We start from the raw sequence: 67,064 nt of genomic DNA, 5'->3' as shown, positions 1-67,064 counted from the left end.
GATGAGTTCTGAGAGAGACCAATGGCTTCTAGTCTGTCTTGGCTGCTAGTCTGATGAATACTGGCAGTGAAGGATCCAAATGGGCCATCATCTCTGAATAGTCCTGTTATCAGTTATGAGCAGAGGCAGAGTCCCAGGATCAGGGAGCCTGACTCATAATGGCAGTCAGTATAATGAGCTGTGATAATGTTGGGTCACAAGCCTGTTTGTGAAATGCAACAGAGTTAACAGTTCAAAAGCAGCAGATGCAATATTGCATTTAGAAGAAGACGGAGCGGCTTACAATCTCCTATATCTTCTCCCTCCACAACAGACACCCTGTGAGGTGGGCGGGGCTGAGAGAGCTCTCACAGCAGCCGCCCTTTCAAGGACAATGCCTGTGATAGCTATAGCTGACCCAAGGCCATTGCAGCAGCTGCAAGTGGAGGAGTGGGGAATCAAACCTGGTTCTCCCAGATAAGAGTCCATGCAATTAACCACTACACCAAACTTAGAAAAGCTCATAGAAGTGGAATTCCAATTATCCCAAGGTAACCATTCATATTGTGAGAATAATATATGGAAAGTGTTTCTCTTTCTATCTGCAGACTTTGACTTGCCCAAATGTCACAATTGGGTGTTCAGGGCAGAATTTGTGTGGGCTTTCAGATAGACTCAAGGGTGTTCTGTGGGACAGAAGAAATCCAGTTCAGGTGTGGTTAAGGGATTTAAGTGGAGGGCAGCCCAATCCAGAAATAAAGGGCGGCCAGCCACGGCGTAGCTGCCGTGCCGCTAGTAGACTTTCTGAGGACTTCGGCATGCTGGAGCGTGGGGAGGGGAGAGGCATAGCTTGCCGTGAGGGAGACGGTCACCATGGCAACACCACTGGCAGAGGCACAGAAGGGAGGCAAAGGCAGCCGGCGGGGAGGGCCAGCCCACCACCCCCCATTGGCCAGTCCTGGCGCATGCGCCGCAGCTCATGACAGTCAGGGATAGGGAGAGGCGGCCCCAGAGAGGCTGAAAGCCATTCCCAACCCACCGCCAAACAGAGTACAGAGCCATCACAGGCAAAGGAGAGACGTCCTACCAACACGGGGAGGGAACAGGAGTGAGGCTGGGCATGCGCGCACGAGAAGCCTGGCTTGGTAGCGAGGCGGGGGTGGGGGCAGGACAGGCCCACACGGGACCACGGAGAAGCTGTCAATCCCCTCAAACCCTCCCGCTGCCAGAAACTCTGCCAATGGCAGGCAGACAAGCAGGAAGTACCAAGTGCAGGAGTTCACTGTCATAGACAGTGGCTGGAATGTGTGTCTGGGAGTGAGCAGCCCAGCAGCAAACCCCCCCCCACCCAGAGACCCCCTGTGCTGCCCTGATGCCCCCTGCCATGTGCACGGAACACCTCCCCCAAGGGCCACAGAACTCAGAGTGCGAGTGCATCAGTCATCAGTGTGGCGGCTCATAGACTGTCCCCCCCCACCAAAACCAAGTCTGCCCACCCTCCCAGGCATTCCCTCAGAGAGGCCACTAACGGAGGGGGGGGGGTTTGCCCAGGGAACATGCAGCAGATGCCAAGCAGGAGAGACAACAGAAGGCACAGCTCAGACTTTATTTTTCCGGAACAGAGTGCAACATGCTCCCTGGCGCTCTGGGCAGTCTTGCCGTGGGCGGGACTCCATTCAGAGTGGCAGGCAGAAACAGCTGAGGGAGTGGGGGGCCGGTGGAGCGGCACATGCAGAAGCCTCTGTGTTGGAGTCCCACCTGCAAAACAGAGATAGAGATCAAGAGAACCTGCAGGGGTGGCAGCTGGAAGAGTGGGCTGCGTTTCAGCTGAGTGCTCTCTTAAAGGGGCAGTTTCTGACCCACCTCCCTGCAACGGGGCAGCTGCCACACACACCGTGCCCTGCCGAGGGTTGGGAATGCAGCAGAGGGCAGACCAAGGGAAGGGAGCAGGCTGCAGCACAGGGCAGCGGGGTCAGCAAATGCCCCCTGCCGGAGCCCACTACCTGGTTCAAGTGCCAGAGATGCACTTGAGCGGTCGAGAGCAAGGGGAGGGGGAAGCGGGGGTAGGGACAGTGGAACTTACCCAGCCATGGGCAACGGTCCTCACATGCAGAGCCTCCAAGAGCCTGGAACCTGTGGAGACCTGGAAACAAGAGCAGTTAGCCCCAGGGGAGAGACCTCTCTCTCTCCATCGCAAGTCACAGATACTGTCAAAGCAACCGCAAGGTGCAAAATCCATCACCAACGTGCCTGCCTGTCCCTCACTGTAAGTCCATATGGCCGGGAGCTTGCCAGCAGAGCTTCCCACCACGTGCTCCTCTCCCTGACAACTGAGTTGTGTGAGGCCAGAGTGGAAGTATTTCTAGGAGGGGGGGAGACCGCGATTGGGTGCTGGGGAGGGGGCTTGTCAGCCCGAGGTGCGAGGGGATTGGTGAGGCAAGCACGCCGCTCCCTAAGGGGTTTGCGAGCTTCCGCAGCGGCGGAGGTGACCTTTGTTTTTGGTTTCAACAAGTGGCTATGGGGCACACCGCCGTTTTCGCAGGCGTACAGTTGCGCCTCTTGGGGGGGGGGTGTCATTGGCCAAACTGCTCAGGAAGCCGCCTAAGCCTGGCCATGCCCCCAACTCCGCCCCCTCCTCCGCCTGAACGCCACACTCTGCCTCACTTGTGGGGCCCAGGGGGCCGGCGCAGCGGCACGCCGAAGCAGCCTGTCACTAATAACACAGGTCGAGATGCAGGACAGGAACCCGGAAGTGACCGACAGGCTGCTTCAGCGTGCCGCTGCGCCAGCCCCCTCGGCCCCACAACAATGGGACCAATGCCACAGGGACGGGCTCGAAACACTCTATAACCCCTCAAAAGAACAGCAGTCTAGCTCGCTTCCCCCGAGCCCTGCCGCCATAAGCCTCAAGGGGGCTCATTTTGCGGCATCTCCCGGCGGGAGGGTGGCACCCGCACGGGACACATATCAAATGAAAGAGGGGGCGCAGGGCTATCAGAAACAGCCGGCGGAGGGAGTCGGGAGAGCACCCCACTGGGGGATCCACACCCCGAAAGTGATGAAGGTGGCGCAGATAGAGCCAACAGAGCAAACAGGACAAAATAAATAGGCTGCATTATGCAGCACAGTTGAGAAAGTGCCTTATCCCATATACTGATGAAGTAAATACAGGATCTGAGAACAAAATTGCACCAGAAGACACAAACACAAAGCTCCCTTACACTGAATCAGTGCTTGGGTCCACCAAAGTCAGTATTATCTACTCCAGTCACAAACACAAAGCTCCCTTACACTGAATCAGTGCTTGGGTCCACCAAAGTCAGTATTGTCACATAAGAACATAAGAGAAGCCCTGTTGGATCAGGCCAGTGGCCCATCCAGTCCAACACTCTGCGTCACATAAGAACATAAGAGAAGCCCTGTTGCATCAGGCCAGTGGCCCCTCCAGTCCAACACTCTGTGCCACATAAAAATATAAGAGAAGCCCAGTTGCATCAGACCAATGGCTCATCCACTCCACCACTCTGGTCACATAAGAACATAAGAGAAGCCCTGTTAGATCAGACCAGTGGCCCCTCCAGTCCAACACTCTGTGTCACATAAGAACATAAGAGAAGCCCTGTTGGATCAGGCCAGTGGCCCCTCCAGTCCAACACTCTGTGTCACATAAGAACATAAGGAGGGAAGGAAGGGAGGAGGGAGGGAAGGGAAGGGAAGGGAAGGAAGGGAGGAAGGAAGGAAGGAAGGAAGGAAGGAAGGAAGGAAGGAAGGGAGGGAGGGAGGGAGGAGGGAGGGAAGAAAGGAAGGCCGCCCCCCGCCCCCCCCCCCCCCCGCTTTCGGCCCCCTTACCTGATTCCAGGGTGGCGGAGAGTCCAGCGGCGGCGATTCCAGGGCGGCGGCCTCGCGGCGAGGGAGGGAGGGAGCTGCCGGCGCTGGCCTCTGGAGGCCTCCAGGGACCAGCGCCGGGCCTCTCCGCTACCGGCGCTGGCCTCTGGAGGCCTCCAGGGACCAGCGCCGGCTGCTCCGCGGCTTCCCCGCGGCCTCCGCTGGTCCCTGGAGGCCCTCCAGAGACTCTGGAGGGCCTCCAGGGACCAGCGGAGGCCGCGGGGAGGCCTTCGCTGGCCGGCGCTAATCCCGGAAGGCCTTCCAGAGGCTCTGGAAGGCCTTCCGGGACCAGCGCCGGGTGCCCCGCGGCTTCCCCGCGGCCTCCGCTGGTCCCTGGAGGCCCTCCAGAGATTCTGGAGGGCCTCCAGGGACCAGCGGAGGCCGCGGGGAGGCCTTCGCTGGCCGGCGCTGGTCCCGGAAGGCCTCCCTGGAGGGCCTCCAGGGACCAGCGGAGGCCGCGGGGAAGCCGCGGGGCACCCGGCGCTGGTCCCGGAAGGCCTTCCAGAGGCTCTGGAAGGCCTTCCGGGACCAGCGCCGGGTGCCCCGCGGCTTCCCCGCGGCCTCCGCTGGTCCCTGGAGGCCCTCCAGAGATTCTGGAGGGCCTCCAGGGACCAGCGGAGGCCGCGGGGAGGCCTTCGCTGGCCGGCGCTGGTCCCGGAAGGCCTTCCAGAGGCTCTGGAAGGCCTTCCGGGACCAGCGCCGGGTGCCCCGCGGCTTCCCCGCGGCCTCCGCTGGTCCCTGGAGGCCCTCCAGAGACTCTGGAGGGCCTCCAGGGACCAGCGGAGGCCGCGGGGAGGCCTTCGCTGGCCGGCGCTGGTCCCGGAAGGCCTTCCAGAGGCTCTGGAATGCCTTCCGGGACCAGCGCCGGGTGCCCCGCGGCTTCCCCGCGGCCTCCGCTGGTCCCTGGAGGCCCTCCAGAGACTCTGGAGGGCCTCCAGGGACCAGCGGAGGCCGCGGGGAGGCCTTCGCTGGCCGGCGCTGGTCCCGGAAGGCCTTCCAGAGGCTCTGGAAGGCCTTCCGGGACCAGCGCCGGCTGCTCCGCGGCCTCCGCTGGTCCCTGGAGGCCCTCCAGAGACTCTGGAGGGCTTCCAGCGACCAGCGGAGGCCGCGGAGAGGCCTCCGCCACTGCTGCCGGCCCCGCGCGCGGGCGGGGAAGGCGGCGAGTGAGAGAGGGAGCGTCCCTGCGCGTGCGCAGGGGCCCTGCGCAGGCGCAGGGACGCTCCCTCCCTCACTCGCCGCCTTCCCCGCCGGCGCCCGCGGCCCACCGCCTCCGGGGCTGGCTAAACCGGGACCTTTAATGGTCCCGGTATAGGCAGCCCGGGAGCCGGGATTGGGTGGCCAGAACCGGGAATGTCCCGGGAGACCGGGACGGTCTGGCCACCCTATTTTTTCCCCTGGATGGTTTTAAAGCACAGATAGAATGTAGATGATTGCAGGGTTGGCCTCAGAAGTGTTCATCTGGAAGGAGGCAACCCGCTCTTTCCACAAACAAATTGGTCGCTTTTCTTAGACACGCACCCCATTACTTCTGGCCTCCATTTTGTTTTCCGGCATTTTTTGTTAATGCCAATTGGGTCCCAGTTGGAAGGTCTCATGTAGAAGGGAAGATCTTTCAAATCCCTGGAGAGCTGCTGCTTGTTAGAGAAAACAATTCTGAGTTATGTGGACTGACTAGGGTTTCCAACTCCAGACTAGTATGGGAAATTTGGAGATGGAGTCTAGAAAGAAGAAGATGATATTGGTTTTATATCCCACCCTATACTCTGAATCTCAGAGTCTCAGAGCGGTCACAATCTCTTTAACCTTCCCTCTCCCCCCACAACAGACACCCTGAGAGGTAGATGGGGCTGAGAGAGCTTTTATAGCACCTGCCCTTTCAAGGACAACTCCTGCAATAGCTATGACTGACCCAAGGCCATTCCAACAGCTGCAAGTGGAGAAGTTGGGAATCAAACCCAGTTCTCCCAGATAAGAGTCTGTGCACTTAACCACTACACCAAACTGGGAGGGTGGTGTTTGGGGAGGGGAAGGTATAATGCCGCAGAGTCTAGTCTCTAAAGCTGCCATTTTCTCCAGGGGAACTGATCTCTGTAGTCTGGAGATGAGCTGTAATTCCAGGGCATCTCCAGGCCCCACCCAGAGGCTGGCCAAATTAGGGACAACCAAAAATAGCAAGCAGTTTCAGAAGCAATTTGGATTATTCTACATCGATGTGCATCTACGCACACAGTGATCAGAAAGAGAGATGTAGATAAATGGGGATGAACTGCCTCCAGGCCCCACAAGGCTGAAGGCCCCCAGTATATTGGTTCATATTACCTAAGATTAGTGGCCAAACAATATTGTGCCTGTCTAACCTTTACATTTGACTCCAGTGCAGAGGTTTTAGAAATCAGCCAGGAAGCCTGTTTCCTTAACTACTGAACTGACATTCATAGCATTAGATACAGTTAGCTTTTTGCAGGTGAAAAAAGAAAGGCGGTATTGATTTATTTTATACCCTGCCTTTCCCTCTAATGGAGACCCAAAGCAGCTTAGATCATTCTCCTAGCCTCCAGTTTATCCTCACGACGACTCTGTGAGATGGGTTCAGCTGAGAGAATGTGAATGGTCTGCGGCAGCCCAGCAAGCTTTTATGGCAGAGTGGGGATTCGAAACTGAGTCTGCCAGATCCTAGTCTGACATTAATCACTACACCACACTGCCTGTCAGTGGTTTTCCTTTTGAGCCCCCCAAAAGGCTATTTCCCATTGAATCCTTTGGGCGCCTCCAAATTCTGGCATTATGGGAGGAGAGAAATTGTATAAATCTCTATCATGTCCGCACTCTGCCCTGAGGCTCAAGGGGTGACCTTGGGCCTGACACACTCTTTCAGCCTTGCCTAACTCACAGGGTTGTTGTGAGAGGAGAAAACCAAGGGAAAGGAGAACCATGTAAACCAAACTGAGCTCCTGAGAGGAAGGGTGGAAGTAAAAATGTGCTCAACAGACAAACAAGTTTCTCATGACCCCTGTTTAAGGACAACTACCAGCATCTTTGGCACTGGGGCTGCTTTGGGGGCATTACACCACTTAAAATGTAACCAAACTAGTCAAACAGCAACTGGACAGAGCTCGTTCTAGGGAGCGATACAAGTCACCTTTGGCTTCAAAGAGCAGTTGCTATTCAATGTATTATTATATTTTTTACAGTCTCCATATATTCTTCTTGGCGTTAATAAAATGCCACCTCATGAAATTGTAGAATATAAACTTTAAAAAAAATTAAACCAAATGGAACTTTACCAAATGGGTCTTTGTATTGTGAAATTTGTGTGTGGAAAAATTCATCACTGGTTCAGAGCAGAGCCCTGCAGTCTAAGGTTAGGAGTCACCCACATGCCCCAGTGTTTGAGCCCCTTTTTTCTGTGTGGTGGACCTTGTAAGTACCTTTGGAGAAACAGAAGAGAAATTTGGTCTTATGGCTGGCCAATCAGAAGATTGATGGTACAGATTTTAAATTTGTTCTCTCCAAAGGTCCTAAACCTGCTTCCTGAGAGCAACCTATTTATTTTTATTTATTTAAGTGGATTTGTATTCCGCTTTTTCCCATAAGGGCTCAGGGTGGATCTATCTGAACCCTAACCTCCCCAAAGGATCACTCAAAGTAATAAGCTTGAAGGAAGCTTATTAGAAAGCTTTTCTATCATATTGTTTGTCTTTTCTTTATATATATCTATATATTAATGTCAAAGTTGGCCAGAGATGAGGATATTTAAATCTGGTGACCAGGGGTAGAATTCTAGCAAGAGCTCCTTTGCAAATTAGGGCACACACCCCTGCTGTAGCCAATCCTCCAAGAGTTTACAAAAAAGAGCCTTGTAAGCTTTTGGAGATTGGCTACATCAGGGGTGTGTGTCCTAATATGCAAATGAGCTCCTTATAGAATTACACCCTTTCTGGTGACTATAGCTGAGAACAGGCAAGACAGATCTTTCTGCAAATGTGAAAACGGCCCTAGGTTTGCAGGGAAACATGAAATTTGAAAAACCTCCAACATTGCAGGTGTTAAAACCCCCCAAATTATAAATGGAGTGCCTGTAGCTTTAAGTGACAAATTCCCTCAGTAGCTGCTGCTAGCCAGCCACAGTATTCCAGGCTTGCTGTTAACAGTAGAAGGCAGTAAAAAAGGAAAACAGGGCCCTTTCCAGGGGTGTTTTGGACTTTTGAGGGAGGACTCACTTTGCAAACCTGGAGTTGTCAATCGTATACTTCCTGGAAGTCACTCTGTGCCCTCCTCAGGCTCCATCTACAAAATCTCCAGATATTTCCCAACCCAGATTGGCAACCCCAGTCAGAACTTCCCTCTGCCCTATGAACTTTTTAAACAAGCAGTTTTTAAAAATAACTTGCAGAGCAGATGGCTGAGCACTTTGAGGATTTACAGAGGATGTTTGACCAATAAACTGTACTGGCTGTTTAGGAAAACTACTTATCCCAATTAATCTGTTTCCACAATTTCTTTTTCCTTCCTCAAAGGAACTAAAAGTAGTAATTTAGCCTCACTCCAAACATGTGAAGTAAGGTAAGAGGAGGAGGAGGAAGGAGGAGATTTTATATTCCACCCTTCACCACCCCAAGGAGTCTTAAGTAGCTTACAATCTCCTTCCTTTCCTCTTCCCACAACAGACACCCTGTGAGGTAAGTGGGGCTGAGAGAACTGTGACTGGCCCAAGGTCACCCAGGTGGCTTCATATGGAGGAGTGGGAACTCAAACCTGGTTTTCCAGATTAGAGTCCGCTGCTCTTAACCACTACATTACACTGGCTCTCATACTAATGCAGGGAGGGGAGCGTGATTTGCCACATGGTCATGCCCTGGAGCAAGGGTCCCCAACCTTTTTGAGGCTATGGGCATATTTTGGAATTTTGACACCAGCTCATGGTAACAGCCCCAAAATGGCTGCTGCAGAAGGCTGAACCAAATACAAAATGGCTGCCACCAGAGCCAGCCAAAAAATATCAGGGAGTAAGGTCATGCTTAATTCTAATAGTAAATCCTCAACTTTTCAAGCAGACGATCTGTTTTAATGGATATCTTTCTAAATGAACATGTTGTTTTAAAATACTTTCTTCATACACCTAGGCTACTTACAGACGGGCAGTTTGGGGTGACCCAAAGACACCTTAGAAACCAACTAGAAAAACCCATCCAAATGTGCACATCTGCTGCCCACCCCCATCTCGTACTCACCCTGTCCTCCGGTGTCCTCAGAGCGGCCCAAAAAGCTACCACTTTCTTAATGGTAGCAAATTTCTGAGCCGCATGCCAGTCGCCTCTTTGGCGTCTGAACGCGGAAGTGTGCAAGCGAGGCAGACTGGTGATGTGAACCCGGTATTCTTTTTTTAAAAAACTGCCCAGAGCATGTATGGAAAAAAAGAAACCCTAACCGTACCAAGGAAATTGTGTGCTACAGCCGTCTGACTGCACCAAGGCACCTTGTGGGCAGGATAGGGGCCCCTTGCACTGGAGCATATGGACAGTTTAGAATGCTTCTTTTTGAGCCTGCCCGATTTGGGAGGTCTCCCATTTGCCCCAAAATGCGTATCTGTAAGCAGCCCCAGGTTACCTTCAGTAACACAGTGAAGATTCTTGTGCAGTAGTGGCACATGCTGCAAAAGCAACTTTTTGAAAAATCTGCACAATCTATCAGAACCCCTGCTGGGCAAAAGCCCCATTTGGCATCCCTTCTAAAAACACTTGGCAGGTACTGAGAAAGGTGTTGGCAGGAGCAAAAGCACCACGGACACCACAGAGAATCTGTCCCTTAGAAAATCCAAGACCGAATGGGGACTGAATACTGGTGTTTCCCAGATATATTCAGAATTGTAACCATACTTTACACTGGCTGAAAAGTGCAGGAGTTTATCTTAGAGTGTCTAGCTTTGAATATCTGTGCACTAAAACATGAGTGAGTAGGGGCCTTGGGTAGCAGCCCCACCCAAACCAAACACAGGATCCTTCTTTCTTTTTGTTAAGTTTGTTAAGTTCTTTTTGTTAAGTTTGTTAAGTTCTTTTTGTTAAGATCTGTGTAAACAAACCTGTCGCTTGCTTTGGGTCAGTTTTACATCCTCTTTGGGATAATTTTTTTTCCACCATAACTGCCTTCTTCCTGTTTGTTTGAGAATAGGAGTGGAATTGAAATGCTTTGCCAGGAGGAAATGCTCATATTTGGCCATACGGACATTGCAGTTTGAGTAATCTTTCACTTAAGTTTTGTGCATGTGTAAGACAGAAAGACTGGGGAGGGGGACCCTCTCTGCAGGTGGAGCTATCTAGCCAGATTGATGCTAAAACTCAGTTTCCTGGGATGATCTGAATCCTAAATTCCGGCTGAGGCTGTGATTAGATTCAGAAAGTTATAGGGGGATTCTGGAGTTTTGCTCAGTTTCTCACAAACTGGAAAAGGGAAGGTGTGGATGTGTTGGTCCTCAGAAGGATAGGAGCTGAGCCCCATTCTTGTCTCCTTACCACCACATAATAGGCTTGCCAACCTCCAGGTAGTACAACATATAAAGAGTATCACAGCAGAAAGGAACAAGAAAACAAAAAGCAAAAAGCCCCACGTGAAACCAGCTTCTATATCAAATTACATAAACAAGAAAAACCATTCATATATAAATAATTGTATTTAACCCACATAAATTACTTTCATCAAAACAACCATAATACTCAGTCCTTAGAACAAAAGGAAGCATTTACACCAAGAGTTCTTTTCCTTTATATGGTAAAATAGTCCAGCTTTTCCATGTAATCCTGGTGTGATCTTCCAAATGATGAATGTCTCTCAATGGATGCAGCCAAATAATTCAATTTTCAAAGAGGAAAGGGACAAGGTTGTACGCCCTTTGGGTGTTCAGTTAGAAAACATTTGGGCTATGATTGCCTTTGCTTTAAGAATTTGCTAAGAGGTTTATTGCAGCTTGAAGAAGCTCTCTGTTAAGATGTCTATTCCAGCTTGAATAAGCTCTCTACCAAGAGGTGTATTGCAGCTTGAAGAAGTTCTCTGCTAAGAGGTCTTTTTTAGCTTGAAAAAGCTTTTTGTGAAACAAGGGTATTAGTACAGCCTTGTCCCTTTCCTCTTTGAAAATTGAATTATTTGGCTGCATCCATTGAGAGACATTCATCATTTGGAAGATCACACCAGGATTACATGGAAAAGCTGGACTATTTTACCATATAAAGGAAAAGAACTCTTGGTGTAAATGCTTCCTTTTGTTCTAAGGACTGAGTATTATGGTTGTTTTGATGAAAGTAATTTATGTGGGTTAAATACAATTATTTATATATGAATGGTTTTTCTTGTTTATGTAATTTGATATAGAAGCTGGTTTCATGTGGGGCTTTTTGCTTTCAACCTCCAGGTAGTGGCTGGAGATCTCCTGGGATTACAACTGACCTCCAAGCTACAGGGAACAATTTGCCTGAAGAAAATGGCTGCTTTGGAAGGTGGACTCTATGGCCTTATACTATGCTGAGTTCCCTCCCCTCCCCAAACCCTGCCCTTCTTATGCTTCACCAAAATCTCCAGGTATTTCTCAACTCAGAACTGGGGACTGCACCAAAGAACATAATGCAGCATGGAGCTGAAATTCCTAGAAGGATCTCTCTCACTCCTTCTACTCATTTTTAATTACTTCCAAGGAACTCATTCATGTTTCTCTTTATATCTTCCCAACAAATATGTAAAGAAGAAGATGATGATATTGGATTTATATCCCAGCCTATTCTCTGAATCTCAGTGTCTCAGAGCAGTCACAATCTCCTTTACCTCCCCCCACCCCCACAAACAACAGACACCCTGTGAGGTGGGTGGGGCTGAGAGAGCTCTTACAGCAGCTGCCCTTTCAAGGACAACTCCTATGAGAGCTATGGCCAACCCAAGGCCATTCCAGCAGCTGCAAGTGGAGGAGTGGGGAATCAAACCTGGTTCTCCCCGATAAGAGTCCACACACTTAACCACTACACCAAACTGGCTCTTAGATTAACGTCAAAGTTAGGTGAGGATTCGTATCCACAATTCCCCAGTCCAAGCCTGTTATGTACTGGACTTTATGTTTGGCAGGAAGCTTTCATGTGTGCCCGGGCAGCAGCAGGAATGCTAGAGACTCTTTGATACATCTCTTGATCTAGACGCTAAGTGGTAAACAATGAGCAGTCTTGGCACAAAACTTGACTGTCATGATTTTGTATAGGGATCTGGGGGGTGGTTCTTTTGCATGCATATAAGCGGGGTCACAGCCCACCATTTTGTCTTAGTGTGTAGCTACCAACAAAGCATGTTCCTGTTTAAACTCTAATGCACCGAACTCACTATTTAATACAGACCCATACACTAAGTGCTAGACAACTGCTCCCTTACTTCTCAGCCCTGCTCACACATGCTCAAGCAAGATCTGAAACGCTTTTAAGAGGCTCAGTTCTCTCATGCTTCAAGAGGGCAGAAATGCAACTTAGAAATATTCTAAAAATAAAATGAATCTAATTTCAGCTTCAAACCACAGAGGCATCTACGGAATTGCTATTAAAACGGTTTTATATCTTTCTGTCAGCTGCCCTCACAACCAACTCTGAGGTAATTTACACTGGCAGGCCATAGCTTCTTGGGGACAAGCCCAGACAGCATCTTCTCTTGAGTATGGAGTCTGACATCTAAAGCCACCCTTCTCATGAGGAATAGCAGATCATAGCAGTGGGTGGGATACTGGAAACTTCTTTTCAGCTATCCTAAAAATTTGGAGGGGCGTCGAAAAAAAATCCTATGGAAAAAATTCCTATCAAATGCATCACTATCAATGTTTAATAAGCAGATGTTTGTTTAATGACAATAGATAGTCTTCAGGATGTGTACCCAGGCAACAGCCTGGTTACTGTGCCCTGGACTTGTTATTGTGGTATCACTGCCAGTCCAGACCAGTCCAAGCTGGAAAACAGCCCTCTATGTTTGGAGATTCACAGGGACTTGGCTGGTAGCTGGGGAACGGTGCCAATGCAAACATTGGTGTTGAGGGGGAGTCTTTAAATCACTGGCACTTTCACTTATCCTGAGGCAATCTCCCTTTGTTTTACGGTAGCTCACTGGCATTTCCTGAAGGGCTTTAGTGTGCTTTTTTCTGTAAGTCCCTCAGGGGAAAGTGATTTGCAATTTTTCCCTCCCCAGATCTCATCAATAAGGAATTTGCTGAGTCAGGATGAAAAGCACAGGCCTTGGGGTGGGGGGAGAGGGAAAGGGAAAGGGTGGCAGGGGGTCAGGCAAAGTTTTAAAACCCTGAAGCGACCACACAAACTTTACATATGCCCCCACTGCAACCATTAGTTTCTAGCAAGACAGGTTGAGCAGAGAGTTCAAGCATGCTAGATAGCCCCCCTCAGTCCAGATAGGGTGTGAGCAGCAAGGGCAAAGCACTCAGGACTACGATTTCCCTCAGTAATTGCATCCTGGAAGTTCCAGTTCTCAAATTCAGGGTCAAACTGCTTGTGGCATTGTGGATCCATGATCCGATCACTCAGTGTGCCACTTGGGGCAAATAGCAGCCATGGAAGAGGGACATAGGTTGGAGATAGGGTTGCCAAGTCCCCTGCAGCTGCCGGCGGAGGACTTTTTCTCTTGTGTGCACGTGGCATGATGACATCACCTGGAAGTGATGTATTGCACTAGGCACATCACGCTGGATGCTCTAGGAATTTGTTGGAAACTCTATGGCTTTGTGCAATATGCTCTAGCAGTTTGAGGGAGAACTCTATGGTACCATAAAGTTCCCCCCCCCAAAAAAATTGCTAGAGCATCCCCACGCAAAACTATAGAGTTTTCAGCAGATTCTTAGAGCATCCCATGCACCATGCCCGGCACAATACGTCACTTCCGGGTGATGTCAGTGCACTGCACAGCGATGGGCTCTTTGGAGATGAGGATCCCCCCTGCAGCCTCCTCCCTGCCAAACCAGGGGATCTAAACCTTAGGGCCTGCCAACCCAGTGGATCCCCTGCCCCCGGGGCGAACTTGGGAACCGTATTTAGAGATAACACTAGGGAAAGCAGAGCTTTCATTCTTTCACCTGTGCTGCTTCCCTGATTGGAATTGCCCCTCCTAAAAATGCTTTGTAACCAGAGCTGGCCCTGCCACTAAACAAACTAGGCAGTTGCCTAGGGCACCTCCCCCCCCATGACTTGGGGCATTATCAGTGCAGGGGGTGCACCAGAAGTTAGCCTTGCCTAGGGTGCCAGCCGGTCTAGGGCCAGCCTCGCACTTTGTAACTGAGTAGGGAAAAGGACAAGCACAATATAGGAAAAGGCAGAGGGGAGGAAATTACAGGCCAGTCAGCCTAACTAATATCCGTCCCAGGCAAATTAGTACAATCTGTAATCAAAGATAGAATTGTTAGACACATGCAGGGATGAAGCCCGCTGAGTGAAAATCAGCATGACGTCTGCAAAAGGGCCTGCCTCACAAGCTGTTGGAGTTCTTTGAGGAAATGAACAAGCATGTAGACAACAGTGACCCTGTAGACCTGGACTTTCAAAAGGCTTTTGACAAGGTGCCTCACCAATGTCTCTTGACTAAATTTAGCAATCATGGGATAAGAGTATGGGTTCTCTTATGGATTAAAACCTAGTTAAATGATGGGAAGCAAAGAGCAGGAATCCATGGACAGTTCTCAGAATGGAAGGAAGTAAGCAGTGGGGTCCCACAAGGATCAGTATTGGGGCTGGTACTATTTAATTTATTCATAAATGATCTAGAACGAGGGGTGAGTAGTGCAGTGGCCAAGTTTGCAGATGACACAAAATTATTCAGAACGGTGAAAACCAAGGCTGGCTGTGAGGATCTCCAAGAGGACCTCCACATACTGGGTGAGTTGGCGGAAATGTGGTAAATGAAGTTCAATGTTAGCAAGTGTAAGGTGATGTTCATTGGCAGGGGTCATTTTGTAGAAAAAGAGGTGCCGGACCTCATTAGCACAACTCATTTGCATATGCCACACACCCAACATCATCAGAAAGTATACTAAATTACATCAGCATCTACCTTAAAATGATTCTTGAATTATAATGGTCATATTAAAACCTTACTCCCATCACAGTTTTTAAATTACTTTCTCCTGTGTGACCACAGTGGCATGATGAAGAGTTACCTCTGTCTTCTTTGTATGTTTTGGTTATTTTCCCATTTTTTGTGAGGGGAAATATTAGAAAGTTTGTCAAATCTTAAGAGTTCAGTAAAATTCTCACAGGGGGGTTGAACAATGGTGCCCAGGAGCAAGTATTGGGGGGGGGGGGCAAGAAAGAAAGAGCACAATAAAATGTAGAGGTTCTGGAGCTCCGCTCCTGTGAGCTCCTGCCCAAAATGAGGCCTGTTCATTGGGACAAAAACCAGAGACTGATTCCTCACCAAACTTCTGCTTGAGCCAGCTCAAGCAATCAATTCCCCACCAGTTGTTGCGTGGGTGCCTTTTGAGCCGTGGCTACTTCCCATTTCCCTCACAGCAAACAGATCTCCAAAAAAAGCAGATCTGGTTGCTGCAAGGGGAATGGGAAGTAGCCGCGGATCAAAAGGCGCCCGTGCAGCAACTGATGAGGAATCGATCGCTTGAGCCAGCTCAAGCAGAAACCTGGGGGTGGAGCAACTGCCAGTGAGGAATCAGTCCCCAACTGCCAAGTGTAGGTTAATAGGGGCTGAACTTGCTGAGACTGAGGGAAAAGATCTTGGGATCATAGTGGGTAGCTCAATAAAAGTGTTTACCCAGGACACAGCAGCAGTGAAAAAGGCAAACTCTTATGTTAGGGATTATTAGAAAAGGGACTAAGAATAAAATGGTCAATGTTGTAATGTCCGTGTATGGATCTATGGTACAGCCTCATTTGGAGTACTGTGTACGGTTCTGGTCACACTATCTCAAAAAAGGATATTGCCGAGCAGAAAAGTACAGAGGAGGGCAACCAAAATGATTGGGGGTTGGAGCATCTTCCCTATGAGGAAAGGCTGAAGAGTCTGGGACATTTCAGTTTAGAAAAGAAATAACTAAGAGATGGCATGAGAGAAGTTTATAAAATTATGCATGGGGTGGAGAGAGTTGACAGAGAAATTTTTCTCCCTCTTCCAAAATACTAGAACTTGAGGGCATCCAATGAAACTGATGGGCAGTAAGTTTAGGATGGACAAAAAGGAATACTACTTTACACAGAGGGTGATTAAAATGTTGCGTTTGCTACCAAAGTATGCAGTGAAGGCCAGAGGAATAAACAGCATTTGAAGGAGCTTAGACAAATTCATGGAGGACAGGTCTATCAATGGCTACTAGATATTGTGAGGGGAACCTCCACATTCAGAGGCACTAAGCCTCTGAATCCCAGAGCCAGGAGGCAACATCGGGGAGAAGGCCTCGTCCTCTATGCCCTGTGGTTGGCTGTCCAGAAGAATTGGATGGCCACTGTGTTGGACTAGATGAAGCATTGGTCTGAACCGGCAGGGCTCTTCTTTATGTTCTTAAGACTTTTTCCTCTATGGAGGGGGACATTTTTGACAGGGAAAAATGGAATGTAGGGGGAAAATCAGCCTGCAGTTTCCCGCATCATCAAAGTCCCTGTTCGTGTCAGCCTCTCTTGTAACTGGATTTTACACATTGGGAGACAGTCATGGGCTGATTTCGCACTGACCTTTTACTGGCGCAACCACCCTCCTCACGCCGGCGGATCTGCAGGGATTTCACACCAGAAGCGCCGGCGCAGCCAAAAGAGCCGGCAACTTCCGTCGCGAAACCAGCTCAAACGGAAACCGCCAAGAAGCAGGAAAACGTTTGAGCGGGTTTCGCGACGGAAGTAGCCGGCTCTTTTGGCTGCGCCGGCGCTTCTGGTGCGAAATCCCTGCAGATCCGCCGGCGTGAGGAGGGTGGTCGCGCCAGTAAAAGGTCAGTGCGAAAACGCCCATGGATTACCAACATCATGTGTGGCTTGTGCCAAAGCACTGGCTGACAATAGCATACCTCCAGTGTTTCACAGATGAAAATAGGGAATGCTTGTAACGCCCCTGCTAATGAATATTGCTAGAATCCTTCCCCACAGTACACACTGGGGTAGGGGCTGTACTCTGCATTCTCTTGATGTTGATTCTGTACGTGTCTGTTTCCCATTGTGAAGAGGCAATCACCAATCATCCATATTTAGAATATGGATGACTCTTGAGTAAAAAAAGGAGGCCCTTCCCTGCCCCAAAGAAATAACCTAAAGGCTGAAAGAAGAGGGATTGATTCTTGCAGAAGAAAAGATGCAGTATAAGCAGTCTCAGAGTCTTGGCCTGAGAAATGTGAGAGAATGGGCTGTAGTTACCCAGTGCTCACAGAGGGAAATGCACTCCGAGCAGGCTCAGAGGCACTCTCCTTTTCTTTCTTGCCTCAGATGTTCCCAAGCGGTAAGCCCTGAGTCGTGTTTATTGATATCATCAATTGCCACGTGATGGTCACAAGGATGCCACCATGTTTAGTTTGGCCCTGTAATTTGAGGGAAGTGTTTCTGGTCCAGAATATCCTACGTCTTTCAGTATGTCTTTCCTAGAAGCCCTGGGGTGATTGTGCATGATGGATGATAAGTATCTGCCCTTTCCCCTCCAGGCATAAATATTTAGAAGCAGGGTGACGCTACAGCGGAAAAGGAGGGACCATGCCTTCCCAAACAAACACTGATCCTCAAGGCCGAAGCAAGTGGGGAAGATTCTTGCAGAGGAAAGAAAGAAATGAATAAGGCAGCAGAGCAGATGCTGAGGTCAAAGAAACACAATGGTCCAATATTAGCAGCTACCCTGTGTGAAAAGGGATGAGATACATCCTCTTTGTCTTTCACTGACTAACTTCTGGAGAGCCTGTGGCATCTCCAGAAAGCAAAAGGGGTAGCAGAAGAAACAGTGACTTTCCAGGGGCAAGGACCAGAAAGTAGGGATTGCCCCAGGAGGATAGAAAGAGTTGGAAAATGGAGTTATGGTATCTACCATGGGTGGAATTCTAGCAGGAGCTCCTTTGTGTATTAGGCAACATATCCCTGATGTAACCAATCCTCCAAGAGCTTACAAAAAAGAGCCTTGTAAGCTCTTGGAAGATTGGCTACATCAGGGGTGTGTGGTCTAATGTGCAAAGGAGCTCCTGCTAGAATTCCATCCCTGGTATCTACTGTATCAATTTATTTCATCCCTCCTCCCCAGTCTACCCTGACCTGAATAACCCAGACTAGCCCAATCTCATCAGATCTTGGAAGCGAAGCAGAGTAAACCCTGGGTGAGAGACATTCAAGGAATACCAGAGTCATGATGGGGAGGCAGGCAATGGCCGACCACCTCTGAATGTCTCTTGTCTTGAAAACCCTACAGAGTTGCCATAAGTCAGCTGTGACTTGATGGCACTTTCCATCACCACCTCCCCCAGTCTGACAGGGCTATGGGCTGCCTGCAAAAACATCTGCCTTCCTTGGTGGTTTGCCACTGCCTGCCTTGTCAGTCCCCTGGTCAGGGCCGGATTAACAATTAGGCCAAGTAGGCACTGGCCTATGGGCCCCCACACCTTCAGGGACCCCAGGCTGGCTTTCCCCCCGTTTTCCCCCTGCATGCAGCCCTCCCAGCCAGCTACTCTTTGCCTGACTTGCCTGGTGCGGCTGCTGCTGGCATCATCGCCAAGTTTGCCTCTCTCTGCCTCTCCCATGCAGCGTTATCAAAGAGGTTTTTGAGAAAGTGCCTGCAGGCTGCAGTGGGGGTCATGGCTGGCAGGGTGGGCACTCTGACTCTGACATAATTTGCAAGAGGGCCCCCAAGATTTTGACTGCCTAGGGGCCTCCACAGGGTTTAATCCAGCACTGCCCCTGGTGTTCCTTGGAGGTCTTCCATCCAGGGGTGGAATTCTAGCAGGAGCTCCTTTGCATAGTAGAGCACACACCCCTGATGTAACCAATCCTCCAAGAGCTTACAAAAAAGAGCCTTGTAAGCTCTTGAAGGATTGGCTACATCAGGGATGTATGGCCTAATATGCAAAGGCACTCCTGCTAGAAATCCACCCCTGCTCCCATCCAAATCCTCTCCAGGATCAACCCTGCTTTAGATTGGGTTAGCCTGGGCTATCCACTCTTAGATTCCATAAATTGCCATGGGAAAGACGTGAGCATGAGAGCCAAATGTATTTTATGCATGAACACATTTTATGTGCCAGATTCCAACCAACCCTGTTTGTGCTTCTGACCATTTTATATTTCTGGCCAAGTACATGAGTCCAAAGGCTTTCATGAGTATGCACGTCTTGCTTATTTTGGCCTCTCTAGTCCACAGTTGATGCAGGTACAGATAAAAGGTAGGTGAAAAGGTAGTCTCTCCCCTGTGCAAGCTCCAGTCGTTTCTGACTCTGAGGTGATGTTGCTTTCACGTTTTCACGGCAGACTTTTTATGAGGTGGTTTGCCATTGCCTTCCCCAGTCATCCACACTTTCCCCCCAGCAAGCTGAGTACTCATTTTACCGACCTTGGAAGGATGGAAGGCTGAATCAACCTCAAGCCAGCTACCTGAAGCCAGCTTTGCTGAGATCGAACTCAGGTTGTGAGTAGAGAGTTTGACTGCATTACTGCAGCTTTAACACTCTGCACCCGGGGCTCTCCCTACCCTAATCAGCCTTCTCCCTACCCTAATTTCAGAGGAGGGGGATCTGACTTTTCCACCTTCCCAGATCTATTCCTGATTCTGTTTTACACAGAACCAGGGTTTTTTTTCCAGCAGGAACACACAGAAACGCAATTCTGGCTGGCTTGGCTAGAGCTCCGGCTCAAAAAAAGGTCACTGGCAGAGGGAAGGCACTGGGCAGCCACATGCTCCCAGACCATGTGCTCCGTTCTCTCTAGCACCTCCAGCCTCCAATGAACTTGCAAAAAGAGAGAGAGACACGGAGCCACCCATGAGCACACCCCCTCCCGGGAGAAGCTGGGACTGCCACTGCCTGCTCCACTGCATGTGGCTCTCTCTCTCTGACCATGTTGGGGGGGGGGGGGAGTGCGCAAAACAAGGTCTCTCACTAGACTGTGTGAGAACACAAATCTATGAAATGCAGCTGATGGCTCCGTACTGTTCTGTGTCAATATGGGGAAAGTAACCTACTGAATGGATGATGTCACTTCTGGTGATGTCAGGGGGAGTGAACTAATATGCAAATGAGTTCCTGCTGGGCTTTTTCTACAAAAAAAAAGCCCCACAAAGAACTTAGCGAAAACTCTCATTCTGCAAATAGCAGGCTGTAAACAGTTTTCGGTCTGAAATAACTGCATGTTCCATTTAATGGTTATTCTCTAGAATAGCTGTGCCATATGTGGAAGACTTACACACGTGAGAACAGGCTGTGGCTACCCAAGGAAAATGCTTCAGTCTCTGCACATGCTCTGAGACACCCTCCTTTTTTATTTTTACCTCAGATGCTACCATGCGGTTTTGAAGCCATGGAAATCAGTTCCTGGATCACCTTTATTCACACTTTCATCAGCCATCTGTTATTTGGAGAAAGTGTTCCTGGTTAAGAAATCCCTGCGTCAGGACTTCTGCGGTGGCTTCGGTTTCTATTTCTTAGAAGCTCTGGCATGTTTTTGTGTGATGATGGATAATGACTGTTCTGTCCTCCCCCCTCCTTTCTTGGGCTACAAGGCATAAATATTTAGAAGGAGGGTGACGCTGCAGCAGAAAGGGAACAACCTCCCCTTCCCAAACAAACATTGGGCCTACAGGCTGGTGCAAGATGGGAAGGCTCTTTTAGTTGAAGAAGCAAAATGGCTTTGGGAGATGATCATCGGTAGTGCTGCCAGCTCTGGATTGGAAAATACCTGGAGATTTTGGGGGTGGAGCCTGGGGAAGGTGGGGTTTGGGGAGAGACCTCAGCAGGGTAGAAAGCCACAGAGTCCACCCTCCAAAGCAGCCATTTTCTCCAGGGGAACCATCTTGGTCATCTGGAGATCAATTGTCAAAGCAGGAGAACTACAGGAGCCACCTGGAGACTGGCAGCCATTTTCATCAGAGGCAGTGAGGTGGGAAAGAGGAATCCAGGCAATCATCCACTTCCAACAGTTCTCCCTCCCCAGGTTCCACTCCAAATCTCCAGAGTCTCTGCCACATGTATGGCCTAGTGCACATGGTGCCCACTCCCTAGGCTTCCCAACACCCCCGCCCCGGCGGGGGACCCCAAAAATTGCATCCTCCTCCCCCGCTCTCAAAAAATCTGGGGGCGGGGGGGGGAGAGAACATACCTTTAGGCATCATGTTGTAGAGCTTCTGATCCGTTTTAAAATGTGTCCCTTTAAGGCTGCACAGGAAACAGGAAACAGGAAGGGCTTCATGGGAAAGTAACAGTTTCCATGGAGAATGGCCCCTCCCTTTGTTTTCCTGTGGAGCCTTGCTTTCGTTTTCCCAGCAAGCACATTCTGCTGGAAGAAGACCAAGTACTGTAAGTGTTTGTGTGTGTGTGTGTGTGTGAGAGAGAGAGGGAGGGGGCAGAGAGGGGGGATTCCCTGGTATGGAGGCCCTCCCCCCCTTTTAGAAAGCATGGGGGGGAGGGAAATGTCTACTAGGCACTCTATTATTCCCTATGGAGAACGATTCCCATAGGGAATAATAGGGAATTGATCCGTGGGTATTGGGGGCTCTGGGGGGGGGCTATTTTTTGAGGTAGAGGCACCAGATTTTTAGTATAGCATCTAGTGCCTCTCCCCAAAATACCCAAGTTTCAAAATGATTGGACCAGAGGGTCCAATTCTATGAGCCCCAAAAGATGGTGCCCCTATCCTTAATTATTTCCTATGGAAGAAAGGCATTTAAAAAGGCGTGATGTTCCTTTATATGTGATGGCCAGAACTCCCTTGGAGTTCAATTATGCTTGTCACATCCTTGTTCCTGGCTCCACCCCCAAAGTCTCCTGGCTCCGCCCCCAAAGTCCCCAGATTTTTCTTTAATTGGACTTGGCAACCCTACCACTCCCCCATCAGATTATCTGGTGGCCTTCAGCCTGGGATGGCTGCTACCTCATGGGAATGGCCAGGGCTTTTTTTGTAGCAGGAACTCCTTTGCGTATTAGGCCATGCACCCCTGATGTAGCCAATCCTCCTGGAGCTTACAGGGCTCTTCTTACAGGACCTGCTGTAAGCTCTTGGAAGATTGGCTACATCAGGGGTATGTGGCCTAATATGCAAAGGAATTCCTGCTACAAAAAATGCTCTGGGAGTGGCACAGCTTGCTGACAATAAATGGCTTAACCCCGCCGCCCTACCTTGGGTTTCCTGGCAGCCTTGGCAAGAGGCAGTCACTGCTCCAGCTTATTGGGCTTTACTTGGCCTGGTTCCTGCCATGTACATGGCCCTGGACCTGGGCTGCAGCCCCTTGCTTTCGCAGGAGGGGGGTTAGTTCAACTTGTCTTCCCAATCCCCTTCCATGGTGGCTCAGGGGCAGAGGGGAGCTCACAACACCAAGCTGCTTCACATTTTTACCCGAGGGCTCCGGCTTTCAGCAATGGCAGCAGGTAGGCTGGGGAAGGGGCTTGCTCCCTCTCCAGGCAGCACCGGTGGGGCCTTGCAGTGAAGACACACCAGCTGAGAGCTGCTGTCCTTTATAAAGTTTGTATCTCCGGTACCTGGCATTCTGTTTTATGGCACACATGGCCCGGCCTGACAGAGTCACATTTATGTCAGATTCGCCCCTCATTACAAATGAGTTCGGCTCCACTGCTAGGGTTGCCAAGTCCAATTCAAGAAATATCTGGGGACTTTGGGGGTGCAGCCAGGAGACATTGGGGGCGGAGCCAGGAACAAGGGTGTGACAAGCATAATTGAACTCCAAGGGAGTTCTGGCCATCACATTTAAAGGAACCGCACACCTTTTTAAATGTCTTCCTTCCATAGGAAATAATGAAGGATAGGGGCACCTTCTTTTGGGGCTCATAGAATTGGACCCCCTGGTCCAATCGTTTTGAAACTTGGGGGTACTTTGGGGAGAGGCAGTAGATACTATACTGAAAATTTGGTGCCTCTACCTCTACCTCAAAAAACAGCTCCCCCAGAGCCCCCAAAACCTCCAGATCAATTCCCCATTATACCCTATGAGAATCGATCTCCGCATAGGGAATAATGAAGTGCCCAGCACACATTTCCCTCCCCCACCCCCTGTTTCTGGTGACTCTGAAGTGAGGGATTGGCCTCTCTACTCACGAGTTGCTGCCAACTTCTTCAAAGTAACACAGACACACCATCCCAAGAGGAAGCCTTTCAATTGGAGACTGAAGCCTCCGGAGGTGGAAAGGCACATGGTCCTCTGGGGGCGGGGCTTCCCCCCCCCAGCCAGCTGACTGGGGGTAGGAAGGAGCCTGGGAAAGCGGAAGAACCCTTGCTGGGACCTGGGGATTGGCAAGCCTAACCACTGCAGTAACCTTTTCTGCACAGAAAAAAATAAACTTGGATGATCCCAGATTGCATGATCCAAGGTAAAAGAATGTGATCCCACCCAGAAACAGCTCTGATGCTGTCCCACCAAGTCCTGCTGGCTGGTCCGAGAAGAAATCCAACTGGCACAGCTTGCCTCATCACTGCAGGCAGGTAGCAGTACAACAGACATACCGATTTCGCACACAGCTTACCCCACGGTCATGTTCCTCTTCTTTGTGCATGGTCCGTCAGTTTTCCCACGATCTGCTTTGGAGTTACAGGAAGTGTCGCGGCTTTCGCATAGCAAATGTAAACTGCTAAAACGCAGTTTATGTTTGCTACGTGAAAACCATGACACTTTGTGTAAATCCGGCGCAGATAGCGGGAAATCCGACAGACGCTGCACAGAGAAGAGGAACGTGACCGCGGGGTAAGCTGTGTGCGAAATCGGTCATAGTTTTTTGCAACACCATGCCATACACTAAACTTACTACTGTGTTCTCTTTTCCACATTCCAGAACATACCTTTCCCAGTTTTTAAATAAGTTATCTCCTAGTATAGCCACTCCTAATAATAATAACCTCCTCCCTCCATGACAGCCAGGCCGTTCCTGGTCATCATCACATCCTTTGTATCAGAGTCATGGCTCCTACCACTATCGTGGCAGGGGGGGTGGGTGGAATCATTTTATTTATTTTTATTATATTTATATCCCATCCTCCCTGACAGGCTCAGGGCGGCTGACCAGCAAAATCCTGCTGGCTAGTCTGAATCATGAGGCTGTTTCCACATGTGTTATTTGTCCTGGGTTCAATCCTTTTGTAAAGCGTTTTTACTTCATGCTTCCTTCACACAGCTCTACTGGGGTTTCCCCAGTTTTCATCCAGTGTTTCTCAAACTTGCTCTGCTGAGAAGTGTTGGGAAAGATTGCAGTAAATCCTGGATTGTTACCATGTGGGTGAGAAAGTTTGGATTTTCCTGGACTTGCTTATATGGCAGCCATTGGGGCCACTTTTTAAAAAATCAGTAATTGAATATTTTATAGTTATGTCATTACAACCTGAGTATCAGGTTTTCAAAATTCCAAGGTTTCCTTTTTTTTAAAAAGTGTCCAGCCCCTTTCATTACAAAAATATGTCTTTCCCCCTTACTTCTCTGTAATGATTATAGGTTGCCAACCTCCAGGTGTTGGCTGGATGTTATTATTGATCCCCAGGCAACAGAGCTCAGTTCACCTGGAGGAAATGACTGCTTTGGAAGGTGGACTCAATGGCATTATACCCCGTGGGAGTCCTCCCCTCTGCAACCCCCCCCCTCACCAGGTTCCACCCCCCAAATCTCCAGGTCTTTCTCAACTTGGAGCTGGCACCCCTAGTAATGAAGTGGGTTAGAAATTAGGTTGGTGGGTTAGAGGAAAAAGAAGCTGGGAAAAGAGGGAAGCTGCAGGGGCTATAAGATGGATGGAAGGAGGGAAACCAGCAATAATGTGGAAATATTAATGAGTGAAGGGAACACATCCCATCCCAAATCCTCACAGGTGCCCACCTTACTATGCAGATGGTGGGCTGAGGAAAAAGAGGGTCCTGGTGAGATCATATAGGACAGGGGTCTCCAACCGCCGGGCCGTGGACCGGTACCAATCCATGACCTGTTAGCAACCAGGTCGTGACTTGTGAGTTGTAGAATTATTTCATTATTACAATGTAATAATAATAATAATAATAAGATGACATTGGATTTATATCCTGCCCTCCACTCCGAATTTCAGAGTCTCAGAGCGGCTCACAAACTCCTTTACCTTCTTCCCCTACGGCAGACACCCTGTGAGGTAGGTGGGGCTGGGAGAGCTCTCCTGGAAACTGCCTTTTCAAGGACAACTCTGCGAGAGCTATGACTGACCCAAGGCCATTCCAGCAGCTGCAAGTGGAGAAGTGGGGAATCAAACCCGGTTCTAATAATAATGATATAATAATAAATTTTATTTATATCTTGCCCTCCCCGCCGAAGCAGGCTCAGGGCGGCTAACAACATGTCCATATAATTATACAAGGGTTTAAAATCACATTAATCTTAAAACATTCCAATTTAAAACAAAAACATTTCAGGTGCTAATTCTGTTCATAAAAATGATGGTGGTAGAAGTCACCTAGCATCAATCGCTCAGCCGGCAAAGGCCATCCTGAAAAGAGTGGTCTTGCAGGCCCTGCGGAACTGGTCAAGGCTCCGCAGGACTCGCACTTCTTCCGGGAGCCGGTTCCATAGGTGTGGAGCTGTGATAGAGAAGGCCCGTGTGCAAGTATTTTGTAGTTTTGCCTCCTTTGGTCCGGGGATAGCCAGCTGGTTCTTCCCTGCTGACCTCAGTGCTCTCTGGGGTTCGTATGGGGAAAGACGGTCCCTCAGGTAGGCAGGTCCTCAGCCAGATAAGAGGTCCTTCTCCCAGATAAGAGCACGCATACTTAACCACCACACCAAACACTTTAAAAATAAAGTGCATAATTATATAATACCAAAACCATTGCCCACCCACCCACCCTGATGCATGGAAAAATTGTCTTCCACCAAACCGGTCCCTGGTGCCAAAAAGATTGGGGACTGCTGATATAGGAGACAGCATTTGATCTGGCAACTCCCTAGCTTTTATATAGGTCACATTCTTAGCTACTGTTGTTAATAAAGACCCTTCACCTCCAATTTCTCCCTTCTTGGTCCAAAAATGAAGCAAGTCATCCTGAGTTAGAGAACGTTGCTAGAATGGAAATCCTCCCTCAAATATCTCATTTCTTGAGGGGTTCCTAAGCCAGATGTCTCTTACAGATGAGTAAGTGGTACATTCAGTATACTTCTCAAATTCATAAGCCTGGACCATATCACAAGACCACCATTTTCCTGGTCTGGCTGGGACATTGCTACCAACACAAATCGTTAATCTCCAGTGTGGTGTTTGCATACTCTCCAAGGTGAAAGCATAACACAGTCCCAATGTGACGCTGTCTCCTCTCTCTCTCTGAGATCACCAGAATGCCAAGAGTGCGAGATCAGCCATTCCCCAGCATACAGACCAAGTGAATCAGAGATTTTCCATGGAAGAGCAACCTCCTGGAACAAAGGAATCATGGTCCATTGCTTAGAGGGGATCTCAGCTATGGAAATTCAAGGTTGAGTGCCAACCTTTTTTTTCTGAACTGATGAAGTAGCATTCATGAGCATCAAAAGGGCCCTGCTCCCAGAATCCTCTAGTCTAACCCAGTGGTCTTTTCCCCAATACCTGATGTCTTCCAGGTAATGCTACAGTTGACTCTTTGTATGCTTATTCCTCACCAGAGAGACCCAACAATCTTCTTCCAATGACCTCAAGTTTGCTACAACTCAAGCCCCATTTCCTTCCCAAAGGACTCAAGAGTTCTGGTTCTCAACAGGACAATGGCCATTGGATGTACATCACCTGAATGGTTGATTCCTCCCATTATGGGACTTTTAAAAACAACCTTATCAATTTATGACATTGCAGTTTCATTTGAAAGAATGAGAGATTTATTTGTAAAATCAGGTATCTTCCTGTTCTTGAAAACAAAATGGCCAAAAATGGTCCCCAAAAATAGTAATCCTCCAAACTGTACTCAACCAACCTGCCAAGTACTAACCACCCCAGAGTACCAGTTGGGCTTACCTGGCACAAGGGACACACCTGGGAGAAATCAGAGCCCCGGACAAAAAGAATGGTAATATTTCTTAAGCGTGTCTTCCTCAATGGACTTCAATAGCTCTGACCAAGCCTCCCATCAGAGCTTGGGAGAGTCGGCAGGTGTTTTTTATGTGCGCATGAACAGGTTTGATCCTTTGGAAGTGCCTCTTTTTTTGCTATATATTTGTAAGCAAAACAAATACTACAACAATGTTGTAGACCTTCATTGCTCACTTCTGTGAAGGAAACCAAACCAAGTAAGTGTTAACCACTGGAAGTTCTCACCACTCAGTGATGTAGCATGTCCGTTGACAACATAAAATATCCCGTCATTTAGTTCAGGGTGTTTGTAATTAATTTTCCATCGGACTCAGCTTGCCTACCATTTGTATAAACGCTTTCACAAAGCTTTCTCTTGTCATATGAGCTGTTTGTTTATTTAAGGAAGATGGACGTTCTAAGGAGGTGAAGATTTTTGTCTCTGAAAAATAACTGTTCTTCTATGACATGTACATTTCTGATGTTAACAGAAACACAACACACAGAGACACTTGGCCTTGGTTATGCAAGTTTCTGCCGGGACTAAGGACATGGCTAGTTACATTCCCACTACTTTCTTTCTTTGACACTTCACCTCAGTCTTCTTTCCTTGTTCTGCTAGGCCTGATTCTCTTCCAAGAATACCCAGGAGGGGACCACCGGGTTCCTGGGCTTGTAAACCAGCTACATTTCTTTCTAATAGAAACACTCAAACACCCGCTGGTCTGCTCATGTACTGCTTGCCGGTTGTAAACAGGGAGCCAGGGGCTTTTTTTTGTTGGACTGTCTGTTCATTGACTTGTTCATGGCTCTTTAGCAGGCTGCTGCCCTGACCTAGATAGCCCAGGCTAGCCCAATCTCATAAGATCTCAAAAGCTAAGCAAGGTCAACCTTGGCTAGTATTTGGAAAGGCAGCCTCCAAGGAACACCAGGGTCATGATGATGCAGAGACAGGCAATGGTAAACCCCCTCTGAAATGTCTCTTGCCTTAAAAACAAGTCTAGCTCGCCCCCCAGTGGTACATAACGCTTAAAAAGCTAGAACATTTAGCTGCCATATGATCTTAGGCTCTACTGGCCACTCTACACAAATGCCATACGATTGTAATAATAATTATTAGCAGGTTGCTTCACTGTAATATTTTCGAACAGTGCCATGCTGGTACAGCACAATTTGCTGTTTTTGAGTGTGCATTCTTACACCGCCTGATTCAGTTCTACTCACCACCCCACCTTATATCTTTGCTGTGCAGCTGCTGCAATTGATGGGCTCTTGTTTAAACAGATAATTAAATCAATCAGCCAGGGTTGTCAGTTGCCAGTTCTGAGTTGGAAAATTCCTGGAAATTTGGGGACAGAGCCTGGGAAGGGAGGGAAACCTCAGCAGGATATAATGATAGAGTCCCCCCTCCCAAGCAGCCATTTTCTCCAGGGGAGTGGATCTCTGTAGTCTGGAGAACAGCTGTCATTCTGGGAGATCTATAGGTGCTAACTGGGAGGTGGTAACCCTGTATCAATCATAAATAAAAATGGGTACTGGAAGCTTTCCCTTGTATACAGGCAATGACCCTGCTGGCAAATAGCATCCTATCAAGCCTTTATCACCCTGATCTGGATGGCCCAGGCTAGGCTGATCTCATCAGATCTCAGCTGCTAAGTAGGGTCAGCCCTGATCATCATTTAGAGGAGACCACCAAGGAAGTCCAGGGTCCCTATGCAATGGCAATGGCAAGCCACCTCTTAAAGTCTCTTGCCTTGAAAACCCTACAGGGTCAACATAAGTCAGCTGCAACTTGATGGTACTTTCCACCACACCTTTATTAAAGGGACAGGACATTCTTCTCAAGTCTATTGCTCAAGCAGTTGTTTAATACAGAGAGGAAAAAGACAGCAAGCAAGTTAGTTTTCACCCCACAACCACACAAATTGCAATTATGTCATTAGACAGACCCAAATTTCAAAAATTAGCAAGGAGAATCCATATTTTCTGATCCTCATCCCCATTAAGTCACTGCCCTATTTTTGCATTTAATGGGTGCCTTGTTAAAATGTTAGTGTAAATGCCTACGGTTGTTGTTCTTTAGGGTTCAGTTCCATAAATGGAATCTGTTTGTAGTGGGTGTATCAGGTCTTGACTGGCATAATGTGTGGCAACACCTGTGCATTAAAAGTAAGCCATTCTGCTGGGCACAGCCTCCCAAGTTCGCACACTGAAACTATTGTGGTACATTTGATCACATTTTGTAGGATACTTTTCAAGCATAGCTTCAAGCCCAAGAACAACCACCCTCTTAGTTTTTTTAAGTTAGTGGGCAGTGGGTTGATACAGAAGGAACAAATGCAAAACATAGTAAGCTGATTATGACATGTCCAACAAAGTCAGTATTGTCTACGCAGACTGGCATCAGCTCTCCAGAGTCTCAGGCAGAGGTCTTTCACATGACCTACTGTCAGATCCTGGAGATGGTAGAGTTTGAACCTGAATCTGCATGACAACTAGAAGGACGGCCCCTCCCGGAATACTGTGTAGTGTGGGGTTTCAGGCATGAGAATTTGGGTATTACCAGCCTGGGCCAGTTTTCATTTCAGAGATGTTGGAAAGTATGCCTTGCCAATACAGTGTTTTGGGGTGAAGATGGTGCAAAGTTTCTTTTTTTAGCTGTCACAGGTGACCCCATAGAGTTTTCAAGACATTCAGAGGTGGTTTGCCATTTCCTGTCGCTGTGTCATGACCCTGGTATTCCCGGAGGTCTCCCATCCAAATACTGACCCTGCTTAGCTTCCGAGATCTCACGAGATTGGGCTAGCCTGGGCAAGTCAGATTTACAGACAGCAACAGATTCACAGTCCACCTCCCCCCCAGAGATCTCAACCTGGAATCCCGTTTCTGTCTTGCTGCTCTCTTTGCAAACTCAAGAGGTTTCACGAGCACCGATGCAGAAATGTTTGTGTTCTGCGGAAATTACTAAGTAGGTTAACTGGCAACCGCCTCCTCATCCCAATAAAAAAAATGTTGAATTACATCAGTGCACATGAGGCCAAACAGGAAAACGGATTGTGCCGTCAGTACCAATGTGTGGTCCTGAGAGAAGAGGCAGATGTACCCTAGATGGGTATGCAGAGGCTGGTTTATAATGAGATTACACCAGAAAGTCCTCAGAGAACAGCATGTCCTACTAAGGGTGTGGGGAACTACCCGGTCAATACGAGTATTTTGGCCCTAGGCAACATTTTTCAAATTCACACCTTTACTTCCTCTGCTTTTTAAAAAAAGGCAGATTCCAGGAAACCAAGCCAAATCAGCCTTTGTACTGTAATTTTATACCCCCAAACATTACATTGATGTAAATTTTAAACAGGTTGGTTAGATCATACCCACTCATGCAGGTTGGTTTGGTTTCCATTTCTTCCCATCATTCCTTTGGGGAGGTTATGAAGTTCTTGTTGAGTCTGCTCATGTCTGTTGGAAGACTTGATGTGATATAGTGGTTTCAGTGTCTGACTAGGACCGATTTCGCACACAGCTCACCTCGGAGTCGCTAAAACCCAGTTTCCGTTTGCGAAGCAGAAGCCGCGGCTCTTCCTGCTCCTCCGGCGTAGATGGTGGGAAATCCAACCAGACGCTGCGCAGTGAAGAGGGACGTGACTCCGAGGTGAGCTGTGTGCAAAATTGGTTTAGGATTTGGGAAACCCTGGTTTGAATCCCCACTCTACTATAGAAGCTGGCTGGGTGACCTTGGGCCAATTTCTCTCTCTCAACCTCACAGGGATGTTGCGCGGATAAATTGGCGGAGAGAAGAACAATCTAAGCTACATTGGGTGCCCACTGGGGATGAAAGGCAAGGTATAAATGAAATAAATAAAATAAATTGTATAAGAAAACTCAATCCAGCCTTGCTGAATTGGGCCAATAGTTCATTGAGTCTTAGCAGGATATTTCACAAAGTGGCTAACCAGTGCTCTTGGCAAGTCAACCAGCAGGGTACAAAGGCCAAAAGTTCTTCTTGTTACTTTAGCAACTGGCATCAAGAGGTATACTGCTTCTGAACATGGAAGACTCCACTTCGCCATTATGGTTAATAGCCCCATGAATGTTCTATGACCCTGGGAAATTTATTTAGCTCTGATTGCTGCAATTCTTTGACACTGGCTACAATAAACCCAGCTTTTCTCTCCGATGAAAGCCAAAGCCTCTCACAACAAACTCGACTTCCTTGTTTGTGTCTGACAGCAACAACCCAGTGAGATGAGTTAGCCTGACAGAAAGTAACTGGCCAAATGAACTTCCTGACAAAATGGAGGGATTCAATCTAATTACCAATCTTTCAGTCTGGTACTCTAACCACTACACTAGATTGGCTCTAAATTAATTGAGTGGCTTTTACTGTTGGTGTTTGGAGACTGGTTGATTGACAAATGGATTGTTAGCTACCTCAGTAGTCGAAGAACTGAGGAGATGGCAGGTGGATTTCTTAAACAAATAACTAACTTAGGGATGTGACTGGAATCCCCAAACTCTGGTTGTAACAGATATTTGCCCCAGCTCTCAAACCAAAGCTCTGTTTAACACAATGACTTTTTAAATGAATGTATTGTTTAAAAATATTTTCTTGCATACGCATAGCTTACCTTCAGTCATGCAGTGAACGCCCTTGCGCTATGCTGACTGTCAATGCCAAACCAATTTTTGTAAAAAAATCTGCATAGCCCATCAAATCTCCCATAACTGACCAGAAGTCCCACTGGGCAAAATCTCCACCTGGTTCCATCCACTTCCTAAACCCCTTATGGGAAAGCACCAGGAAAAGAGTTGGCCGGCACACCATGCCCAGACATACCACACTGGGGACTCCGCATTGAGAGCCAGTTTGGTGTAGTGGTTAAGTGCACGGACTCTTATCTGGGAGACCCAGATTTGATTCCCCACTCCTCCACTTACAGCTACTGGAATGGCCTTGGGTTAGCCATAGCTATTGCAGGAGTTGTCCTTGAAAGAGCAGCTGCTGTGAGAGCTTTCTCAGCCCCAACCACCTCACAGGTTGTCTGTTGTGGCGGTAGAAGATATAGAAGATTGTAAGCCGCTCTGAGTCTCTGATTCAGAGAGAAGGGTGGAGTATAAATCTGCAGTCTTCTTCCTATCCTAAAGACTAGCTCACTTTTATACATCTAGATTGGAACTGAGTTTATTGTAGGGGGCCAGTTTTACCTAATTGCTTGTAATGCTTTTGTTTTAAGTTTAAATTTGTGTTCATTTTCCCTCCCTTGAGCCTCCAGGAAGTGTTTGGAGAGGCAGGAAATAAGGTGCACTTAATAAAGAAATAAAAAAGCCAGACCAACACTCCTGCCATCCCTGGAGGAAGGGACGGTGAACATGATGAAGAGGGAAAGGCCAATGGGGGTGGAAGCCCACAGTGTCAGCAGGGCCAGCCTTAGATTGTCTTGTGCCCTTGGCAAGGCTTACTTCTGGCACCCCCCACACTGATAACATCACTGAGTCCCATGGGGGAGCCCAATTCAGTGCCCCTAGAAGGCTGGCGCCCTAGACAATTCCCTAGTTTGCCTAGTGGCAGGGCCGGCCCTAGGCTTGCCAATCCCCAGGTCCCAGCGGGGGTTCTTCCACTTTCCCAGGCTCCTTCCCATCCCCAGTCAGCTGGCCGGCAGAGGACCATGTGCCTTTTCACCTCCGGAGGCTTCAGTCTCTGATTGAAAGGCTTCCTCTTGGGATGGTTTGTCTGTGTGTACTTTGAAGAAGTTGGCAGCAACTTGTGAGTACAGAGGCCAATCCCTCACTTCAGAGTCACCAGAAACAGGGGGGGAGGGGGAAGGGAAACATCTGCTGAGCACTTCATTATTCCCTAGGTGGAGATCGATTCTCATAGGGTATAATGGGGAATTCATCTGGAGGTTTCAGGGGCTCTGAGGGAGCTGTTTTTTGAGGTAGAGGCACATTTTCAGTATAGTATCTAGTGCCTCTCCCCAAAGTACCCCCCAAGTTTCAAAACGATTGGACCAGGGGGTCCAATTCTATGAGCCCTATCCATTATTTCCTATGGAAGGAAGACATTTAAAAAGCTTTGCTGTCCCTTTAAATGTGATGGCCAGAACTCCCTTGGAGTTCAATCATGCTTGTCACACCCTTGTTCCTGGCTCTGCCCCATGCTTGTCACACCCTTGTTCCTGGCTCCACCCCCAAAGTCCCCAGATATTTCTTGAATTGGACTTGGCAACCCTAGCTGGCCCTGAGTGTCAGCTGTGCTGGATGGGAGAAAAGGGAGAGGGAAGGAACGGAGGGAGAGGAGTGTGCATGCATGATGGACTTGAGGGTACATGGATGGAGCAAGAGTCTTGACAGATGTACTCACCAGACTTGCTCCATGACTAAGACATCTGAGGTGTCCCATCCTGCCTGAACATGTTTCCTTATTTGAACTATGCAAATAAGGGCCACTGCACACAGCCTCTTGTTTTCCCTCCCATTTTTTTTTAAGATGCAAACTTGAACATGCGAAGCAAGAGGCAAACGGGTGTTGGAAGCACATACAGGCACCCCAATCTGAGAGCCAGGATCCATCATATGGGGGATCAGGGCTGTTCCCAGAATTTCCCTCTTCTTCTCTCTTACACCAGACCCCCCCTCCCCCTTGCTGACCCACCTGTCTGTGCATCCTTCTCCCAACTCCTGAACTCACAGGTGACTGCACCATCCACATGCCCATTCCCTGATGATGCTGGGGACTGCATGGATGATGATGATGATGATGATGATGATGATGATGATGATGATGATGATGGTGATGATGGTGATGATGATGGTGATGATATTGGATTTATATCCTGCCCTCCACTCAGAGTGGCTCACAATCTCCTTTCCCTTCCTCCCCCACAACAGACACGCTGTGAGGTGGGTGGGGCTGAGAGGGCTCTCACAGCAGCTGCCCTTTCAAGGACAACCTCTGCCAGAGCTATGGCTGACCCAAGGCCATTCCAGCATCTGCAAGTGGAGGAGTGGGGAATCAAACCTGGTTCTCCCAGATAAGAATCCGTGCACTTTCTCATAAAAAAAAAAAAAGAATCCGCACACTTAACCACTACACCAAACTGGCTCCCCTGGATGGCAAAGGACTTGCCAGCAAGTGGGTGGGCAGCAGGGAAGGCGTGTGGTCAGTGGCAGTGGGCCCCACCAGAAGCCTCAGCAACTGCCCCACCTCAGGATATACTGACACCGGCCTCAAATGCAATAACCAGCAGGCTATTCAAGTCCCTGAACACACAGAGAGTGAGACATTTGTGGCAGGCTGAATGCAGAAGAAGAAGAAGACGATATTAGATTTATATCCCGCCCTATACTCTGAATCTCAGAGTGGTCACAATCTCCTTTACTTCCCCCCCCCCCCCACAACAGACACCCTGTGAGGAAGGTGGGACTGAGAGAGCTCTTACAGCAGCTGCCCTTTCAAGGACAACTCCTACGAGAGCTATGGCTGACCCAAGACCATTCCAGCAGGTGCAAGTGGAGGAGTGGTTCTCCCAGATAAGAGTTTGTGAAGAAGAAGAGGAGGAGGAGGATATTGAATTTATATCCCACCTTTTACTCAGAGTCTCTGAGCGGCTTACAATCTCCTTCCCTTCCTCTCCCCACAACAGACATCCTGTGAGGCAGATGGGGTTGAGAGAGCTCTGACTGAGAAATGCTCTGGAGAGAACAGCCCAGAGAGAACTTGTGACTGACCCAATGTGGAAGAGTGGGGAATCAAACCTGGGTCTCCAGATTAGAGACTGCTGCTCTTAACCAGTAACACAGGCTCCCACATCCAATGGGAGAGCTTTGGTTGGATGGAGGGAAGAAGAGAGGTAGGGGTGGGGAGGAAGGAGAGATGGAGAAAGAAGCAGCCAACACATGCTGATGGATAGGAGCTTGGCACACCTTGCACCTGCATGGATGTTGTATGAGTGGGTGAGGTAGACAGATGTCAAAGTACAGTACTTGACAGATGTGCCGGTGTGAGGATGCCAGCTTGCTCAAGCCATACTCCCTCCCTCCCTCCCTCCCCCTCCTCCTCTCCCTCACTCCTGTGTTTCCTGAGTTGCATCATCCTTTCCTGTCGGCAGCATGAAAGCAGCTACGGAATGGTAATATTTAGACTTTGGCATCCTCGTGACCCCGCATGAGGGGCAACAGTAGCGAGAGGCGCACCATGATTCATGCTCAGGGCCCAGAGAACGTAGGGGAGGGGAGGAGGGTTTGGGGCTGAGTGAAAACCAAGGGGAAGGGCAGTCACCTCTGGATGTGTGTGTATATATATCACCCTGCCTGCTGCCTGGGAGCAAACCTGGAGTGAGACAAGAAGACAACAGGCAAAGAGGGAAAGGTCTCCTCCACCACGACCTCCTCCTCCTGCTTTGTTCTGAACATTCCCATTGATTTCATCCTTGGCATTTCCTTCCTCGAACACCCAAGACTCTTGAATTAAAGAGTTGTCCTTGGATTGGGTTCCTCTTGGACTCAGGACACCTGGGTTCCTATTGGCGATTGGCGGGCTGGAGAGAGCAGTGAGTCCTCGTAGGCTGAAGCTGGTGGGGCAGGTGTTTCTAAGTCGCAAGCCCATGGCTGAGAAGCGGAGCTCACTGGGCATCCCTTTTGCCAATTCTATCCTCTTGCCATCTTACTGTCCCTCAGCTGGGCCTGCACCAGCCATGCTGGCCATTTCCGCTTCTCTCCAAAGTATGTGGTACTTCTTTTTCCTTAGCCTGCTTTTCTGGGCCACCTTGGCCCCCACAGCTTTAGCCTTTCCCCTGCCCAATTCCAGCCCCCTTTATCAGTTCGAAGGGCAGGTCCGCCTTCGCCACCTCTACACAGCAGATGAGCAAACACATCTCTTTCTGGAGATCTTGCAGGACGGCAGAGTACGCGGCTCCAAACACCAGAACCCTTTCAGTGAGTATTTGGGAAGGGAAAGGATTAGAGCTGGAAGCTGTGGGGATTGGGGTGGAGGATTCCTGGGTTTCTTGGAAGGGGACTGGATATTAGCAAAGAGAATGCAAGATACACACGGGTTTGTTCCCATTCCCAGTTTAACAAGATAGAAACTTGGGTTCTTCAGAAAAGATCTAGTGGGTTACAAGGTGAACCTTAGAGTCAAGATTCCTGAGTTCAATGGGCAGTTTGGGGGGGACCAGAACTTCCAGGCATTCTGAAAGGAGAATAGGGTCCTTTTGAGTTATGGAAGAAAAATGCAAGTGATGAGACCCTGACAAGGGAAGAGAAAGATGAGGTGTAGCTTGTGAGCTGCAGGACATTGCAGAGAGCAAATAAGGGTAAACAGAATCAACGAGGAGATTGGGGTGAAGGGTTCCAGCAAGAGACTATCTACTAGGAGTGGTACGTGCAGTTGTGGGAAGACCTTGTTTGCTTTAGCTCTGTAATTGACAAAGATTGGTTTGTAAGGACAGCGTGGACGTGGCTTGGAATGTGAATGCAGCACATGTTCATGTGTGAACTCTTGGGTGCTTTGAAACAGAAATACGTTCTGATGGGTCACCAGGGTTCCTAGGTGCTGCTGAACTACCAAATACAGGAATCACAACTCTTGGGATCTCCAAAAGGGGGAAATGGGAATTCTACAGATTGGATAGAATATTTGGCTTTAGCTGGTGGATCAGACCCCTCCCCATGTTGTTTGTAACAACAGCACCTCCCATTATCACTTTATTTTGCTTATTGGTCTGTTTTTGCAAGAGGAGAGAAAAGAGATGGGAGACTGGATTTAACATAGTACTCGTAGTGATTTAGGGGAAAGGGGTGTTTTCAGTGGTCAAGTTAGGACAAAAGGGATCCCACTGCCGCTGTTCTGCTTCCTCCTCCTGCTTCTTCTTTCCTCACCCTGTTCTCTAATGTTTCCCCTTCCAGGTTTGTTGGAGATCAAAGCTGTAAAGCCAGGAGTTATTCGGATTCAGGGCATGAAAACCTCTCGCTTCCTCTGCATGACCTCCAGTGGGCATCTCTATGGTTCGGTAAGTTTGACTTCTCATTGATGTGAGGGTGGGAGGGGGCACAAAGACAGTCTGGGGAAGGAAAAAAGGGACAAAAAAGGGATATGTGAAGAAACCCATATTCTGGTAACTCAGATTAAAACAGTGTCTTCCTCAGCACAAGAAATTGGAAACCTCTCGGTCCCAACTGGAGCCCAGTAAGGGTTCCCAACTGTTGGTTGGGAAAATTCCTGGAGATTTGGGGGATGGAGCCTGGGGAGGGCAGAGACCTCACAATCACATCCACCTTTCCCAGTGGCTATTTTCTCCAGGTGAACTGATGTCTGTCACCTGGAGATCAGTAATAATCCCAGTAGATCTCCAGCCACCACCTGGGGGTTGGCAAACCTAAACCCAGGGGAATGAATGCCTGGATCCTGTTACAGGAGAAGAATGTCTAGTGAGCAATGGGAGAGATCTCGTAAATGCTCCTGGGAGGGAAGGAGGGTTGGCAGATCCTGGCTGGGAAACTCCTGGAGATTTGGGGGTGAAGCCTGGAGACACAAAGGGACCTCAGTGAGGTACAAGGCCACAGAGTCCATCCTCCAAAGCATCCCTTTTCTCTAGGGGAACTGACCTCTGTAGTCTGAAGATGAGCTGTAATTTCAGGGGATCCCCAGGCCCCACCTGGAGGCTGGCATCCCTATCTCACTCATAGTTCTCCACCCACAGGAACACTACTCAGAGGAGTCATGCAATTTCCGTGAGACTGTCCTCCGTGATGGCTACAATCTCTACTACTCTGAACACTATGATATTCCAGTCAGCCTCAGCTCGGCGGGGGTCCTATTGCGGAATCGTCAGCTACCCCCATTCTCCCAGTTCCTGCCCTTGGTCAACCGGATCCCTCTCGACCCTCTGTTTGTTGACTATGACTTCTATGAACAAGTGCCCAACATCGAGTCTGCTGACCCCTTGAGCATGATAGACCAAGCCCCCAGCTTCAGGAGTCCCAGTTATGTCTTCTGAAGGCCAAGGGCCCCTGGGTTGTTTGGGGCAGGTGTGCGATGCCAGACTTTATAGACTTTTCCAGAGTTTCAGTGCTTGAGCTGTTTTTGCAGTAAAGATGGGATGAAGCAATTCAAAGTCAGAGCAGGGATGGGGTAAGACAGAAAGAGGACTTTATTTATTGTACTTGACATTAATGATTGATATTGTTGCTGTATTTTGCGGACTCCTGATTCCCCAAAGTGTCTAATGATGATACATGTGAATACTGTACATGAGGGAGATGCAAGGAACATTCCACATCAACAGAGGCAGAATTCTTATTTTGATGGATTCCTTTTTTGTTTGTTTGTTTTGTTTGCAGTCTTCTGTCGGCGTTAAGTTTTGCCGGCTTTTTATTTCTGTTTTCTATCTATTTAAAATAACTTATTTATTTTGTGCATATTTATTGAAGGAGGTTGGAGACAGTAGAAAGAGGGGGGAGGCTGAATGAGAAAACTCTTTTCTCCAGAAAATAATTTATATGTGGTTATTTATACAGTAATGTATGTGTATTATTTTTTTCATATTTATGTGTTATGGAAAGGAAATCACTATTAAACCTATTCTAAGTCTGCGGTGTTGATATACTTTTTGTCTGCAGCTATATTGTAAATATTTTTATTCCACTCTCCAAGGAAGTCTGGACAATGTACATAGTTTCTCCCTCTTCCATTTTACGCAGCCTCTGAATTAAATTAGACTGTGTGTGTGCGTGTTTGTGAGAGAGAGAGAGAGAATGAATGAATGAATGATCTACAGTCAACCAGTAGGAAACTGAACATGGGTTTACAAACTACACTATAATGGCTAAGCCTCTGAAGCAGTTCGTATAGCCCTTGTGTTTTTCCCTCAAGAAAAAAAAATAAAAACTAAGAGACAGTTATAAGTTTGACCAGTCAAAGAGGCTGATGTTAGAAAGGATTCCAAGGCCCAATTTGTAAACTAGTTTCAGAGCAGGGTAGATCATGAATATTAAATTGAGAGTAGGGGGCCACCCCCAAATAGGAACTGGCTGCTGGACAGCACTCTGATAGTTTAAATAAAGATCACCATTTTTAAGGGCCAAATGGTTAATGCATTTAACTAATTAAAATATAAATGCATTAATGTTATTAGCCACCTCATTTTTCAAAATGTTTGTCTTTATTCAAACTCACCTTTTCTAGGAAACCTTTAGTACAATGCCTAAATTGCATGAAGCTGCCAAGTTAAACCAAAGGTCCACAAAGCTCTGTTTTGCCTAGTTGGCAGCTCTCCAGGGTTGTAGCCAGAAAAGGGATTTTCCCAGCAGCACCAGAGTTCTTTTAGCTGGAACTGCTGAGGACTTTAGTTGGGCCCTTCTGCATGCCTGCTCTGCCAATAAGCCATGGTCCCCTCCAAAATGCTAATGCCCACAGAGCCTACTGGAGAAAGCCTAGGCACTTGCAACAGCAAGGAACACATTTTCTTCTTAAACGTTCCCATCTCCACCTCCTTTCTTCCCCTCTCCCTTTATGCAAAACCTTCAATTGCAGGGAATTGCACAATCTCCAGCAATTTCCCAACCCAGAGCAGCAACCCAAGTCAGTGTTGAACAATCTGATGTAAGGCCCCTGCTGCATCGAGCTTCATATTCTCTATATTGTTCTCTATATCGTACCAGGGGTGTCAAACATGCAGCCTGGGGGCTGAATCAGGCCCTCAGAGGGCTCCTATAAGGCCCCCAAGCTCTTTGTGAGGCAGTTTAGTGTAGTGGTTAAGTGTGCAGACTCTTATCTGGGATAACCGGGTTTGATTCCCCACTCCTCCACTTGCACCTGCTGGAATGGCCTTGGGTCAATAATAGCTTTCACAGGAGTTGTCCTTGATAGAGCAGCTGCTGTAAGAGTTCATTCACTCCCACCTACCTCACTGGGTGTCTGTTGTGCGGGGGTGGGGGGGAAGGTAAAGAAGTTTGTGACCGCTCTGAGATTCAGAGTATAGGGTGGGATATAAATCCAATATCATCATCTTCTTCCTCATCTGTCATCATCAGTCTTCTTCTTCTCCTCCTCCTCCTCCCCTCCCCTGCCTGGAACTGGCTCTGAAGGGTCCATCTAGTTCCGCATGTAGCTTCCCACACTGGCCAACAAGATGCCCATTGGAAGCTCCCCTCACCACCACCACCCCCCCCCCCCAGCAGGAAAGAAAAGCAGCAACCATCTTCAGAAGTTTCCTCCAGGGAATGGTGTTCAAAGACATGAGCCTTTCTGAGAACCAGGGGTTTTTTTGATCAGCAATGCACAGAAATGCAGTTCTGGCTGGCTTGATGTCAGGGGGTGTGGCCTAATATGCAAATGTTTTCCTGCTGGGCTTTTTCTACCCAAAAAGCCCTGCTGAGAACAGATGCTCCTTTTTACCCATGTAGGGTTGCCAGGCCCCCCTGGCCTCTGGGAGAGGATGGGTGTAGAGTTGTCAGCTCCAAGTTGGGAAACTCCTGGAGATTTGGGGGTGGAGCCTGCAAGGGACAGGGACCTCAGCGGGGTACAGTGCCACACAGCCCATCCTCCCAAGCATCCTTTTCCCTTAGGGGAACTGATTTCTGTAGTCTGGAAATGAGCTGTAATTCTAGGAAACCTCCATATACCACCTGGAGGCTGGCATCTCTAAGTCTACCTGAATATTCTGTGATGACTTTCATATCTTCGCCAGGGTTTGATAACATGAAGCGGGTTCAAAACACCCTTCTAGCAGCTCTGCTGCTGGGTATAGTGGCTAGCACATGCAGTTACAAGTATCCTTCTAAGAATACGCTGGGTTAAGAATTTCCAGAGCTCCCTTAAGCATGCTGTGAGCTCTCAAGGAGCGCTCAATGGGGTAATCACAGGGTTCCCTCCCCAAAGCTTTGAAAGAATGGATAAGCTGGGTCGAGATTTGAAAACATGCCAGGATAGTTACATTCGCTGGATTCTCAAAGGTCTTAATTGACTTTTGATCACCTTATGATCAAGCAATAAATTTTGGATATGTGAATATATATAAGGTATTGTCCTTGCAAGTCTAGTTGTTGTAATATTCCCTCATTTATTAGCTTTTCAAATTAAAAAATGAATTAGGCAAAGGGGGTTTCCTTCTCTCAGCTAGCTTGTGTTTTATTTTTCCTCCCTATCTGGTAGGAATTGTGTAGGAGTGCATCAATAATCCATACGTGTACTCAGGGGTGGAATTCTAGCAGGAGCGCCTTTGCATATTAGGCCATACACCCCTGATGTAGCCTGTCCTCCAAGAGCTTACAATAAAGAGCCTTGTAAGCTCCAGAAGGATTGGTTACATCAGGGGGTGTGGCTTAATATGCAAAGGAACTCCTGCTAGAATTCCACCCCTGTGTGTACTCAATTAAATTTCATGCTGACCATCTCTCCCAATCAGTTCATAAAGTCAAGGCTTAAAAATATTTTAATTATGTGTTAAAAGCCAAAATTCTCCCAAGAGTTGGGGAGGGGGGGGGGGAAACCCTGGAGACTAGGAAAACAAATACTTCAAACCAGGTTCCACTGCCTTTCCCTACAGAAATCCACACCAGAGAACTAATAATACTTTGTGTTATCTTCTTGCAAGTAGGTTTCACAGCCATTCGCAGATTGGAGTGAACGGAGGAAACTCATCTGAGAATAAAAAAACAGGAACAAATCTGGGGGGGTGGGGTAGGGATTCCATTTTTACATGAGAAAATATATGGGCATAGTTTTAGCCTTGCCTACTGCCAGTGAAAGTGAATTGGCTGGGCAAGATTTAGAGGGAAAGTCAGCCAGATTCAACCCTTTATAAGAACGGAGCCTGAAAAAGCATGGAAAAATAGTTCCTACGTTCTGTTCTATAAGCTGTCAGTAACTGCCCCCAGATAACTATTCCATTTCCTGTCCCCTTCCCCTTATTATTATTTCATTAAAGAAAGAGCCTTGGCAAATGTCAAACTTCGCTTTGGCAAATGCCACACATGAGGGTTCATTTTTATATATATTATTTCACTTCTCCTTCAATAGTCTAAACTGAAAATGTACATTTAAAAAAAAAAAAAAGAACCTGGATTTTGTGCCAAATACACCCACTTTCATTCTCGTTTTTAAGGACATTCTCCCCAGACTCCTTTGCTCTTGCAAACTATAACTTAGCCTATTGTGGCCCATGTGTTTGAAACTGGCTTCTCGCAGGCATGCAAATAAGGGGAGAGTTTGGAGTTAAAATTACAACACTCTCTCTGTCTATACAGAAAAGATTTTTTTCCAGTTTGAATGAACACTGGATTTATTTTTTTTAAAGGCTTTATTTCACCATTTTAAATTCTTCTTTTTCATTTCAGTCAGTTTTAAAGATAATTTGATAATGGATAAAAGTAAAAGTGTACAGCTATAAGAGGCTTTTAGTGCTGTCACTATAAACATTATTCCAAGTTCAATATTTTGGTACCAAGCAGAATAACTATCACTATATATTTTCAAGTAGGGAAGTGTTTTTACACCAACAGGTGTTCATTGTGGGGGAGTCAATTACCAGTCACCTGATAAATAAAAACAGATTTCAATCTTAAAGGTCTTTCACAGACAGCCTTGATAGAATCGATGTAGCTCAAAAATGGAAGCCATTTAGATCATGAATCTAAGGAGTGTGATTGAAGGGTTGTTGCTTTAAACTACGAAGAAACTTTATCTATAGTGAATATTTTTCAGATCTTGGAAAACTTTTCTCTACAGAAAATGTCTATTCACCTCAATAGTTTCAACCCACATCCTGCCTAGTACAGTATTTTTCACCTATAATTCACATAGGATGGCTGCCGGATTCCCTCACCTCAGGACTCAGGCTTGCCCTGCAGGTGAGGCCTCAAATTTCTTCTTGCGCCCCTCCATGCCACTCAGGGCATCAATGTTCTTCCTCCAGTCACCCACCTCCCGATTCTCCTGTGGGAAGGATGGAGAGAAAGTGTGGTGAGAACAGCAGCTGAAGTCAGCCAACAATGGGAAAGCAGCTCTCACAACTCCACATGAAGAGGGAAATCTCCTCAGAATGGCAGAAGGACAATGTGACTGTTAGCATGACAGAAGTCTTTGGGCTCCAAAGTCAGGGTTAGTAGGTAAGTGACATGTACAGACTGCTTTAGACACCAATCCTAAGTAGGTCTGCTCAGAATCCTCCTCAGGTCTATGAAGTGAGGCTTACTGTTAAGGAAAAGATCCCTGGAATTGCACTGAGCATTCTTTTTTATTTTCAAATGTGTGTGTGTGTGCTTGCACCTGGAAGTCATGGTGACCTCTGGTGGCTAACCACTACTGGGGGCCTGGAGGATATTCAGAGAGGTGGCTGAATAGAGCCTGCCCCTGCCCCCAGGCTCTGGTATTCCAAGGAGGTCTCCCCATTCAAGTACTTGCCAGAGTTGACCCTGTTTAGCTTCCAAGATCTGATGAGATTGCCTGGGCTATCCAGGTCAGGGTCACTGAGCATTCTTAAGAAGGTATGTACTCTCAGAAGTCTAATTCAGATCAAGTTCATGGTTGGCTGCACCCCCACCACGAAAAGAAGACCTCTCAACGGTTCTCTGCAGAAATTCATTGTACTTTTTGATAGGCTCCTGATTTTGAATTAAGCAAGAGCTCAAGGGCTGGCAGCATGGATCCAGTCTACTGACTTTCATACAGGCCTAAACTTGGGGGCAAACTAGACCTCCAACTTTTCAAACCCAAGAGACATATTTAATCCCAAACTGCACATAACAGCAGTCAGGGATCAAGACCACTTCCCCCCTCCCCAGTTACTCCTCATGTTTCCTACATCACTCCCCCATCCTATCCTGTGGGGTTTAAAGACCAAGCTAAGCAAGGTCGGCCCTGGCTAGTATGGGAGACCTCCAAGGAATTCCAAGGTTGTAACGCAGAAGCAGGCAATGGCAAACCACCACTAAATGTCTCCTGCCTTGAAAACTCTACAGACTCAACACAAACTGTGACTTGATGTCACTTTCTGCCACTACCTGGCTAGCCCTGTCTTATCAGACCTTGGAAGCTAAGCAGGATTGACCCCGGCTAGTATTTGGATGGGAGACCTCCAAGGAAGACCAGGGTCATGACGCAGAGGCAGGCAATGGCAAACCACTTCCGACCATCTCTGGCCTTGAAAACCCTGCCAGATCACCCATAGTCTGCTGTGACTTGAAGGCACTTCCCACCACCCTCTCAGCTACATCATCCATCTCCCTCTATTTAAAGCTTTTTCTAAGTTCTACCTACTAGGGACTCAAGGCAGCTTACAATATAAATAATAACAAAATACAATAAAATACATTAAAACCACTAGTTAAAATTAATAATCCAAAACTGCCAGTCAACAGAAGAACTCTTCAAATGTCAACATGAATAAAACTGTCTCCAGCTACCACCTAAAGCTCAAGATTCAGGGGTCCAGGCACACCTCTTTGGGGAGGTTCTATAATTCTGGTGCTGCCACTGAAAAGGCCCTTTCTCATGTACCCGCCAGACAAGCATTTGTGGTTGACAGGGCAGTCAAGAGGGCCTCTCCCTGCAATCTTAATTCCTGGGCAGAAAAGCACAGGAGATGGGCCTTCCACCTCCCTCCCTTTTCATCCTTTACTCCCCCTCCCTCCAGCCTCACCTTCTCACTGTCGTCTTTCTTGACCTGCTTCAGGTTGGCCCGCAGATCCATGGAGACCTTGTGCTTGGAGCCCAGCAGGGCCTGCATCATGGCGTCAGCAGAGAGACGCACGCGGCGAAGATTTGGGCGTTTAAACTTGCCTCGTAGGTCGAAGATCTTCTGGTTCAGATCTTGGATCTGGAATGAGAACAGAGAGCATATTCAAAGCCGAGAAGGGCTCTTACTGTGTTGGGAACCCCACTTGCACTGGCTAACCAAACACATTTCCCAGCACGATTACCAGAGCTGAGCACGATTACCGCCCTGAGCCACTTGTGGGAAGGGCGGGATATAAATCTTAAATAAATAAATAAATAAAATAAAAGTAACAAAATGACTTTTTAAAAAATTACATTCCCCCCCACACACACACACACAAACACACTTTAAAAATAGTAGAACAGGAGCCTGATTTTTTTTTACACCATGTCAAGCAGGCATCTGGCAACCCCTAGTGGAAGTTGAAGGCAAGGGGTGTTCAGAGGTGTTTTGCCATTGGCTGCCTCTGTGTCACAACCCTGATCTTCCTTGGTCTCCCATCCAGATACTTGCCAAGGAGGAACCTGATTTTAGATTGGCAAAGCTGAATGGAGGCTGAAGGGTTAAATTCCTTCTTCCCTTCCCCGGTGGGGCTGCTTTGAACCTCCACTGTAGGCATGTACAGTTTATTCTCAAGTGGAGTAATGGTCAGGAGGGACAAGTGGCCTTTCTGTCATGCCCAGGAAAGCCCCATGAAGCCCGAGGGTTCTGCTCTGGAATAAGTAACTGTCCCAAGGAGGCTTCCTGGTCTCCATGTGGGAAAAATCCCCCACATGCAAGAACCATTGTGTCAGGAAGGAAAACACTCACCCTGAAGCAGAAAAGATGGAAAGTGGGACCGTAGTCCATGTATTACCTTGCAGGATAAAATGAAACCTGGTCCCACACTGACCCCTTGAGGGCATCAGTAGTACTGCACCCTTTTGTACAAGGGATTGAGATTTTAAATTGAGTGATGAGGCCCTGTGCCTTTGCATGTGCTAGTGTCAAAGTAAAAAAGGTAGTCCCCTGTGCAAGCACCAGTCGTTTCTGACTCTAGGGTGATGTCGCATCACGTTTTCACAGCAGACTCTTTTACAGGGTGGTTTGCCATGGTCTTCCCCAGTTATCTATACTTTACCCCCAGCAAAGGCTGAGTCAACCTTGAGCCGGCTACCTGTACCTAGCTTCTGCTGGGATCAAACTCAGGTTGTGAACAGGGCTTTTTTTTTTTTTAACTTAAAATTTTTATTAATTTTTTCAACCATAACAAAACACTTACAATAATATACATATCTTATATTCATGGCATATATATCATTTACATTAAGCAGAGCGCCTCTAGACCCCTCTATCCTTGCACTCTATTACGTACGTCGTCTAAATTTTCATTTCTTTATCTACCAATACATAGCCTAAGGTTCAAAAAGGAATTTTCAATAATAGGAGAAAATAATAATTTTTTTTTGGAATATGCTTTTCAAAATCTTCCTCCGAATTTATATAATTAAAAAAGGGAAACCATTTCTCAACAAAATCGTTGTTCTTCTGCTGTATATCTAGTACTCTTATTTGTATGGCTAATTTATCTAGAGCTGCTACTTCCCATACTTTAGTCATCCATTGTTGCTTTTTTGGGGATATCTCTCGTTTCCAATATTGGGCTATCAAGAGCTTCGCTGCCATCAACAAAAGAGTTGCTAATTCTTTCTTCAACTGAGAAAGTTTTATATTGGGCCAATAATTTAAAAGAAAGGATTCTGGTGTAAAGGGAATTTCACCCTCTATGATGGTATCTATTATGGGTTTGATTTCCCTCCAGAAGTTGTTGATTTCCGGACACAACCACCAACAATGCAAAAATGACCCTTCCTGCCTACATTTCTTCCAACATTCAGGAGTGGGTTTCATATGTGCAAAAAAAAGTTTTTTAGGTGTCAAATACCACCTTGAAAAAAGTTTATAGTTTTGGAGTTTCAAATTTAATGAATATGTGGTATAGAGTGGAGATTCCCATATGGTTTGCCATGTGAACAGGGCTTTGACTGCAGTACTGCAGCTTACCCCCACATGCAAGAACCCCCACATGCTTACCCCCACATGCCACAGGGCTCCTGTCAAGGACTGGCCCTTAAACAGTTTGTGCTACAGAGTCCATTTTCCTCTTACACTTCTTCCAAGAAAATTGGGGCAGCATACATTGGTCCCCTTTTTTAAACCTCACAACAACCTTGTGAGGTAAGCTAAGCTTAGAGGTCATCCAGAGTGGTTTGTGACTAGTGTGAGTTTGAACCCTGGTCTCTCCAGTCCAATATTCCATTCTCTGTGCTGCTGTTGTATACTGTTTCTCTCACACTCTTTCTCCCACATCTAAAGATCCAAATGGCACAGTGACTGCAATACAAACCTGATCTGTGCTTGGGTCTCTTCTGCTTTCTATCCTGCATTAACTATATTCACATGTTCCAGGTGAAAATGCATTCTTTGTACCCCTTGTGCATGTGGACTGAGGAAGTGCTAAGGCAAAACTGGATCAGCTCCCTGCTAGACAAAACCTTACCCATTAAATATCACTGCTTCTGAACAGGATCAGAGAACAGAGCAAATTTAAAGAAACACAGAAATAGATTTTATATGATGATGATGATGATGATGATGATGATGATGATGATGATGATGATGATGATGATGATGATGATATTGGATTTATATCCCGCCCTCCACTCCGAAGAGTCTCAGAGCGGCTCACAATCTCCTTTACCTTCCTCCCCAACAACAGACACCCTGTGAGGTGGGTGGGGCTGAGAGGGGTCTCACAGCAGCTGCCCTTTCAAGGACAACCTCTGCCAGAGCTATGGCTCACCCAAGGCCATCCCAGCAGGTGCAAGTGGAGGAGTGGGGAATCAAACCCGGTTCTCCCAGTTAAGAGTTCGCACACTTAACCACTACACCAAACTGGCTTTCCAACTATATATATATATATATATTATATATATATAATCTCCTATATATAGATATAATCTCCTAGCCAGGGAATACCTCCTGAAGAACAGCTCTTCAGTACTAGTAGCACAGAAGGAAGGATTTCACCAAGCAGGGCAGTCTCCATGACATTGTTGCATGATGGGAGTAGCAGAACTTTTTCCTTTTTATATAATCATTAAAGGCCAGGAGCCCTCTTGGGGATTCACCTCCTGTACGTAAAGCAGGGATGGCCTGTCTTTCAACTTTAGGATTCCTTTAACAAACACTAGTGCTGCCAAGGAGGGGTCAGGGAAGAGTCAATGAAGCCCTTTTCTACTTAAAATATCACATCCACTGTCATTGCCATTGGTTTTCGTTCACTTCACTTTTATGGAATCAAAGGACATGAAGGAGGAGCTAGAAGTCTTCATCACGCCCACCTCGTTGATGTTCTTGTTGACTCGGACCTCCATGTCATAGCGCTCCTCATCCACCTTGTCGATTCGCGCATGGAGCTCTTGGCACATCTCCTGCATATATAAAGGTGAACACTGAACAGAGCTTAAAATGTGCCAGGGTCACATGTTCTTAAAAGCAGTAATAAGGAAGAGTGTCCTCTGAGCATGTGCAAAATGCCCCTTGCTGCAGAATATATACAACACTAGACTTCCTAATGAAAAGGGCGTGATTTTTTGGTGGGGAGGGGGAGGTTTAAACCAAGATGCAAGTCAAGCAGATTTTTTCCAACCTGGTCCAGAGTAAGGTGAGGTGGGGAAGTCACCCTGCATTTCCATTCTGTTTGTCCTCTGTAACAACTCAGTGAATTTGCAAAATTTCAGAATTGGTGGACCTGATCAAAAAGATTGGACCAGGGGGTCCAATTCCATGAGCCCCAAAATAAGGTGCCCCCACCCGCCATTATTTCCATTGAAGGGGTGGTATTTAGAAGGAGCACGGTCACTTTAAATGTGATGGCCAGAATTGCCTTTGGAGTTCTATCATCACAACCTTGCTCCTGGCTCCACCCCCAATGTCCCCAGATATTTCATGAATTGGATCTACCCATGTTAACCAGTGCGTAGGTGCACTGATTAAATAAAAAGAAATCTTGGTGCTGCCATGAGATCACACACACACAGTCATTCTTTTTGGTCCTTCACCAAAAGTCATCAAGTCATTCTTTTCCTATTCTTTTTCCAGTGTTCAGGATGCAATACACAGTTCATGTTCCCTTATATTACATCGGTCTTCCTCCATTGTTACTCTCTCTTTTTTTTGCTTCTGCCTTCACCTGGAACCACTCCTTTCGTATTTGATGTCTTCACCTCGATCCCCATTCTTGGCCCAGCCCCATTTTTCAGCCACCCGCCCACAGTTACCTGCAGGCCTGCGAGATCCAGACCTGTCCATTCTAGGGGAGTGCAGTGCTCTGCAAGGTATCGCTCTTTCTCCCGTGCCCCCTCTTCTTCTTCCCTTTCCATTTCCTGCTTTGCCACCTGGAGCATCAGTGACTGTTGCAAGGAAAGAATATATTAGATCATACCAGGGTTCCCCAATGCAGTGCCCATGGGTGCCAGGATGCCCATAGGCACTTGCTTCAGACACCCGCCATATGCTTCAGGGAAGTAGGCAGGGCCATTGTGAAGGGAGCACCATGGAATGGCTACCTTCTTACAAGTGAAGGGGCTTTTCACCTTGGTTGTTGACTTCTGTTTACGTGTATGTGTGTTATCCTCCCCGCCCTTGATCTTCTATGTGTGGGTTATTCCTCCTTTCTGTATGTGCTCAGATCTTTGTCCATCGTCTTTTCTTTTCATTTTCTTGTGCATGTTTCTTCTGTGTGCTTGGCTCTGCCTCCAGTGGCGGCAATTTTGTGGTGCTACCTGCCACCCAATCTTAAAAGTCTGAAGGTGTTCACAGGCTCAGAATCCTTGGGACCCCTGGATTAGACCAATGAGCTAATCAATGAGTCTCTTGATCTCCTCCAAACCAGGGAACTTGCCTGGTATCTGCTCCCTTCCCTATCAAATCCAGGTTTCCCTGCCCACTCTCCCCCCTCCCCAATCATTTCTCCACCATTACCTTGAGCTGCAGTTTCCGAGAAGCCGTAATCTTGGATTTTCTCTGTGGTGGAACAAAAGAAAACAGATGCTGGTCATTCCAAAGTCCTGAGGCTAACAGCCCTTCCAGCTAAAGCACTCAGCGTCTCGGGCAATGAAAGGTTGTTCCTGGCCCTGCTATCTGTCTGGGACCATCTGCATGCAAAGTGTGTGCTCTGCCCCTGAGCCAGGCCCACTGACAATGGAGGTCATCCCAGGGATTCTCACAGGCAAGATAAGAACATAAAGCCATGTTGGATCAGGCCAATGGCCCATTCAGTCCAACACTCTGTGTCACACAGTGACCAAAAAAACCAGGCGCCATCAGGAAGTCCATCAGTGGGGCCAGGACACTAGAAGCCCTCCCACTGTTGCCCCCTCCCCACAAGCACCAAGAATACACCAAGAGGTCCATCACTGCCCCAGACAGAGAATTCCATCAATACACTGTGGCTAATAGCCACTGATGGACCTCTACTCCGTATGTCCATCCCATTGGTTGTTTTCAGCATTTGGTAATTAGGGGTAGATTATCTCTGAATATGGGGGTTCCATTGTTAGTTATTCCTAGGGTTGCCTACCTGCAAGTGTGGCCTGGAGATCCCCTGGAATTACACCTGATCTCCAGACGACAAGGATCCCCAGGAGATATTGGCAACCTTGGAAGGTGAACTCTGTGACATCACATTCCAGCTGCTCTCCCTCCCTCCTGAAACCCCAGCCTCCTTAGGCTCTGCCACCAGATTTCCAGGCTTTTCTGAAACTGGAGCTGCCAACACGGTTATTCCGGCTTCTAGCCATGGATAGCCCTGCCTTCCAGGGATATATCTTATTTCCCAACCTTCTATTGTAAATATCTGGTTGAGGGGGAGGGGATTAGAAGAAAAGGGGAAGGAGAGATAGCTGATAAATGCGCTAGATCAAAAAGTACTATAGAAATACAAGGGGAGAACAAAAGAGATAGACTAGTAAAAGTAAAAATACCTGATTGGAGGCAGGGGCAGCCTTAGCCAATAGACAACAGGGGCAGGTGTCTTGGGCCCCAGGCCTGAAGTGGGGTGGGGTGCTAGCTGCATATAACCACAACTGAAAAGAGGGAGAAGAAGAGGAGGCCCCATCTGGCTTCAGATGATAGCAGTGTCTCCTGCCCATTTCCTAGGGATGCCAGCCTCCAGTTGGGACCTGGGGATCCCCTGGAATTACAGCTCATCTCCAGACTACAGAGATCAGTAAAAATGGATGTTTTGGAGGGTAGACTGTATGGCATTGGACCCCACTGAGGTCCCCGTCCTCCCCAGGTTCCATCCTCAAATCTCCAGGAGTTTCCTAACCTGGATCTGGCAACCCCACACCCCCATTCCCCACTGGTGGCTAGCGGGGACCTGGGAATCTTACACCTGATATATGGTGAGAGCAACTCTCTGCTTGGCCCTGGCAGGGGAGGGAGGAAAGTGATGGCAGCGATCAGGGCTTTTTTTTTTTCCGCAGGAACATACGAGAACACAGTTCTGGTTGGCTTGGTGTCATGGGGCATGGCCTAATATGCTAATGAGTTTCTGCTGGTCTTTTTCTACAAGAAAGTCCCATGTGAAACAATGGTAATGTCAGGGGTGTGTGACCTAATATGTAAATGAATTCCTGCTGGGCTTTTTCTACAACAAAGTCCCATGTGAAACAATGGTGACATCAGGGGGTGTGGTCTAATATTATTTATTTATTTATTTATTTATATTTATATCCCGCCCTACCCCACCGAAGCGGGCTCAGGGCGGCTCACACACAAAAATTCTAACAATAAAATTAAGAATTAAAATACATTAATAATTTACAGATAAAAATAAACAACAATTCTTCAATGTGCTATCCCACAGTCTTCCTTAGAAATATTCGGATGCCAGTCTTACAGGCCCTGCGGAACTGCCCAAGGTTCCGCAGGGCCCTCGCCTCTTCCGGCAGCTGGTTCCACCAGCAAGGGGCTGTGATCGAAAAAGCCCTGTCCCTAGTTGACTTCAGACAGGCCTCCTTTGGCCCGGGGATTGTAAGGAAACCCTGAGAACCCAATCTCAGCACTCTCTGGGGAACATATGGAGAGAGGCGGTCCCTAAGGTAGGCAGGTCCTAGGCCATATAGGGCTTTAAAGGTAATAACCAGCACCTTGTACCGAACTCGGTATATTATTGGCAGCCAGTGAAGTCCCCGAAGCCCCGGCTGAATGTGCTCCCATCTAGGGAGCCCTAATAACAGCCGGGCGGTGGCGTTCTGCACTAGCTGCAACTTCCAGGTTTGGCACAGGGGCAGCCCCATGTAGAGGGCATTACAGTAATCCAACCTTGAGGTGACCGTTGCATGGATCACTGTTGCCAGGTCATCATGTTCCAGGAAAGGAGCCAACTGCCTTGCCTGCCTAAGATGAAAAAATGCGGACTTGGCAGTGGCTGCTACTTGAGCCTCCATAGTTAGGGCAGGCTCCAATAGTACCCCCAAGCTCCTGACCCTGTGTGTCGCTGTTAGGGGCACACCGTCAAAGGCTGGTAAGGGAATTTCCACTCCCGGACCACGCCGACCCTAGCTAAGGACCTCTGTCTTCGCTGGATTTAGTTTCAATCTACTCAGCCTGAGCCATCTAGCCACGGCTTGTAATGCCAGGTCCAGGTTTTCTGGGACACAGCAGGCCGGCCGTCCATGAGTAGATAGAGCTCGGTGTCATCAGCATACTGGTGGCAACCCAACCTATACCTCCGGGCAATCTGGGCAAGGGGGCGCATGTAGATGTTGAACAACATCAGGGAGAGCACTGCCCCCTGAGGCACTCCGCAATCAAGCGTGTGCCTCTGGGACAATTCACCCCCAATCGCCACCCTTTGTCCCCGACCATCAAGGAAAGAGGAAAGCCATTGTAAGGTCAACCCCTGAATCCCCGCAAATGCAAATGAGTTCCTGCTGGGCTTTTTCAAAAAAAGCCCTGGCAGTGATTCTGGAGCTCCATCCTGGGATTTTGCTCAGGGGCCCAAAATCACTAAGCACGTTTTTGCACTGACCTTACTCGGGCATTTTCGCACTAATTGCTCCACAGAACCTGGAAGAGCCGCAAAGTCCCGCGGCTTTTGCCTCGCAAATGTAAACTGGTTTTTGGCGGTGAAGAGGGATGTAGCTCCCGAGTAAGTTCAGTGCGAAAACGCTCTAAGACTGCACTTGACTGGAAATCATTTGGGAAGGACCAGGACCAGATCTGAAGATGAGAGTGTTTCAGAGAGACACATCCAGATCTCTACAGCCATGAGGAACTGACACATCTTGTAAACAGAAAGAAGCCTGAGATTCAAGACTATGGATTCCCATATCCCCAAGCAACAGAGGTACCAGTTCTGCCTTGTATTAAAACTTCAAAGAGCACCAGAACCCCACCTTGTCATGTGGCTCCACAGCATAGGCTCGATAGTTAGCTGAAGATTTTCGGCGGAGAGGGGGAGGAGCAGCAGCTGGGGGAGGAGGCCGAGCCACAGGCTTGGGGGGCTGTGGGACGGGAGGCTGAGGTTCCGGTTCTGGTTCTGCCTCAGCTGCAGTTTCTTCCGTTTCCTCCTCCACATATTCTTCTTCCTCCTCTTCCTCATACTACACAAAGAGAGAATTTATTAATTATGTAGCATTTGTTATACTGTCTTTTAAGAAATATTCTGTTGAAGCTTCTCCCTCTTCCAGGCCACCCCCTCAAGGGTCAACCACATACCTTCAGCTTAACCAACCTCACAAGGTTTGTTGTGAAGATAAAATGAAGGAGAACAATATTAGCTGCTTTGGAGGTGGGGTATAAAGGAAGTAAATAAGTAAATAAACGTCACAGTCTTTCCAAAGTGCCACAGCTAAAAACAATATTTATGTTGTTTTAAAGCACCGGTTTCAATTATAACCTGAATTTACACAGCTGATCTCTTGCAAAGCTCATCTGAACCCTCTTTCTAAGGAGCTAGTAGAGAAGCTCTTGCAAAGCACATCTGAAGCGACAAAACTCAGTGGAACTTGAAAAGGGGAGCACATTGAGATTTAAAAATCACCATAGAATATTCTCCAAAGAGATCACATATTGTAGATGGTTACTTGGTTCCAGTGGTAGACTATTCACAATGACTTATGATCTTAGTGTGGCACATCCATTCTATATGGCAATCATCCCATTTGAATGGTATTTAAAACTCATGTGTTTGGGGAAACACATTGAAACCCAGAATTTTCCTGGCACAGTAAATAAGGAACCTTGAAGGAGGAGGGAAAGACATTGGCAACTAAAAAGAAGGGACTTTATTTTCCATAGGTTTGTTTGGCGACTGCTCCTTTGTTGGTACTTACAGTCATCTCTTCCCTGCAAAAGAGAGAAGTGAAAGGCAGGTGTCAGTCAGTCAGCATGAATATAATCCTTCTTGAGTTATACACTCTTCTCCCTGCTTGGGCTGTCACCCTCCAGGTGGCTCCTGGAGATCTCCTGCTATTACATTCCATCTCCAGACAACCAAAATCAGTTCCCCTGGAGAAGATGGCTGCTTTGGAGGCAATGCTAGGCATTCCATATGTACATGATTGTTTCTGGCATTGTACCCTGCAGAGGTACCCTTGCTCTCCCCAGGCTCTACCCCCAAAACTCCAGGTATTTCCTAACCCAAAGGCGGCAACCCTATAAGGTCCCTAAAATCCTGTTTAAAGAAATTTCATCCCAGATTTTCAAATACCAGCATTACTTTTGACAGAGGGGGCTTTGGCTCCTCCTACCTCCCAACCTGCCACTCCTCCTTCCTGAGAATCCCTCGTTTCTTCTTCCCTTTCTCCCCAAACCTTCAAGTTCATTTTCCTTCCAGAGGATAAAGAAGGCCCCAGATATGTTTCTTTGTTCTTTAAGGACTGATTCATACATGCGGAAATCCTCAATCTACAGGCACAAGAATGACTATTTGGAATGTTCTACTCTCGGGTGGGGGGGAGGGGAGAAAGGGGGTTTACAACTTTTTGCCCTGGGGAACTAGTTTTCTGTGTGAAGGGAGGTTCTGTGTATAACAAAGGAAAGCCAGAATCACTCCACCTGCAGTCTAAAATGGTGCAGTTCATTCTATCAGCCTCTCTTGGCAAATCTGGATCCGAATACCCACTTCTCCATTTTTTCCATTCACTTTAATTAATAGATTTGTTTAAAAAAAACCAAACAAACAAACTACTCACTCTTCTGCCATGTTGGGAAATAAAACTTCAATCTGCTATTAGGGGGAAAAGAAAAAGAAATATTATTCTTTCATATGTGCACAACTTCACTTATCCTCCAGGGGGTGCAAATTTCTTTCTGCTTTCTCAAGGAGCCAAAGGAAGATGCTTGCAGTTGCTCCTTCTGGTTTTTCTTGGAGAAGCAGAAATGTGACCAAGAAAGTCAACGGACATTTTTTTCTTTTTCTTTCTTTCTTTTTTTTTTTTTTTGTAAATCAAGAGCCTGAGGTAGTAAATTTGAATTTAGTTTTGGATTGTTAGATTTCTAATCCTTAATCCCACAAACAGTGGTTATTCCGATGCCCATGGCCCTGTCGGTTTAATAAAGGCTTGCACTGGAGAAGCTGCAGATTTTCATTTAGCTTCCTTCTATCTGATTATTAATCCCCTGTCAAAAGGCACACCAGTATATCACTCCTCAGTCCCACAAGGGTGTAGCACAATAATAATCTCTACACCCATTTTCCTTTTGTTGACAGTGTTATACAATAACCGCAAAACAATATAAAATATTAGTTGTGCACAGACCATTCATAAAGTAAGAGGGAACGTTGGCATGAGTCCAAAAGTCAGCTGACGCACAAGAAAATTCACAGCCAAAATTAGCTTCCAATAGAGAGGCTCAAAAGAAAGAGGCTGTCTCGGGTTCCAAAGTTCTCATTGTTCTGTCTTTTCAAGAGATCGCTTCATATTAAAATAATCTCTCTCTGTCCCACTTTCTTGGAGCTCACAATCTTAGAAAAATAAAACACCAGGAAGATTAGGTTTTTTTACCCATATATTCTTAGACAGTGTGAACGAAATCCATGCAGCTGTCTCTTCATTAGAACATTAGCTCATTATTACTACTCTTAAATGGGATAGATCAGTTTTAATTGCTAAGCATTCCATATGTACATGATTGTTTGTTGGCCATTAACCAATAAACTGTAACTTTGAATTATGCTATATTCCCATCCATGACTAAGGCATCATCTATCAGGTGATGATTTTATATGGTCCTTCCATTGTAAAGGCATTAGCAGCAGCTACGGCTGCTTCCCCTACACTTTCCTTGCCCTAATCCCTGCTGCTGTTGACCTATCACTATAGAGTCGACACAGTGATATGTTACTTAAAGCCCCCCACCCATTATTTGGTAGTGTGGTGCAGGGTGGGGGGACCGACTGTTGGCTGTGCAAGATAAGACTGAGGCATGGAAGACGTCTGCAAAAATATTCACCTTCCTCTCCATGCAGCATGCAAAGAGACTTTGGTTGTGATAAGAAGAGCCCTGCTGGATCAGGCCAGTGGCCCTTCTAGTCCAGCATCCTGTCTCACACAGGGGCCAACCAGCTCCTCCAGAAGGCCAACAACAGGACAAACAGGATGAGGCCTTCCCCTGATGTTGCCTCCTGGCTCTGGGATTCAGAGGCATAGAGCCTCTGAATGTGGAGGTTCCCCTCAGTCACCAGGGTTAGTAGTCACTGATAGATTGATCCTCCATGAATCTATCTAATCTCCTTCAAAAGCTGTTTATTCTTGTGGCCATCACAACATCCTCTGGCAGCAAACTCCACACTGAAATCACTCACTGTATAAAAACTTATTTCCTTTTGTCCATTCTGAATCTACTGCCCATCAGTTTCATTAGATGCCCTCAAGTTCTAGTATTTTGGGAGGGAGAAAATGTTCTCTGTCAACTCCCTTGCCTAAAAGACTGTATCAAACCAGATATGGGAAAGACCACACCAAATGTGGGACACACACATAAAGTAGATGACTAGGGATGATGTCATGGGGCTGTTCTAAACAACAACAACAACCAAACCAACTCTGCTCAAGTTTGAAAGACAAACCAGAACAAAACCCCTGGGTGGATACAGCTGGAGTATCACCTTCATTATTCTCCTTCATCTTTGATTCCTTCCTTTCCCAAGTTCTTGTATCTCTTTGACATATTCCAGACTTTCCTGAAAGCCATACTGACCTGATGTGACATTTCTTCTGTTTTGGGAGTGTGTGGTGGTATAAGTGCCATCGTCATACCCAGGGGTAGAATTCTAGCAGGAGCTCCTTTGCATATTAGGCCACACACCCCTGATGTAGCCAGTCCTCCTGGAACTTACAGTAGGCCCTGTAAGAAGAGCCCTGTAAACTCCAGAGGACTGGCTACAACAGGGGTGTGTGGCTTAATATGCAAAGGACCTCCTTTTAGAATTCCACCCCTAGTCACACCTGATATGACAACTCCAGAGTTTTCAAGGCAAGAGATGAAGAGAGGCGGTTTGCCATTGCCTGCCTCTGCATAGCAACTTTGGGCTTCCTTGGTGGTCTCCTATCCAAGGACTAAGCAGGGCCATCCACAGCATCACCAGCTATTACAAGCATTTGCTCACCAGCTCTCTTTGCTAAATCCATGACACATGCATGAAGAAACTGCACTCTGTACAAGCTCAGAGGCTTACAATTGTCTCATTTGTCTCCACTATCCAAAACAGGCTGTGGGGTGGAACCCAGCCCTGCCCTGACTTGAAATTAAGCTCTGCTGAAAGATGGTGGCAGCCCATTCTACCACCTCAAGGTTCTGCTTACAGAAGTGAGAGGGGGGCGGAATGTCATGTTCTGAGTCAATTTCTTTGCATTTTTCCCCTCTGTGGAAAAACTAGAAAATTTAGGCAACTCACCTTTGAAATATATGGTATGAAAAAGTCTGAGGACTTTTTTAAAATTTCCAATGGAAAAATTGGGCAACACTGAAATAAAACCCTACTATAAATATTCTTTTTGAGTGAGAACAATATTGGCTTACAAAGCATTTCACTCTAAATATTCAGCATGAAAAATGTTTGAGGACTTTCTCAGGTTTTCCAGTAGAAAAACTGGGAAATTTGGGGGAGAACTGAAACAAAACCATTATGCTGTAGATGTAATCAAAAAGGTGGCAGAGCAGTTTTTAAACTAAATCTTGGAGGAAAGCCGACAGGAGATGAAATGTCTCTGGTTCGGGAGGACTCATCTCAAAGAGATGAGGGGTTAGCTGCTATTTTTCTACCGGGTAACAGACCAGAGTTGTCCACTGTGAAGGTGACAAATGGTATGGACTGTCTGCCAGAGTCTCGAGGCGGCAGGAGGAAGGTGGCGGGCCTAGCTTGCCTGGGAAATTATAGATGTTTGTATGCAAATGCTAGAAGTGTTCGAAGTAAAATTGGTGAATTGGAATGTTTAGTGTTGGGAGAAAACACAGACATTGTGGGCATTTCAGAAGCTTGGTGGAATGTGGAGAACCAGTGGGACACGGTGATTCCTGGATATAAGTTATATCGGAAGGATAGGGAGGGAAGGGTTGGAGATGGGGTGGCTCTGTATGTCAGAGAGGATATACGGTCCAGTAAGACTGAGGTCAGAGAATTAGATTCACTTTTAGAAATGCTTTGGGTTGAAATAGAGGGCCCAAAAGGAAATTTAACTATGGGAGTTTGTTATCGCCCACCAAATCAAAAGAGAGAGGATGATTATAATATGATGGAAGGCTTAAAGATAGCGGCTAAACGTAAAAACTGTGTCGTAATAGGTGATTTTAACTACCCGCAGATTGATTGGGTCAATATGTGTTCTGGTCGAGAGAAAGAGATTGAGTTTCTTGATGCTCTCAATGACTGTGCTATGGAGCGGATGGTCTCAGAACCTACCAGGGATGGGGTGATCCTGGATTTGGTCCTAAGTAATGCCCAAGACTTGGTGAGAGATATAAAAGTGATTGCACCGCTTGGGAGCAGTGACCATAATGTTATTGATTTCACCGTTTGTATAAATAGGGAGTTGTCCAAAAAGACCGCCACAACCATGTTTAACTTTAAAAGGGGTAAATTCACTGAGATGAGGAGGCATGTGAGGAGGAAACTGAAAGGAAAGGTAAATACGGTCAAAACCCTTGGGGAAGCTTGGACGCTATTTAAAACTATAATCCTAGAAGCGCAGATAAAATACATACCACAAGTTAGGAAAGGTACAAACAGGCATAAGAAAAGGCCTGCATGGTTAACAAACAAAGTAATGGAAGCTGTAAAAGGTAAGAAGGACTCCTTTAAGCGGTGGAAAACCAGTCCAAGTGAGATTAATAAAAGGGAACACAGCCTATGGCAAATCAAATGCAAGATTGTGATCAGGCAGGCAAAAAGGGACTATGAGGAGCATATTGCAAAAAACATAAAGACCAACAATAAAAATTTCTTCAAATATATTAGAAGTAGGAAACCAGCCAGGGAGGCAGTGGGGCCCTTGGATGACCATGGGGTAAAAGGATTACTGAAGGATGATAGGGAAATGGCTGAGAAGCTAAATGAATTTTTTGCCTCCGTCTTCACTGTGGAAGACGAGAACTTTTTGCCCGCCTCAGAACCACTAATTTTGGAAGGGGTGTTGAAAGACCTGAGTCAGATTGAGGTGACAAAAGAGGAGGTCCTACAACTGATAGACAAATTAAAAACTAATTAGTCACCGGGTCCGGATGGCATACATCCGAGAGTTCTGAAAGAACTCGAAGTTGAACTTGTGAATCTTCTAACAAAAATCTGTAATCTTTCATTGAAATCTGCCTCCGTTCCTGAGGACTGGAAGGTAGCAAATGTCACCCCCATCTTTAAAAAGGGTTCCAGAGGAGATCCGGGAAATTACAGGCCAGTCAGTCTGACTTCAATACCGGGAAAGTTGGTAGAAACCATTATCAAGGACAGAACGAGTAGGCACATTGATGAACACGGGTTATTGAGGAAGACTCAGCATGGGTTCTGCAAGGGAAGATCTTGCCTCACTAACCTGTTACATTTTTTTGAGGGGGTGATCAAACATGTGGACAAAGGAGACCCGATAGATGTTGTTTACCTTGACTTCCAGAAAGCTTTTGATAAAGTTCCTCATCAGAGGCTCCTTAGAAAGCTTGAGAGTCATGGAGTAAAAGGACAGGTCCTCTTGTGGATCAAAAACTGGCTGAGTAATAGGAAGCAGAGAGTGAGTATAAATGGGCAGTCTTCGTAGTGGAGGCCGGTAAGCAGTGGGGTGCCGCAGGGCTCGGTACTGGGTCCCATGCTCTTTAACTTGTTCATAAATGATTTAGAGTTGGGAGTGAGCAGTGAAGTGGCCAAGTTTGCGGATGACACTAAATTGTTCAGGGTGGTGAGAACCAGAGAGGATTGTGAGGAACTCCAAAGGTTTACAAAAAGCCTTTGCTTTTATATTGCCATTTGCCACAATACACAGGGCTTCTCCCTGATGGTGCCATACTCTCCTCCTCACGGTAGCCGTCACCCCATGTGGCTAGGCCTAAGCAGTTCCCAGGATCCCCTTTTAGGTGGTCCAAAGAAACCCAACCTCTGTCTACTGCCCTTGAAAAAAAAACTAGTAGGTTCCAATTTGTATAGTTTTTGATGAACACCCAGATGTTATGTAAACTGTGTATGCGAGAATTGTGTTTTTGCAGGTATACTAATCACCAAGCTGCCATTAGCCACCTACTCCCTGCGGAGCATACCTGCTGGGATGTCAGATCCTTGTTTGCCACCCTGTATTACGTGAACTACCCCGAGCCACCAAGGGTATGAAATTACCATGAACTGCGAATGTGGAGACGTTAAAAAGAAACCACAAGTTTTTTTCTGGAAACCAGCATGATTATTTCCACCGAGAAAAAAACTCACAAAGAGTGCCACACGCTGGGGGTTTTTTTAATTCAGAAAAGTGCTTTTGTTCTCTTGCTTCAGCCCACCACCACCACTGAGCCCTCTCTGGCCTTTGCCTACACTTGTCTGAAGTGTGTACCAGAGATATTCTTATCACCAGAGCCTCTTCAGAAGCAGCTAAATTTGTGCTGCATTATCACTTCTGAAGAGGGCCAGGCCATTCCGCAAGGAGGCAGCAGCCCCTGGCAGAACAAGCACAGCAAGCCAGAGACAGATGGGGGAGGGCAGCTGGGTCACCATTGCCACAACCCGTTCTCTGCCCTCTCTGTTTTCTTTTGCCTGGGTCGGGAGGGGACCACTTCTTCACAAGGATCGATAAAGAAACACAGCTTAGATATAGAGGGAGGCTCGGGATGGAGCTGAATTCCTGACACATGCAGGGAGATGAATATGGAGAGAAGCTGTTTGAAACGATTTCCTTCCACCTCAGAAATCAGAGGTGGGGGAGGGGGAGAGAGATCACAAGTTGCAAGCAAAAATATAGAAAGCTCCCCTCCTTCCCCAAGAGAACTGTGAAGGGACACTTTTATTCTTAGCCCTAGGTGTGAAATCAACCATTCAGCACCCTTGCTGGAGACATCTGCTACCGGGAACAGCCAGAAATGTTGCAGGAGTTGCGCTTTGAAGGAACGCAGAAGCCACCCAATTGGCTTTTTTCCCCATACAAAAGATCAGCACCACCGACAACTCTTGAAACTGGCCCGAGCTCACTCTAAACCAGGCATACCTCGGTGAGAAGGATTAAGCTCCTACGTTCCCCCTTCCACGGAGGCCACATCCCCACCCTTTGGATTACTGGACTCCCTCCAGCTGATAAATTGATAGTCTGGTTTAAAGCTCTGAACTGCAATTTAATTCCATGTTAAGGTCACAACAGCATAAGCAAGCAGCGTTAATACACTTGTGGGGGGGCGAGCTATTCAAGAGGGCGCAACTTCTGTGCTGTTCCTGCACATTAAGACCTTAGGTACACTCAGGCTGAACAAACGAACTCACGTAAACACATTCTCAATCTCTTTAGGCTGAACAGGGCACATGAGAGCTGTATCACCTGTGACTGGGACGGTGCCACGGCGGAGCTCTTAGAACCACCTCTTTGCAGGCGATGAAGAAGATGCTGGGAATTGTTATTATCGATAGAGCGGCACTATCAGGGTGCTTGCTTCTGCCTCCCAGCAATGCCTGCTTGGGAAATAATCACCCACAAACAAACTCACACACAGAAAGAACCAGCAGCCTCGCTGCTCTAGGAAATGGAGAACTATGACAACCTTGAACGTCAATTTATTGCACCCTGCAAAAGCTGTCCTGATGTTGCCACTGCTTAGTTATAGAAGGGCTTTTTGAAACACAGAAACCAGAGCGGTTCTCTGTATCATGATGTATTATCCTATATATTAACCCCACAGCAGAGGGTTTATAATCTACCTCATGCATAAGGGAGCATTGGCTACTTCTCCCCACACACACACTGATAGCCTCCCCCATGAGAAAAAAAAATAAAAAGGTATACCCTCCTTCCCATTACCTGATTCCTTCGGGAACTGGACTGGTGCACGGTTAGAGGGAAGGCATTTCCCCGGTGGTTATAAGGGTACCGATGTGATTGGTGGCCTTTTATGAAGAACGGGGCTCAGCCTTAGCTGAGCCTTTTAGGGAAGAAGGAGACTGGAATGTATTCCTCTGATAAGGACTGCCACCACCAGACACTGCTCGGGGAAATGGGGAGGAGGGAGCAGGGGTTTGGCGAGACAGTCCAAGGGGAAGGTAGAGAGCCTCCCCACAGCAAGGCTGGAACTGGCAAGAATCACAAGGTTTCCTGGTCAAAACAAGGCTACCGTCATTTCAGCTCCTCTTCCAGATTCCCCCATGAAATGGTGGACCACCATATACAATTGCTGTATATTTAATTTTCTAGGAGCCGAAGCCCTTTGATTTCAAGAGAACACTTAAGGCTCTCACTCATGTACTAAAAAGCACAGAAATGACAAGGCTTTTATGCATGCAGGGCATTTTTTTGTAGCAGGAATTCCTTTGCATATTAGGCCACACACCCCTGATGTAGCAAGTCCTCCTGGAGCTTACAGTGAGTAGGCCCTGTACTAAGAGCCCTGAAAGCTCGGAGGATTGGCTACATCAGGGGTGTGTGGCCTAATATGCCAAGGAGTTCTTGCTACAAAAAAAGCCCAGCATGCATGTAAGGGAAAGGGGTTTAACCCTTTCACTTCCTCATTGCTTCACAAATTGATCCCCACTTCCCCAGAACAGTTATATAGCCTTTGAAGGGAACAAAAGCAAGGGAAAAATGGGTGTACATCTTTTTTCCATCCCTTTAAAAAGATTTTAAAATGCATGTGGGAGGGGAGGAATGTGGAAGAAAGGAGATTTCAATTAGTGAAACCACCCAGGTGTGGAAGGGTTGAAGTTCCTCTGCACGGCTATGATCCGAATCTGGTCCTGTGCAGCTGCAATCAGTGCTCTCCCATCGCATCTAGATCGACCCTTTGTGTGTGGCTGTGAGTGAGAGAACTCAACTGTGAATGCACGAGGAAAATCTGCTTGACAGATAACCAGCACCAGAAGGACTGAGGTTCCCCTGCCCCTTTCCAGTGTGACTCAGTGACCTCAGCACAGACTGACAAGGGCCTGGGCGTGTTATACAGCAGCAGCCTTTTTTATTAAGCGGAATTATTTTTTTTTTACCAAAAAAAAAACCCTAGTAAAGTTTCAAAAGAAGACTAATGTAAAAGTGGAGGGGGTGGACTTCAGAGGCCTGGTCCTGCCATTTCAGGAGGATCCCCCAGATGGAACAAGGAAAACGCTGCTTTGCCGGGCACTTCAACAGGCATGAATCCCATTCCCCTCGCCTGGTTGGCCATTCGGGAGGAGAACTCGGACACCTGGTCCTTGCTGAGGTCAGGCAGGAAACTGAAAGAGGAACAGATTGATTTGATGAGCTGGTAAGACTCGCTTGGGGGATCTGCTGGCACCACTTGCCTCCCTTTGCTAAATCATCTGGGCCCTGTAATCCTAGTCTCAGAAAAGCAGGGGAAGAAGGTAGGGAGCATCAGCTGAATGAGAGCTGAGCTTCTATTCATTCGTAGATCTTTATTGGCATATTGTGAGCCTCTGTTCCTCTTCTGTTTGCATGTATTTAGCCTGGGCCTGCGGTGAAAACCAAAGGGATTCTGGCCTGTGGCTCTTAGCCTGTGGCTTGACCAGCAGATCCAGGACTCAGCTGCAATGTGGTGCACGGTATCGTTTTGTTCACTGTTTGCTTCTTTAAATCACATTTTTGCAATTGGGAGAAAAGTGGTATGAAGATACTGAAACGAACCAAACAAGGGGCTCAAGGAAGGAAACCAGGATGGGGCATACAGACAGGACAATCCTGTCTTTTCCCTCTCTGCTATCAGCTAGTCCCACCTTTCTCTAAAAGCCCAGAATCTAGGAGCAGGTTTCTCAACTGACTGTGTGTACTTAGACAGGCATGCGAGATCCATATGTGCCCCCAACAAGCGTGGAAAGCTTTGGCACCCTTATTTTAGAAAGACAGAAGTGGAAGACAGATCCCATCACTTAGTGCTTTCATGTTTTTGTTGTTCTGTTTAAAACTAACGCATAATTGGTCTTCATCCAATTGTTTTGCCATCTTTCCGAGAACAGGAACTCCTCTTACTTCTTCGGCAGCCTGTGCTGCTGCCTGCTGTTTTCTAAAAAGTGTACAGAACTGCCTTCTCCCAAGTCAGACCACTGATCTACCAAGCCCTATGCTGCTTGTCTCAAGCGTCAGCAGCTCTTCAGGGCCTCAGGCAGAGAAAGGATTTTGCCAGTCCTACAAGTGAGACCGCCTCCCCCCCCCCATACACACGCTCTTTAGCTAAAGTCAAATTATACATAACCTTTTTTTCACTTGTTTATATGTGGCTACGGGGAACACATCAAAACAGGTGTAATCAAGTGAAAAAACATCACATATCGTTTGGTTTTTACAGAAGTTGTGGCAAAGCAAATTAAGCTCTCCCAGCTTCAAATAAATTTCAAAACTTAGAGTGCTATAAGGTTAACATAACCAGACAGCAAAGGAACCCTAATGAAATAAACAAACCCTGCAAGATCAGCAGGGCTTTTTTTTGTAGTAGGAGTACAGAGCCTACTGTACGCTCCAGGAGGATTGACTATATCAAGGGTGTGTGGCCTAATATGCAAAGGAGATCCTGCTACAAAAAAAAGCCCTGAAGGTAGATCAGGTCATTACTTGAGACGAAACAAGGATCTGGATGCAGGATTGTCCAAATCCAGTGTTTCCACTACTGCGTCAACAGCTTTTGGGGGGTAGGGTGAAATCTGTTCACCAACACGGGGTGAAGGAAGGAACACTTACGTTGCCAGCTCAGTGATAAGGGTAGCTTTTGGGGCAGATACCAGACACAGCTCTGGTTTCAGGAGATGCACCATGCTGCGAAAGGCAAACAAAGAGGTGGTGGGTAAAGAGAAAAGACCTCTCACAATAGCCCTCCTGTGTCGGCCAGTGGCCCTACCTCCCCACACAGCTGGCTGCTCCCATCCTTTCCGGGAAAGCCCCAGTCCCACATGGCTCCCACTGCCTGAAGGGAGCCCCACTGGCTGAGAAGTCTCCTTCTGCCCTGGCCCCATCCTTACCTGCATGAAAAGAATATGAGGTTGAAGAGCTTCTGATATTGGCTCTTCTGATGGAGCTGAGGGAGGCAATTGAGAGGCAGGAAGTGGACTCTGATATCTTCTGTGCAGGGAGAGCCTTGGCCTTGGGGAAACACAGTGGAACATGATGGCAGGTAAGGGATGGAGGGAGAGACTCAGGGCGGGGGTAGCAAAGCTGAAGAGGAACCACTTGGGGAATAAAATGTAAACAAAGAATCAGGGATATCCCTGAAGCCAGAAAACAATCTGAAACCTATTTTTTCTGTAACTGAGCAGAAAATGGAGAAGTGGGGGAAAAAACCCCACTCACAGATAACAAACAGGCAGTTAGGGGCGACTCAGACGCCTCAGAAACTGACTTGGAAAACCCTTCCAAACACTAACATCTGCTGCCCGTCCCCATCCCATACTCACTCTGTCCTATGGCGTCCTCAGAGCGGCTCAAAAAGCAACCACTTCTGAAGTTTTAGAGCCACATGCCAGTAACCTCTTCAGCATCCGGATGTGGAAGCGTTCAAGCGAGGCGCCTTGGCTGTGTGAACCTGCCAAGCCGCACTAAGCCACTTCCAGCTTTTTCTATAAAATAAGTGCCCAGAGCACTTGAGTGCATGAGCACATGACCACTTGGGGGAGTCAAAAAGAGCGGCCCGGCTTCTGAGGCCCCACCCCCCACCCCTGGTCTGATCGTTTCAAGCCACCTCGCAGACAGGATAGGGCCACCTCATGCGGGAGCGTGTGGAGGGTTTGGGATGGTTCTTTTTGAGCAAGCCCAATTCGGGATGCCTCCAATCTGCCCCCAAATGCCCGCCTGTTATCAGCAATAGTTTTTCAGAAATGTTGAGGGAAGAGCCTTCAAATCAGCAAAATGTGAGACAAAACCCATAGCTCTGATATCAATCACTGGAGGTCACTAGTTTAGAGCTCTGCATTATGAACTAGGAGACAGAAGTTCTAATCCCACTGTAGGAAGGAGAAGCTGACCTGTATTCCTGGGGTGGACAGAAGTAAAAATCAGACTTCTGAAATCTCTCAGGCAAGACTGGAACTGGTTGGGATCTCATCCCATAGAAGGAAGGACAACACTGCTTAATTTTTACAGCTCATTCTGTGGAGCAAGCAGGCAGAACCCTGCCCAGGATGCCACTGATGGGAAAACCGTTATTGCTCAAACACTGTTATCTTCACTTACTTTTCTAAGCCTCCCTGAATTCTTGGGATAAAGGAAGAGTAAAATTAAACACAATTAAGAAGAAGAAGATGATGATGATATTGGATTTATATCCCGCCCTCCACTCCGAAGAGTCTCAGAGCGGCTCACAATCTCCTTTACCTTCCTCCCCCACAACAGACACCCTGTGAGGTGGGTGGGGCTGAGAGGGGTCTCACAGCAGCTGCCCTTTCAAGGACAACCCCTGCCAGAGCTATGGCTGACCCAAGGCCATGCCAGCAGGTGCAAGTGGAGGAGTGGGGAATCAAACCCGGTTCTCCCAGATAAGAGACCGCACACTTAACCACTACACCAAACTGGCTCTGCCATTAACAAGAATATGGCAGTGAATAATGGGAGGCTCTGCCTCTGCGAGCGTAATAAAAGAGACATTTGGAGAGAACGCCAGCTACTCACTGTTGA

The 67,064-nt window shown here is 47.4% G+C and overlaps 3 protein-coding genes and 1 long non-coding RNA gene across 4 annotated transcripts in view; 1 reads left to right on the top strand and 3 right to left on the bottom strand.

Annotated features, from left to right (window-relative positions):
• Positions 1 to 35,254: 35,254 nt before the first annotated feature.
• FGF21 (fibroblast growth factor 21) lies at positions 35,255 to 38,626 on the top strand. The gene is made up of 3 exons (XM_060255623.1): positions 35,255 to 35,968; positions 36,941 to 37,044; positions 37,735 to 38,626. Exons 1-3 carry the CDS (start codon positions 35,638 to 35,640, stop codon positions 38,029 to 38,031), a joined length of 732 nt encoding a protein of 243 aa, XP_060111606.1. The 5' UTR covers positions 35,255 to 35,637; the 3' UTR covers positions 38,032 to 38,626.
• A 2,510-nt stretch (positions 38,627 to 41,136) lies between these two features.
• LOC132583888 (uncharacterized) lies at positions 41,137 to 41,508 on the bottom strand. The gene is made up of 2 exons (XR_009556226.1): positions 41,403 to 41,508; positions 41,137 to 41,223 (listed from the first exon to the last, which is right to left on the bottom strand). It is a non-coding gene; the product is annotated as an uncharacterized LOC132583888 (long non-coding RNA).
• A 38-nt stretch (positions 41,509 to 41,546) lies between these two features.
• On the bottom strand, positions 41,547 to 54,143 carry TNNI3 (troponin I3, cardiac type). The gene is made up of 8 exons (XM_060254996.1): positions 54,138 to 54,143; positions 53,199 to 53,405; positions 49,777 to 49,818; positions 49,074 to 49,205; positions 48,135 to 48,224; positions 44,674 to 44,850; positions 42,859 to 42,968; positions 41,547 to 41,675 (listed from the first exon to the last, which is right to left on the bottom strand). Exons 1-7 carry the CDS (start codon positions 54,141 to 54,143, stop codon positions 42,867 to 42,869), a joined length of 756 nt encoding a protein of 251 aa, XP_060110979.1. The 3' UTR covers positions 41,547 to 41,675; positions 42,859 to 42,866.
• Positions 54,144 to 63,407: 9,264 nt separating this feature from the next.
• DNAAF3 (dynein axonemal assembly factor 3) overlaps positions 63,408 to 67,064 on the bottom strand; it is a 20,351-nt gene continuing 16,694 nt past the window's right edge. The window contains exons 9-12 of the mRNA XM_060255713.1: positions 67,059 to 67,064; positions 65,417 to 65,537; positions 65,139 to 65,213; positions 63,408 to 63,682 (exon numbers count right to left, since the gene is read on the bottom strand). The exon at positions 67,059 to 67,064 is cut by the window's right edge and continues 148 nt beyond it. Of these exons, the coding sequence (XP_060111696.1) occupies positions 63,520 to 63,682; positions 65,139 to 65,213; positions 65,417 to 65,537; positions 67,059 to 67,064 (365 nt within the window). The 3' untranslated portion in view covers positions 63,408 to 63,519. The remainder of the gene's footprint in view (positions 63,683 to 65,138; positions 65,214 to 65,416; positions 65,538 to 67,058) is intronic.

Source organism: Heteronotia binoei, chromosome 15, assembly GCF_032191835.1.
Source record: "Heteronotia binoei isolate CCM8104 ecotype False Entrance Well chromosome 15, APGP_CSIRO_Hbin_v1, whole genome shotgun sequence".
Lineage (NCBI taxonomy): Eukaryota > Metazoa > Chordata > Lepidosauria > Squamata > Gekkonidae > Heteronotia > Heteronotia binoei.
The sequence above is the reverse complement of the archived record's forward strand: the minus strand, read 5'-3'. Positions and strand labels throughout refer to the sequence as shown.

Bases quoted from the DNA above. Each gene is read 5' to 3' on its own strand.
- FGF21 (XM_060255623.1), top strand. From the start codon at position 35,638: ATGGCTGAGAAGCGGAGCTCACTGGGCATCCCTTTTGCCAATTCTATC. The intron at 35,969-36,940 runs GTGAGTATTTGG...TTCCCCTTCCAG, and splicing joins CAAACACCAGAACCCTTTCA to GTTTGTTGGAGATCAAAGCT. The intron at 37,045-37,734 runs GTAAGTTTGACT...CTCCACCCACAG, and splicing joins GTGGGCATCTCTATGGTTCG to GAACACTACTCAGAGGAGTC.
- TNNI3 (XM_060254996.1), bottom strand. The intron at 48,225-49,073 runs GTAACTGTGGGC...TTATATATGCAG, and splicing joins TGGATCTCGCAGGCCTGCAG to GAGATGTGCCAAGAGCTCCA. The intron at 44,851-48,134 runs GTGGGCGTGATG...TTCTCATTCCAG, and splicing joins TCAACAAGAACATCAACGAG to ATCCAAGATCTGAACCAGAA.